The sequence below is a fragment of the Capricornis sumatraensis genome, chromosome 1 (genome assembly GCF_032405125.1).
Source record: "Capricornis sumatraensis isolate serow.1 chromosome 1, serow.2, whole genome shotgun sequence".
Classification (NCBI taxonomy): Eukaryota; Metazoa; Chordata; class Mammalia; order Artiodactyla; family Bovidae; genus Capricornis; species Capricornis sumatraensis.
In genome coordinates, this window is record NC_091069.1 from 76,661,274 (window position 1) to 76,722,547 (window position 61,274).

Genomic DNA, 61,274 nt, shown 5'->3' on the forward strand with positions numbered 1-61,274 from the left:
TGCTTTTACTCAGCACTTTGCTCCCGGCTCAGCAAAGCGGGCAGAGACTGGAACTTTTATGGCAAACTTTTCTAGAGCTGGTCCCACTTGTCTCCGTTTTCAATCTCCCTCACCTCTCTGCTTGACAGTTCTCAGCTGTTCTACGAAAGAATGTGAGTTATTGAAGCGGGCTTCAGGCTGACCTCCTCAAGGGCCCTGGGGATATCTCCTTGGGAGCCCTGGAGATGATACAGATACATTTCACAATGGCTCCTGGGAAAGATTGGGTTCCTAGGCTCCAGGGAACTTTCCTAACAACAAAGCAGGAGAATCTAGGATAGAAATAGAATGTCCTCCAACTCTGAAAAGGTTTCTCTTAAGAATCACTCAAAGGAAATGTTTTTAATGACATCACCTCTTTGCCTGTGGGCTGAGCATCCAGGATACCTGGACATAATCATGATTCTAGATCAAGGAAGGGTATGTTTGTTGGTGGGTTTGGCTCGAATAATTACTCATAGGCTGTGGTCAACTAGCTAAGGTCACCTAGCCAGTGAGTGGCAGCGCTGGACCTGGAGCAGGCTTTGTATTTCTTTTACCTTTCCCATGACACTGGAATTATAGCCAAATATATTTCCAGACAGTCTTCCCAGGTGGCACAAGTGGTAAAGAACCTGACTGTCAAGGCAGGAGACATAAGAGACACAGGTTCGATCCCTCGGTCAGAGAGATTTCCTGGAGGAGGACATGCCAACCTACTCCAGTATTCTTGCCTGGAGAATCCCAAGGACAGAGGAGCCTGGGGCGGGCTACAGTCCACAGGGTCGCACAGAGTAGGACAAGACTGAAGCAACTTAGCACACATGCATGCATATTTCCAGACGCTGACCCTCTAAGGCCCACTTCAGTTGATCCAATGGCCCAAGCCCAATTTCCACAAACTCGAGGGTCCAGGAAGCTCACCTAGGGAGTCTGTGGCCCATGCAAGTTCGCAGGCCCAATCCCTAGATATTGGGATTCTGCAGGTCTGGGCTGAGCCCTGTGAAGTGAAGTAAAAATTGCTCAGTCAGGTCCAACTCTTTGCAACCCCATGGACATATAATCCATGGAATTCTCCAGGGCAGAATACTGGAGTGGGTAGTCTTTCCCTTCTCCAGGGGATCTTCCCAACCCAGGAATCGAACCCAGGTCTCCTGCATTGTAGGTGGATTCCTTACCAGCTGAGCCACCAGGGAAGCAAAGTCCTGAGTACTGCATATTCAGTAAGAGCTCCAGGGAATTTGGGTGCAAGAGGCTCCAGGACTAAATAGACGTAGAATACACTCTACCTCAAGCCCAGTCAGTCCAGTGGGCTTTTGGGTGGAGAGATTACAAACGCACCGCAGGATATAAGTACCTCTGACTGTCTGTCTGGGCCTTAGCTTTCTCATCTATGATTCCAATTCCCCCAATGGCACTCTACCTTCCTTCCTACCCCATCGTAATATCACCTGTCATGAGTCAGAATCCTTAATAGCACAGTGCCTGGCCCAGAGTAGAGGTTTGGAAATATTTACTGTATAGGTGGATGGAAGGAAGGAAAGAGTGGAAGGAAAGCAGGGGGGGGGGAGGGAGGAATTAAGGCAGGCTGCTCACACTTGCATATTCATCTATAGAGAAGAGCTTCTATCCACAAGGAATACTGTTGTGTCTAGAAGCCCTACTGACTTATGTAATACTGGAAAGGGTCCCCAAGATTCTTCCCATCCCATCTCTGTACCTACCTCCATCAGTCCTACCCCTCCAGATACCATCCCCATGTCCATGCCCTCCTCCAGCCTCTCTACCCACCAAGATTCATTGCTGGACTATTAGCAAGGGAAACAGCACACGTCCCTCTCAGTTGTTTAAGGTGAGCATGATGCTCTGTGTGTGATCCATCTTCAGCACAAGGGTTTTAACTGATGCCTAATGAACAGACCTCCTCTTTGTACATGTTCCACAGCAATTCACAGTTAACAATCTGAAGAACGATTTGGCTATATGAACACCTTCTTCCCCCAAATGCCCACTCTCCAATGCTGCCTTCCATTCCTCTCTCTTCTTGGGCTCAACCCTCTCTTATAAGAGTTTCCCAGTTAAAACAAATTATCTAATCTCTAAAGATCAGTTCAGTATTCTTAGACCTCTGACTCATTCAAACAATGAAATATTTGCTATGGTAACTCCAAAGCATCTTCATCCTTGTGCCCTCCTCTGCTTTGTTTTTGCTTTTGAGTCTGGTAAAGTAGCGTTTTTGAATTAGAAAAGTTGCTGATATTGCAGCTCCCCCAACTAAAAGAGTGTGTATAATAAGAATAAAGTGGAAATACACACACATGTTTGGGCTTCCCTGGTGGCTCAGTTCTAAAGAACCCTTCTGCTAATGCAGGAGATGTGGGTTTGATCCCTGGGTTGGGAAGATACCCTGGAGAAGAAAATTGCAACCCAGTCCAGTATTTTTGCCTGGAAAATCCCACGGACAGAGCATCTGGCGGGGCTACAGTCCATGGGGTAACAAAAGAGTAGGACATAGCTTAGCGGCCAAACAACACACACACACACACACACATCCTCAGAGGAAAGTCAACCACCATGCGACCACAGGAAGGTGGAAGAGATCTGAAAGAAGGGAAGCTGGGGGATGCGAGGGAGAATTGGAAGCAGAAGAAGGAGTCAGGCCTGTTGATTGTCTCACAACATTTGAAGGTCTAAATTCTCATCTCAGACTGATTTCAGGCAGGCACTTTTGAATACTCAGAATATTTGATTAGTGAAGTGGGTCAAATACGTAAAGGTTAATTCTCTCCCGTATAAGAAGACTAGAGATGGGCATTTCTCTGTTATGCAAGCTCATTTCATCTTCTTCCTCTTCAACAATGAGGCTTCCTTCATTAAGTTCATCTCATGATTCAAGACGGTAGCTGGAGTCCCAGCCATCACATCCACACTCTAGGATGCATGACTGGGGAAGGGGGAATAGTTAAAGGATAAAAGGGCATTCACTCCATGGAATTACCTCCCTTCACTCAGCCTTCCTGAAAGTGCCATATAATATTTTGCTAGCATTTAAAAGCACAGTCTCACCTAACTACAAAGAAGGCTTGAAAATGTAGTCTTTTAATTGGGCACATTGACACCACAAATAAAATGGATGTTCTGTTGTTGAAAAAGAGGTAGAGAATGGATTTGAGTGGGAACTAGCAGTCTCACCGAGAAGTCAAACCCAAACATCTACTGAAATTTTGCGTGTGTGCTAAGCCACCTTAGTTGTGACCAACTCTTTGCAACCCTATGGACTGTAGCCTGCCAGGTTCCTCTGTCCATGGGAATTCTCCAGGCAAGAATACTGGAGTGAGTTACCATGCCCTCTTCCAGGAGATATTCCCAACCCAGGGATGAAATTCATGTCTCTTACATCTCTTGCATTTGGCAAGCAGGTTCTTTACCATTAGCGCCACCTGGGAAGCCCATTTTAATAGGGGACTGAAGGAGCCTGGCAGGCCATGGTCCATAGGGGTCACAGAGAGTCGGACACAACTGAAGCAACTAAGCATGCACACAAAGGACAATACAAAAAGATAGAGGACAGCAATGAGAGGGAAACCTTAAAAATCCAGGAATACTTGCCAATGTGAAACTTAGTTAAATTTTCATTTGGAAGGACAGTATGCCAACAAATGACACACTCTCTCTCTTTCTCTAGTAAGTGCCCCACAGATATGTTTGAATTGAAATACTTGAAATATTTTTTGAATGACCTATAGTGTTAAAAAGTAAATTTAAAGTGGTAGGCAACATATCCCATAATTTAAATAAAATTAAGTATGTATGTGCAGATAGATAGATAGACTAATAGAGCCAGCCAACCAGGCAGGAGAGTTATTAAAAAACTGATAATAGTAATTCTCTCTGGATAATGGAATGGAATTTGGAGTAATTTTTGTTTTTTCCTTTATTGAATCTTCCAAGTCTTCCAATCTTTCTATTTATACATTACTTTTATAGCCTTTTAAAAGCTTTATCAAAATCTATTTGGGATAAAAATCAGTACATGTATGGCCTTAGCTACAGAACAAAAAAATCAGATTTTAAAATAAGAAAGAATTAAGATAGACATTTAAAAATCACTTCTTAATAAAAAGTGATTTGGCATTGCAAGAGTGGGCTCATGGAGACATTTAGACAAGAAACCCACAGTTTTCTGGACAAGAAAATTAGGCAAGGAGTGGTCTCCAGTGGCCTCATGGCAGCTCCTCACTCTAGCATGCTAGGTTTCGTTTCTAAGCTCCTTGTAAACAGACAGGCATCAGTGACTTCATTTATCCTCAAGCATCAGGTTGATATAAAGATGACACAGTGCATTCTTTGCAAAGACATTTGTGGAGCCCAGGGAGATTTTAACACTAGAGCCCTTGACTGGGCGCCCAATAGGTTTCATTTGTCCCTCTTTTTCCTCTGTAGGCATGGCTAACCCCGTGTGGTCGTGTGTATGGGGAAACTAAAAATTTGCCATTAAATTGGCTTCATTAAGCCTGCGTCGATTTATATCAGATATCTGATTCTCACTCTGGAAGGAGAGCATAGATCTTTGAGTTTCACAGGGTCAGTTATTGCATACAATAGTCACACTGAGAGGCTGAGAGGCCAGCGAATGAGGTCATGGAATATAAGACAGAGGCTATTCCCTCTCTTCTCACCCACATCTACTCTCTGCTCACCACAGTTCCTTGAACAAAATATGCTCTTTCCTGCTTGCACACTTGTACCCAGGTCAATTTTCCTGGCTGGAATGTACCCTTTATTTCCATACATCTGAACCCTATCCATCCTCAGGACTAGCCCACATAGAGCCTGCTACCCAAAACTGATTAAAGAAAAATGAGAGGACAGGGCTTCTGCATTTGTACAAATGAGAAGGCTGCTCAAGTGGCCCTTCACAGGAGATAGAGATGACCAGCTTCTCCAGATTTTATGCTGTATTTTCATATTATATAGAATATTATATATATCCTATAACACAGCTAACTACCAAATGAGTAATGTAGAACACTAGAGGAGTTCTGAGATCAGGAAGATCAAAGAGGTTTGGAGGTACCCAGCACATTTTTAATTTGCTATTTGGAATGCTGAACTTTTCATCAAAATATTACCAATACAGATTAATTTTTAAGATAAAGTATTTTGTGACAAAAACTCCTTTATTCAGGTTCAACTTCTTAATACAATTTCCCTTTAGCACAGCCATATTGCTTCCAAATTTTCCCATTTTTATTTTATTTTTCCCCCATTTTTAATTTTAAAGAAATTATCTTTCTTGGGATAAGTTCTTTTCTATTTCCATTTTTCAGTAAAGATTTCCTTGATTAGTTGCATTTCTATTTGTTTTTAAACAGCTTTATTGAGATATAATTCACATTACATACAATTCATACATTTTAAATGTACAATTGGAAGATTTTTAGTATGTTCACAGATCTGTGGAATCATCACCACAATCAATTTTAGAATTTTTTTTATCATTCTCAAAGGAAATCTCACACACATTAGCAGTCATTCTCATTACTCTTCAATTCCCCAGACCTAAGCAACCACTAAGTAATCATGTCTTTATGGATTTTCCTATTCTGGACATCTCATACAAATAAAATCATACACTATGCCATCTTTTGTGACTGGCCTCTTTCACTTAGAATAATGCTTTTAAGATTCATTCATGTTGTAGCATGAATCAGTACTTTATTCCTTTTTATTACTGAATATTTCTTTGTATAAATATACAACATTGTACAGCTTCCCTCATGGCTCAGATGGTAAAGAATCCACCTGCAATGTGAGAGACCTAGGTTCGATCCCTGGGTTGGGAAGATCCCCTAGAGAGGCAAATGGATACCCACTCCATTATTCTGGCCTGGAGAATCCTATGGACAGAGGAGCCTGGAGGACTACAGTCTAGGGGGTCACAAAGAGTTGGATACAACTGAGCCACAAGCGCACACACACCACATTGTACTGATCAGTCTGTCAGCTGATGGACATATGGGTTGTTTCCACTTCTGTGAATAATGCTATTATGAATATCCACACTCAAGTTTTCACATGAATGCATGTTTTCATTTATTTCGATATATACCTAGGAGTAGAATCATCATTTGATTGCACTTGACCTGACCTAATTTTCTTGACTAACACTCCTTCCATTGTGTTTTCTTTTACAAAGTACAGAAAGACACAGAGAGAGACAGGGAGAGAAGACAGAGTGTGTATCTGCTCAAGTGTCTTGTCTAAAGTTCATGAGGACATTCAGAATCAAATGATCTACAGCAATCAATGTGATTGGGTCAAAATATCCTATAAAGAAAAAGTTCTCTGGGAGAACTCTAACCTGAGTTGAGCTGTATACACAAACAGCTGGAGAAGAAGAGAAAGAAGATGGCACTCCAGCAGGGGCCACAGCATAAGCAAAGCACTGGTGATTGGGCTGAGTATGAAGTATTTGGGGGATAAGTAGCGAGTACTAGAAGGTGAGGTTGGAATGATTCGATGGGAATCACATCATCAAGGTCTTTGAAGAGCAGCCACCAAGGGTTTAAAGACTAAATTTTTATAGTTTTGAAAGAACCTTTGGAGACTGTAGTCTAGGGACATGATCAGATCAAATGGACATGATCAGGATAATGACAGGCAGGTACAGGCAGGATAGACAGAAGCATGGACATATTTATGAGAGCAAGCCCCCATTTTGGAGGCTGTTGCAGCAATTCAAGGTTGAGGTTAAAGCTTTGTGGATAGCCAGCTGGAAGCTGGTGACTTACATTGATTCAGTGGGCAAAGGCATCATTCATCATGGTGCTGGTTCCCCAAAGGACCCAAGTCTATGTTCAGGGAAGTGATCATTTCCCTATTATATAAATCGATTAGGTCATTCAGAGCTGAGATTGATGCCAGGGGTTTGCTACTAATCAAGCTAGAATAACAAGCTGGAGGACAAGGCAGGCCCTCTGCCAAATGGGTAAGGAGAAAGCCCAGAGGCACAGAACACTGCAGCAAAGCACTCTGTTCCTGCCCTGGGAGTCTGGGCAGAAAAAACCACCGAGAGATCTGGCAATGCCCTTCAGCTTCATCTGGAGACTCTAGGGCCAACTCCTGGAATGACACTTCTAGGCCTTCTGTCAGAGCTAACCGGTCAAGTGGAATCCAGCCCTGGAGGCCCATGGCTAGGCTGTCCTCCCTACCTGCAGGAGCTTGTAGAGACAGGCTTATTATAGGGATGGAGGAACAGGCTAGGGTGATGACACCAGTAGTGAGCCCAGGGGAGGCAAAGGCTTGGAGAGAATAATTGAAGGTGTATTTTGTCAATAATAACAATAGTCTGCAATGGCAATGACTTGTGTTTACATAAGGCTCCCACTGTGCTTCAGAAAAAGAGAGGGCTCTGTATTCTCAGTGGGTGAGATGCTTTCCCCTCACTCAAAGGTTCCCCTGACCCTTTCTGAGAAGACCACTGTAAAACTAACCACATGCAATACAGGACCAGTAAGGCTGCTTCTGACTCTGTTAGTGGTAGAGCCTCTCCCATTTGTCCCTTCCCTAACACAAAGGAGAGTACAGTTGGCTCCATCTATAAACTGGAGTAGAATTTCTAAGAAGAGCCAAGTCTCTGATGTGTCCTGGTTTGGGAAAAGCAGTATCTCAAGTCCAATGCCTTTCAGCTTCTGGACAGCTCTCTTGTACCCCCAGCCTCCACTCTTTCTGTCAGGGCATGGGTCAGAAGCGTTTCCAGGCTTTGAAATGCTCAGTGAATGGTGGAGGCTTGCTCAAGAACCACTTTGAGTCCCTTGACACTTAGGGGACTGACGATGCCACTACTTTGGGTGGAACTTAGCTTGAATATTTTCTATTGTAGAGGTCAGAGAGCCTGAGATTTGGGGTGAGGGGCTGGTTTTGGATTTCCTCACAGTTCATCCATCTAGGGTATCTAAGCACAGTCCCCATCATTATCTTCATTTTCTGTCATTTGCATAATCTCATCATTATTCAGGGTCCCCCTCTGCTGTGGAAGGGGGACGGACAGCGAAGGGGCTGGCTGCCAGAAGAGGACAGTTTTCTGTCTGTTCCAAGGGCATTCCTCGACACAGAACTTGAGAGATCCAGGCAAAGCCGGCCTGCGTCTGGGCGAAGAAGCTCCAGCGGTAGGGCTGAGCCCCGCACAGTGTTCCCCTGTTGCGGCGGGGCGGAGAGGGGCGAAGATATCCGGCCCCCGACACACACCCTCCCCCTCAGGGCTCAAGAACACAGCCTTCCCACTGCTGGCCTCGGGGAGCTGGTAAGTGAGCTCTCCCTACATCTCTACCCACCCTGCCGCCTCCAGAATCTTAACCAGGGTCCCCCACCACCCTGGGTCGAAGGACCAGAGGGTAGAGGTGACGAATGGAGATCCTGCAGCCGGGTGGGCCTGAACGCTCCCTCCTCCCGAGGCACCTTGGTCCCCTACTCGCGCTTGACTCCTCCCCCCGTCTCTATTCCGCAGCGTCCCCGCCCTGTCAGCCCTCTGCTTCAGCGACCGCACCTGCCTTAGGGGTCGAGGGGACACACGGGAGGCAGAAAGGGGAAGAGAGGGTTTGGGGAGCGTAGCGCATCAGGGTGACCGGCTGGGCCGGTGCCGCGGGTCCCCGCAGCCCGAGCGCCGCCCGCCCCGCGGCTGCGGCACCGATGCGCTGTCCGCGGTGCTGACGCCGGCCGCCCGCCCGGTCGGCAGGGGGAGGAGACGCCCTCGTGCTCCCGCCGCCCTGAGCCCAATGACCCCACCCCCGCTCCTAAGTAGGATCCTTTCCCCCGAAGGAACTCTCCGAGGCCGGGCGCTGTGGATGGATCCAGGAAGAAGAAGAGAGCGAAAGGGAACTTAAACTTCGGACCGGAGCCCGAGAACCCGGTGTTGGGGAACTAGCGTTTTTCGGCCTCCAGCACCTGAGACCGCAGGGCAACGTCAAGTTGAGCAAAGTTTGGCTGCCGCTTGGACATAGGGAGGGATTTCGGGGCCAAAGCGCAGGGAGGGACTGGACGGTGTTCTCCGGCGGGGTGGTAGCTGCACCGCAGCCCGGACACCTGCTTCGGTGCCCCGCATTGGTGTCACCAGAACGACCGGGAAGGCGTCGCAGGAGCCCAGCTCCCCACCCCTTCTCTCCCGTCCTTACTCCCCACCCCCCCAACACCCCGCCCCGGGCGCCGGTGACTCCGCCTCTCCGTGGCGGGCGGCTCTCCGGCTGGAGCTGGAAAGGGAGCGCTTCCCCGGACTCTGCTCGGTTCCAAGGCTCCGAAGCCGACGCCGCCAGCTCAAGCCCGGGGGCGGGAGCTGGACTGCCCACGGAGCCTGCGTCTGGGAGCCGCTCGGCCGGGAACGCCTCATGGGACGCCCCCGGGGTCTCTCTCCGTGCCCTGCTGCCCTGTCCCAGTCCTAGGCGCCCGGGCTCAAGAGCCCGCCCCGCCCGCAGCCTGCGGCCTGTCTGGAGGGGAGTATGAGGCCCGGGGCCCCGCGGACTCCGGCCACAAGGCGGCAGGGGCCTACCTTGAGACCCCCGCGCCCGAGGGCGGTGGGTGAGGAGCCGCGGGAGCCGGCCAGGCGTCGGGGCGCGGAGAGGAGCGCCCCAGCTCTGGGGCCCGAAGGGCCGCGGGACCCGTGTGCGGCCTGAGCGCCGAGGAGGAGGCGAAGGCGCCCTGCCGTCCGGGCTGCTCCGCGGCGGCCCCAGTCCCCTGGTCACCATCCTCACGTTTCTGCTCCCGCGGGGGGGATGTCGCGGCCCGGGCCCCGAGCGCCGCCCCGGCCCCGGGGCTGAGCTCCGGACCATGTCCTCCCGCAGCCCCCGGCCCCCGCCTCGCCGCTGCCGCCGCCGCCTGCCGCGCCCCTCCTGCTGTTGCTGCTGCTGCCGCCGCTCACACCTCAACGAGGACACGGGCCGCTTCGTGCTGCTGGCGGCGCTCATCGGCCTCTACCTGGTGGCGGGCGCCACCGTCTTCTCGGCACTCGAGAGTCCTGGCGAGGCGGAGGCACGGGCGCGCTGGGGCGCCACGCTGCGCAACTTCAGCGCGGCGCACGGCGTGGCCGAGCCGGAGCTGCGCGCCTTCCTCCGGCACTACGAGGCCGCGCTGGCAGCCGGCGTCCGAGCCGATGCGCTGCGCCCGCGCTGGGACTTCCCCGGCGCCTTCTACTTCGTGGGCACAGTGGTGTCGACCATAGGTGAGCTACGCGCCCGGCGCGCGACTTTCCTTTCCGCGTCTTTCACCTGCCGCCCTTTCCACTGCTCCGGGGCTCGAGCCGCGTCCCTCGGCTCCCTCTTCCCTTCTAACGCCCGAGTGCCTACTTTCATCGCGCCCTCTCCTCCCCGCCAGTCCCTCTCTTCCTGCCTCGTCTTGTTTACTGGCTTTCGGCGCGGGAGGTGGCCTGAAAGTCCCATCACTGGCGCTTACCCAGCGGTGACTGACTGCCTGGCAGAGAGGCCAAACGGGGAGAACACTCACCTGGGCAGAGGGCAGACTGGGGGCCGCCTGCACTCCAGCACTTGCCAACTCCGTGACCTAACCTCCTGTGCCTCAGTGTTCGCTTCTGAAAAGGCCAGGGGAGAGTATGGATGAGGGGCCTGGGGCTTCCTTCTTATTTCTCACGGCTCCGGTCCTCGGTTTCCTCGTCCAGGTAATCTGGAAAGCCCTTTCTCTCTCCACTCAGCGTTTTTATCTCTTTTCCCTCTCTTCTTCTTTCTTTTCCCCCGCGTTTTCCCTGAGTCCTCTGGACCCTTTACCTTGGAAAAGGTGACCATTTTCCAGACTAATCCCCAAGGTCTCCTTCCACCTTTTTCCTACAGTCTGTATCATCCCTTCCCAGAGCAAAAAGCCCATTAGACTTGGAGAATAGGACTTCAGCTGCTCTGATTCTGGTTTTCTGCTGTTACTACCCACCCGGCAATTTCCCTCCAATTTCTTGACCTCTTTTCTTTGTAACCTTGTTATCTTTCCCAATAAATATTGGCACCAAGGGGTAGCTTGTATGCAGGGGTTAGTTTCTCTATACTTTGCATCATTCCTTCCTCTTATTTTCGGTAAAAACAGCTCATGGTTCTGTAACTGTGCAAGAAGCGCTGTGTAAATGTTCCTTGAAGCCCCTCCCCCCACTTCTCTGCCCCTTCTCTGAGCTTCTTCTATAGAGATTCAGGAGCCACCACTGCTCCCCACTCCACCCTGTCTCTGTCTCTCTTCTCTTACCCACTTTCTCCATCCCCCCATTTCCCTGAGTGCATTGTGAAACAGATCTCCTCCCATTACTGTATAGAGTGCAGAATAAATACAAGATTGTCACTTTGGCATGACTCTGTCTCATCCACTCCTCCTTCGAGGCCCAGGGTGAAAAAAACATTTGGCTGCTCTTGCTTCCAGTCACCCCAGAGCACTATCTGCTGGTGGTAGGTTTGGCGGAGGGGACTGGACTCACAGGAATGAAAGGTGAAGGATTTCGTAGGCAGCCTTCTATGGGTGAATTCTGGCCTGGAAAGTGGTACACCAGCTTAGAGATGGGGTATGGACTAACTGCCCAATGTAAGCCATTGCAGATGGCTGCTGGAAGGCAGAAAGACTGCATCCATGTGCAGAACATGAGCAGCCAGAGATGGCTCTCTGAGCGTATATGTATAGTCTATGAAAGGACTTCTTTTCAATGAATTTTCATGTGTCATGTTTGATCTGATGACTTAAAATAGAAAAGGCAAATATGGCCGAAGTCCAAAGCACAAACAAACTGGATTAAAATACCCTGTAAAAGCTATATCATGTTGTTATGGTGATTGAAGATATAAAATGACCCCCTTAAAAAAATCCCCTTTTAAGAACTGCATCAAGTTGCTATAGCAACTAGTTTTTTTTAAAGTGCTTTAAAAGTGCTAAAGATGCTTAGTCCTGATGACATCATGTGTTCATAGCTCATTATTGATTTAGGCTCTTCCTCTTTTAAACACACCCATTTGCTTTCACCTAGAGGCACACCTGTGCACATATTGGACAGTCACAGCATTTCTGTCCCGGCGGTGTGCTCTGACTTTGGCTTCCTAATGGGACCCACTGGTTAAGGGAAAAGGTGACAGCAGTGTCCCCTTCCCCTACAGGCCGAAAGTCCGTCTTGATGGGGCCTCATTCCAGGGACCTGTGGTCTCTGTGCCTTTCTGATGAGCTCCCTTCTTTATTCTTCATTCACTGGCTTAATTCACTGCCCAGCCATGGCTTCTACAGCTTCTTTTCAGCCCTATGCATGAAATTAAGTCAACATGTTGGCAAATTGTTCCAAGCGGAGCCTTTAATCTACTGGCAGGATTGGCTGTTTTTTAGTCAAGCAGAAAGAAACTATGTTCTCTTTCTTGATTTGTGTTTGGGAATGTAGGCAAGCCTTGTAGGAGGACTATGCTGAAGCTTGTGGCTATGTTACAAATGACCCAGCACATTGTTTCCAAATTCTGCTGCAGAGAGACATTCATCTCGGATAAGAGCTGCACTTAGGGACCAGAATCAGCTGGTGAACAGCTCAGCATTCAACTAGCCCCTTTGCAGAGGTGCCAAGAGGGCCACGTAGGTAGCTGGGTCTCTGCCAGTGATCCACCTGCTGTTGTGGTCTCAGGCAGTTAGATAAGTTCTGCTGAATCCTGAAGTAGCATGATTTTTATTTCAGTCTTCTTTTGCAAAAATGTACTTGGATGAAATTTAAGTAAAGACCTACATACGTCAGTTTCACTTCTGTTTATATAGTTCCTTTCCCTTAAATACCCTGAGTCTTCAGAGAGAATGATTATCACTACTGATGCTTTTATGGATTCAGCAGCTCAGGGAGCCAAAGCTGAGTCCAAAATGGGCTGTCAGGATTCGATATCTACCATCTCACCCAGTGAAGAGGAAAATTAGCATGCACTAAGTTTTATTTGAATATCACAGTGTGTATGGTCCATGCAGCAATATGGACGTTTTCTTGTATTGTGTAGCCCAGCTAACAGATTTGTCTAGACCTTAGTGTAGAAAACTGTGCCATCATTTATCCCATAAATATGATATATTATGATATAATGTGTACATCAGGCCCTGAGTGCTATATTTTGAAAGGTTAAAGCTTATTCTACCAGGCAAGGGTTGAAGCACATTCCAACCAGGGCAGCTGAATTGCAGTGTTCGTGGGCGCCACATCTTGGCTAGCCTCACTGATGATGACTGGAACAAGGAGGAGGCCTTTGGTCCAGTCCCATGTGGCTCAGAGTGTTAAGGGATCTGTCTCAGGTCACAGTTAATTATGTGTTCAGCTGGGTCCAGAATCCTAGTTATGCTGTGTCTATTCTACCAGTTTCGTTCATATAATTGGTGGGCACATTCTTGTTTGAGGCTGAAGTATTTGATAATGTGTGTGTGTCTGACACCACAGCAGGGCTGACCATACGGACTGGTCTGTTGGTCAGGCCAACAATTAAGTCCAGAGAGAACTTGAAGGATCAGACACATCTTAGAGGTCAGACAGGCTAGAAAGAAGCATCTGGCAAGTCTTAGACAGCTAGGAAGACAAGAGCCAGCACCAAGAAGGTCAGAGGCAGAAATGCTAGCGAGTAGGAGACACTTGGGTGAATTCTGTTCCAAGAACAGTAGCCACTTGCTCTCTGCCTTCTTTTGCACCAGTGTGTGTGTGTGTGTGTGTGTGTGTGTGTGTGTGTGTGTGTGTGTGTGTGTGTGTAGGGAGAGATCGTGGAAAAACTCAGGCGTGACTGTGTATACTCAGGTTAGATGAAACGTGCTGATGAGGGGCAATATTTGCCCTGACAGTTGGCTTGAACAAGGCCCATATCTGGAGCTAGGTAATTTGCAATTGTGAAACACATGTGTGTCCACGCAACATAGACCCAGTGGGAAGATTTGCCAGTGATTGTTCAGTGGTAGTTGAGGCTGAATAGAAATTCAGTCTGAATAGCTCAAGTAAAATGAAAATCCACTTTGTGGTCTAAATTATTCATATTGATGGCTTACACTGAACTGAAATCCTGGGCACTTATTTCTCCCGTTTATGCTCTATGACATATTCCCAAGGAGATGAAATCAAGTTTGTTTTAATGTAAATGCATCCAGTTATTCATTTCTCCATTTAACAAAATCCTAAGCAAGCAGAACTCACAACCATGCCTGTCTCGCCTTTGGCATGTTGTTATCTGCATCTCCCATGATAACTTGAAGTCCTGAAGATAAAGACAGTAACTGGTGTTCTTTAATACTACACCGTATTCTTGGAGGCAGCCCGTAGGTGAATGATATTCGAATATAGAAAGAGTATTAATCCGTCATTTCACATCCTAAAGGATGTTTTATTGGTTTACTTTGAAAAGATTAAAAGGAAACTCTCCACTGGGGTTTTAATTATGCAACTGCTGTCAGATTTACACATAGGGAAGAACATATTTAAAAGTCTCTCTCAAATGGCAGCTTGATATAAAGAGAAATATTTTTGCTTCCTTTTATTAGGTTTTCTGGCAGCGTATTTGAGCTGTAAAGCTAAAACCACGGTGCTGTAGCCGGGATGGTGTAGGTATTAGAGATGGCACTTTTGGCACTGCATAATTCAGCTTGCTACTTTCAGAATTAGGCATACTTAATTATTCAACTGCAAGATTAGTAACAAGTTCTAACTTTTTTCTTCCTTTTTAACATGGAGTTTTTAAAATGTTTTTGTTTCAAAGGAAACTAAGACATTATAAGACTGAAATGCCACTACCCCCATTTACATTTGGTTTTCTTCTGACATGTATGTAATCCAGCTGGAGCTGGCTCTGATGCCAGGAGTGAAATACATTACTCAGAAGGAGAGGAGCACCTTTCTTTGCTTATTTCTCTCATCAGTTTTTTTTTTTTTAATTGGAAGATGACGCTGTGACAACTTTGAAGGACATCTTGGGGGAGGAATCCATCATTAGATTTGAAACTCTAGATGGACAGCGAGGAAAATGCATTCTAATTCATTGCTCCTTCCTCAGCAACCAGCACTGGACCCAGCACATTGTAAATAGTCAATAATTATGATAACTCATAATACTCTGCCCTCATGTAACTGTTTCATTTTTGCAAGGTCTCTTGCAGTTCTTTCTTTTGTAGGAAAATGAAAGGAAACGAATTGACAAGTGCTGAGCTGCTTTTGGTCTAACACTTTATAATATCATCAGTGTTGTTTCCATCTTTCCACATGTCCTTCACACACTAATTTTATTTATGTATTTTTTAGCTGCGGTATGTCTTCGTTGCCGCACGTGGACTTTCTCTAGTTGCAGCGAGCAGGGCTACTCTTCACTGTGGTTTGCTGGTTTCTCCTTGGGGTGGCTTCTCTCTTAGTGTGGAGCACAGGCTCTGGTGCATGGGCTTCAGGAGTTGCAGTGCGTGGGCTCAGTGGTTGCGGTTTGTGGGCTCTAGGGCACAGGCTCAGTGGCTGTGGCGCAGGGGCGTAGTTGCTCTGGTCTGGGATCTTCCCAGACCAGAGATCGAACTGGTGTCCCCTGCCTTGTAAGGTGGATTCTTAACCATTGGACCACCAGGGAAGCACCACGTGCTAACTTTAATGAGTGCCTAATATTCTATCTAAATGGTGTGCTATAATTTATTACCCCTGTTGTTGGGTATCTGGCTGTGGTTCTGTTTGGGGGGCTATTTTGAGTAATACCACAGTGATTGTCTCTATGCAGATGGCCTTTTCTTCATGCAATATCTCCTTGGGTTGAATTCCAGCAGTGAAATTGATAGTTAGGAGACACTGCCCTCTTCATCCCTGGCTCTTGGGGTCAGTCCCTTTGGAGTGAAGGACTGTCTGATCTCTCCTGAGCTGAGCCTACAACCTCTACAGAGGCTAGAAGAGACAGTTACCCAGCAAATTGCTCCATGGAAACAGCCACAGGTCCACTTGGTTTTCTCCAGGATTGCTCTCAGTCCCTGGGACTGAGCTGACCCCTGAACAAGGCAGTGGCTTCAGCATCTTCAGCCTCCCATGCTTTACTGAGGGCCACTTTCTTTGGGAAATTTGGGTGAGTGGAGAAGGGCAGGAAGGAAAACAGGAACAGCTTCCCAGCCCTCAAAGACAGACAGGGAATACCTGGGGCCTCTTCCTTCCCGTCCCCTGTGTTCCCAGGGATGTCTGCCACCACTTCTGGGCCAAGCCAGCTGATGGAGGGGGTGCATCCCTTTGGTCCTGACTGTGCCCAAGGACCCCAGCCTGGACTGACCCAGAACTGTGCCACATGGAGCGAATACCTATCTCTAGAATATTCCAGCTGCATAACACTGTAAAAATCCTCTAGAACTTTCCCCAAGCATTTATACCTTTTTGTCAACAAAAAACAGCAAGCCACCTATTACAGAAAACAGACAGTAGCTGAAGTCTTACAGTGTCTGGACACAACGGCATTATTTTCCCAGTAACAGATACTGCCGACCAAGAAGGTGGGCCACACAGAGCAGTGCTTCTCAATCAAGACGGTATCCGAATTACTAGCTCTGATCATAGCACGAGTGTCGGTTTCAGGAGGTCTGGGTGGACCCTGAGACTCTGCATTCCTCACAAGCTCCCAGAGATGCCCATATTCTCGGTCCCCAAACTGCACTGGGCGCAGCATGGGTGTAAAGAAGCAGCGGTGGGTCAGGGACTGCAGCCTAGACCCGCTCTGCTGCTCACTGGCTGCACAGCTGCGAGCAGGACCGGTCACCAGGTGGGGCCACAGTGTCTTCACTCCTAAAAGTAGGGAGTGCTGGGGTCACCCGGGTCCCTTCCAGCTCTGATGGTCTCATATCTGGGAGCGCTGCTCGCTCACATCCTCTGGTGCACTCAGTGCAGGCTAAGCACACCAACTCTGCAGACTGGGTCCCAGTCCCAATTCTGCCACTTCCGGGCCATCCGCTCCTAGTGAGAGGGCAAGCCTCTTCTCACCCCAGTTTCCTCCTCTGAGAAATGAGGATAGCAATGCTCCCTGCCCGTGGGCGCCCACAGGGAAGAAGGAGCTAATCTGTGTGTGCAGTGCCTGGCAAGCCCTCAGAAAGCATCAGCCCCTCAGAACAGGGTGAGCCTCATGGGCAAGCCCTGCACTGCCCCCTTGCGCAAAGGGAAGCTGCGTCCAGCCCTGACCCACCGTTCTGCGTCCAGCCCTCTGGGTCTCACTGCCCCTGCCCTGTGGCAGCTACCACGCTCTCATGGGCCACTATCTCTGGGGCGCATTGCTGTCTGATGCTGTTACATAACTGACCTGGGAGGGTGCTCTTTAAAATGCATTTTCTTTGGGTCTTCAACTGGCATTTTTAATGCCTCCTGTGTGTGCTGTTCGATCTTTTAAAAGAAGATTGGTGAATAACTGAACGAGAGGCCGAATGGTGGTTTAGACAGGGTCCCTGCTGTGTCTCTGGTCCTCACCCCTCAAGCAGAGCCCTGGGAAGCCACCCTCTATCCCCCGCTGTCCACCCTCTGGGTTTGGTGGGCCGGGGCCTCTTGGCAGAGCCTGGGCTTAGGCAGAGGTAGTGGAGCTGAGACCAGCAGAGAGACCAGACATGGCTCAGGCCAGGCCTCACCATGCTTCTCTGAGGCAGGTCTGGTGTTGGGACTGTGCGGAGAGGCAGTTGTAGGATGGCACTATGGTGTCACCCCATTGTGGGGGGAGCCAGGGTGCTGCTACTCCCTTCACCCTGGGGCTCCTCAGCTCCCCCGAAGGGTGGAGACAGCATCCCCAGGTCTAGGGCAGGAGAGGCGAGGCTGCAGAGCCTGCCAGCAGTTCCCTCTCCAGACTGCACCCTGCCAGGAGGCAGGGCCTTTGTTCTGGGGAGCCAGAGGGTAACTGAAGCATCTCTGATCTCTTTGATTATCACCCACCCCCCAAGCACATGTGTTATGTTTGTGGGTTTACAGTGTTTTTACCTGTGTTTACTCAGGAATCTTTCCCCAAATCCCAGAACAGCAAAGAGAATGCTGTATTCCCATTTCACAGATGATGAGACAGCTCAGAGAGGTTAAGCAAGTTGCCTAGGATTACACAGTAAAGAAATCAGTGGCAGGATAGAGGATTCAGGAGCCCTGACTGCGCCACAACCTCTCTGTTGCCCCGAGCCATGCACAGCCACAGAGGGAGGCGAGTCCCAGCCCAGTCTAGGGTCTGCTGGGTAGTGGGGGCAAAGGAAGTGAATGTGAGGCTGTGTCAGCAAGGGCTCAGGCACAGTTTAGGGATTTGGATTTGGTTCTGCTGTGCTCCTTGTAGCCCCAGTGGCTACGCTGAGCTGAGCGCTGCCTGCTTTCCACCCCACACCCCCACGCATCCTTTCTGAGGGAGGCTGCAGGCAGGCAAGAGTGTGGATGAACATGGTACTCTGTGCAGAGCTCACTACAACTCTAGGAGCTGTGTTGATGGGAACATTCAGGGCCGATTGCACCAAGCTCCTGCCCAGAGAAAGGACCTCATGACCTGAGGGCCCTCAGCCTTGTACTTGGGATAGCAGTGGTGGCCAAGGAGAGGTGGGAACAGAAAAGCAAATAACCCGAAGGTCCGCACTTGAGCACACCAGCCAGGAAAGTCTGGGGACATGGCCAGCTCAGGACTATCCAAGGTCATGTCTTAGAGGCAGACCTGCTCAGACATTGAGGGAATGCATGAAACCAAGGATCCACCAGTGCACCCCCGACTCTAGCCACTCTCAACTTCTGGCCACCCCACACAGCCCCACCCCTGAACTCCAGGCGAGGCGCGTTCAGGCTCCAGGCCATTGCTCATGCTGTTTTCTCCACCTGGATGGTCTTCCCTTTCTTTCTGTTTTCCACCAAATGAACTTGGTTTTCAAGCTGCAGCTCAGATGAGACCATGAGAGCAAGACCTTCTAGGAGCCCGTCGTACTGCCCCAAGACACGTGGTCATTATCTGTTTCTATGCCAGTTTCCCTGGCAATAATGCCAGCCTCTGTGCAATGGGATAAGGTATAGCAAAGTCTGGCACAGGACCCAGAACCCAGTAGGTGTCCTTTCTCCTTCCTCCAGGTCAGGAGCCCTGTCTTAGTCTTGCCTGTCACCGCTAGTTAATGACAGTGATAGCCATATGGCAGCAGCCATGCATTGAATGACTACTATGAAGTGGGCACCGTGTTTGGAGATGGAGATAATTAAAAAGCAAAGAGGTAGTTTCTGCAAATCATGGAGCAGAATGCTTGGCACAAAGTCGGTGATTAATCAACGTATGTTGAATGGATGGAATGAATAAATGAGTGTGAGTAACTGAAAACCTTGGACTGCTGGAAATAATAAAAAGAGAGTGGAAAAAGCTGGGTGCAGGCTGGGCTCCAGGAACCTCCCAGTGCCTGCCTTTCCCTCCCTGCCCTGTGGAGCCAGAGGGGCTGGCTGTGCACTGGCCCTTCTGCCGGGCCACTGGTTTAATGATCTCTCAGTGGCTGGCAGGTGTGCAGCAGACAGCCAGCTCACTCTGGCTGGGGCTCCCCTGGCGAACAGTGCTGTCTCCGTGGCTCTCTGAGTCAGCCGGGTCCTTGTCCTACCCTGCCTGGGGCCCGGCAGAATTACCGGAGTGAAACCAAACCAGATGATTCTGAGCCTCAGCCCCAGTGCCCCAGGAGTGGTGGGAAAAGTTCAGTTCTGAACAATGAAGCCAGGCTTCTGGTCCCAGCTCTCCCACCAACCCAGATGGCCCCTTTGGCCCTGGCTGTCGCTCCAGCTTCTGGCCACAAGGAAGCCGTGCTGAATTCTGCCTCTCAGTTCAATATCTCTACCTTCTCCATCACTAGCCCATGGCACACCCCTTAGAAACCAGATGTTGGCTCATAAATTGAACAGAAGTTTTATAAGTAACTAAATGCAGTTCCACAAATCCAGAAAACCACCTCATCCACACAGCCGAGCACCATCACAATGCCTCTAAAAATACTTGGGAAAGCTTTTATTGGAATGGGGTGTCCCAGCTTTCTGGAAAGTTACAGTTGAAATAAACATAAGCCTCAAATCGCACTCCGCGTGACTTCTCCCTAATCCTTTCCAAATGGCCACGATCTCATCCCCTTGCTGCCAAGTGTTCTGAATTCTGAACGCCTCGTGGTGAGCTGCTCACACCAGGACCTGCCAGAAAAGCTGCAGGGACAGCCCGGGCCAGGGAGGGAAAAGAAAAACACAAAACTGCCCATGTTGAGTGGAACTGCAGGGCCTGACCTTCCCAATACTCAGAGCCTCTCTCTCCTGTTCTCTGCTCCATCTCCCCATGCCTGGCACCGGGCTTGGCACATGGAAGGGAGGGGCTCCATGAATACTTGTGGAATGAACATAAATTTGAATAATTGGTCATTTCCAAGATTTTCAACTCTACTTAGACACCAGTTTAACAAAAAAGTAAAATACGAAAATCTCCACTTAATCAGATGATGATTCACTTTGTAAAAGAAAGCTTCAGTTTGCAGAGGGATTCACTCTGGTGAGTCTGTAAGTAGCCAGGGTCACCAGTGCATTTCAAGTGAGATGGAGCATGCAGCCGGTGTGTCAGGAAGCCAGCAGCCACATCAAGTCCCCTTTCTGCCATTGCTACACAGACCCCAGATCTCTGAGCAGCCCAGTCCCTAAAGTCAAGGGGTTCTGGTCAAATTCGCAAACGTTACACTTGACCAGTGGGCAGTTCAGAGGCATGGATTTCAAGAGCTGATGTGAGAGGTGTGCCTTGTTCCGACTGGAGTTGCTCAGGTCCGCTGGAGTGGTCCAACCAACAGAGCATATGCCCAGCATGGGGAAAGTGCGTTATAAAGCTCATTGCTGTGCATTATTCAGCCAGGCAGGCTGGTCCTGTAGGTGCCTCCATGTTAAGAATGAATAAATTTGCATCACCAAGACGCAGGTTTCAGGGTAGTGTAGTGATTACGGGCAAGTGCCGAGGACCCTGGCCTGCCTTAGGATTCCGGCTCTGTCATTCACTAGTGGGGTTGCCAGGGAACATCTCCTGACCACTCACTTAAGAAGTCCGGCTCACTGCCTTCATCTCCACCCCTGTCCAATCTCCCAGGCATGACCCATCCAAGACCCCAGCCTCACATTCCTTGACCATCTCATCTATAGCAGTGTTTTCCTCTATCCCCCTCCAGCAAGCCCTCTGTTCCATCCATGACCAGTGAACTGCACTGCCTTCAAAGCTATGACTAGTGAGCTGCACTGCCTTCAAAGCCCACCTTCTGGTCACCACCTCCCACTTTTCTACTCACATCCTCTGTTGCCCCAGTATAGGATTCCTCAGACCCCAAACCTGTAGTCTCCTACTCTGAGGTTTCCATCATTTTCTTTGGGCCCTCCTTTCTTTCCTAACCCTTAGATTCACTCTCTCTGCAAGGACCCCTAGCCTCCTTGCCCCTCTCTCCCTGCATTGTGTCCCTATACCTACCCTGGTACCATCAAAATACCAGCTTTCCACCCATTCCTTACCTGTGCCCAACCTGCTCCGTGTGATGCTGACCAGTCCAACTTTAAATTAATGACCCTGGGGACCAGCCAGACACTCCATCCTGGCAGACCCTCCTCCTATCTTCCTACTGTGTCAGTTCACCGCTTATTCCTCTTCTTCCCAGGGAGGCTGACTTCCTAGCCTCCCACACCCCTCACTCTCTGCTCACACTTCATTGAGAAAATAAAAGTAATCACACAGAGACTCTTTCATCTTTACAATTCCAAATCCGTTCATCATGTGGAGCTGCCTCTCCCTTAAAACAGCAGATGGACTGCCCACTTTCAAATGCCTGCCGCACTGGGTCTCATCCTGTCCAGCTTTCTCAAAGACTTTGTTTTTGCCATTACACACATCATGCACTGTTGGTCTGTCCTCCAGTATGCAAACATGCTGTATTTTCTTCCTTCTTAATAGACCTCTCCCTTGACCCTTTGTATCATCCTCCAGCTACCTCCCCATTTCGCTGCTCCTTTTTACAGGCAAACATCTCAAAAGAGTGGTCAACATCTCTCTTCCTCCACCGGATCCACCTCAAACCAGAGTCCAGCCTGATATTTCCACTGAGTATGCTCTTGTAAGATCCCCCATGGCCTCCTTTCTATAATTCCAGTGATGACTTCCCCGTCTTCATCTTACTCAGCATCTCAGCAACATTTGACACCACTGGCCATTCCTCCCTGAAATCCTCTTTTCTCTTGGCTTTTGAGGCACCATGCACTTCTTGACCCTCACTGGCTGCCATCCAGTCTCCTTTGCTGAAACCTCTCCTCTCTGCTGTCTTATTGTTAGAGGGTCCCTTTCTCCCTGGATTCTCTTTCCAGACCTTGTCACTCAACCTGTAGGAGAGGAAAACTTTTTTCTTCTGTCCCCTTAGGTTCTAAACCTGGAGTACTGCAAATTAAACTGATGAAAGAGATGAACATAAGAAAAGGCTTATTATGTATGCATATGGAGGCCTTTATAGAAAAGAATTGAAGACCCAAAGAAGGAGCAGTTAAGCCTGGGGCTTATATGCCATTTTAACAAAGCTGTAAATTGTGGAGAAATAATAAGGAACAGAGAAGTGTTTGGGCTTCTAGGAGCAATGGGCTGTGAGAAGGTAAACATATGGGGAAAATTTATGGACAGAGGAGCCTGGCAGGCTACAGTTCATGGGGTCATAAAGAATAGGACATGACTGAGTGACTAACACTTTCAAAAAAACCTTTTTCAATGGAAGGTAAGGGTTATTTTACTAAGCTTTGTTGTGCAGACTCCATCTCTTGCAGTCTTGGGGTGAGAAGTGTCTCTGGTGATTAAAAGTTGTTCTTCTTTCCTGCTATAGTTGAGAGGAGAGGGGACACCTTCACACAGGAAGATTTATACCTTACCTTTGGGCTTATAGGGAAGGGTGGAGAGCTTTTCCTGTGTGTGTTGTTTCTCTATTGCCTCTAGCTCAGAATAATCCTTATGCCAATGCTGAATATTTTGGGGTAACATTCTTTGAGCCCCTCAACACTGTTGGCTTTAAACCCCATCTATCTTCTGATGACTTCTAGATGAAAACCCCAATCTTCCACACTATATTTCAAGACTGGAGGTCCAACAGCCTAACTGGCATCTCTGCGTGCAGGTCTAGTATGTATCAAAGTTTAAGAAGACCAAACTAGAACCCTTGATTTCTGCTCTATTCCAGTCTTCTACATCTGAAACATTGGCGCCCTCATAAGGAGCTGTCCTGATTCCTTTCTCTCTAATCTTCCGTATTCATCATCAAATTGGGTCAGCTCAGTCTGCAAAATACGCTCCAATTTTGTTGCAGGAGGGGGGACCCTTCCAGAGCCCAAGAGTGGACTCTTGTCTAACACTTGGAAATGAATTGTCCAAGGAGATACATGTGCTGATGAAGAAAGAGACTTTATTGGAAAGGGGCACCTAGTTAGAGAGCAGCAGGGTAAGGAGCCCAGGAGAACTGCTCTGCCATGTGGCTCAGAGCCTCAGGTTTTATGGTGATGAGTTAGCTTCCGGGTTGTCTCAGGCCACTCATCTTGCCTGTGCCCATATTTGGTCTGACTCAGGGTCCTTCCTGGTGGCACATGCATTCCCTCAGCCAGGATGGATTCCAGTATGAAGGAATCTGGGAAGTTGGCTATCTCCTCCTTCTTTTGGTCCCTCCCAAATTCTGGTTAGTTTTTGACAGCAGCACCGTGTTCCTTATTAGGACCTCCTGTTGTGAGACTACTCAGCAAGTGGTTGTCACTGTGTCTGGTTGATAGTTTTGGTCAACGTTTCTCCACCTCCATCTCCTGTCTCCATGCCTGTCACTACTGGGCTACTTTGATCACAATCATCATATCATATGTTGCTGGGACAACCAAATCAGTCTCCCAACGAATCCTCCAGCTTCCTCTCTGCTTTTTGACCTCTTTTCCACACAGCAGCCAAAAAGATCTTTTTTTCTCTTTTGGCTTCATTGCAGTGTGCAGGCTTCTCCAGCTGTGGTGTGCTAACGATCCTCAGCGTGTGGAGGATCTTGGTTCCCCGATCAGGGATTGAACCCATGTCCCTTGTGTTGGAAAGTGGATTCTTCACCCCTGGACCACCAGGGAAGTCCACAAAGAGATCTTTAAAAGCATGAATCAGTCAAGTCCTTCCCTTATTTGAAACGTGCCAATGACTTCCTGTGTCAGGAAATCTGTCTCTTCATCGTGACCCACAAGGTCCTGAGTGACCTGGCGCCGCCTCCTCTGGGCCTCACTGGTCCTGCTCTCCCCTTTGCTCAGCTCACTGTGGCCAGATTAGACTTGTTAGACTTCATTGCATTTGCTGTTTCTGCTGCTTGGAGGCCTGTTCCCTAGATGTCCCCTCGACATAGCTGACTTCTCACCAACATTCATGCTTCGACATCTAAAATCAAAATGTCACCCCTGAGGAGGCTTCTCTAACCACCTGACTACAATAGTGTCGCCCACTCACCTCCAGCTGCTGTTCATCCCACTGCTGTCTAATTAGAGTATATACCACTTTCCTAAATCATCCACTTCCCGTATTTACTTGTTTATTGCATGGCCTCTAGCCACTCCCTGCTGTATGAGAACAGAGGTCTTGTCTCATCTACTGTTATATTCTCAGTGCACAGCACAGCACCTGGTGTTTGTTAAACAAACGAACAAACTTTTAAAGCTTCTGTTTTAGCATCTACAAAAGGGGAATAAAACAGTGTCTATCTCACACGGTTGTTGGGAGAATTATATGAGACCATGAATATAGGTGCTTCATCTGGTCCTGGCATTTATGAGTTAGTGTTTTTATTAGTAATTTGGCTGATATCACACAGCGAGTGGCAAAGCTGAACCCCAGATCCTTTGCTCATTCCAGTGCGTCTGATCCCACCTCTCTTGGTAGGCCTGGGGGAGCAGTGTGCGGGGAGGTCAGGACCGGCCTGCCTTAGGCATGTTGAGGATGAGCAACTGGTAAAACTGCTTAGTAGCTTTAGGTCTTATCAGAGGTCATATTGAAAGCTGGGCAGAAATGCCTTAGATTTGGCATGAGGAGCATTAAGGGGCCAATACACGTTCTTGAGCAGGAATATAATGTGATGATGAGTGTTTGAGAAGAACATTCTGGCTGATTAGTCACTATATAGTTATGCTATTAAATCAGGCAATCTAGTTAGTCTAAATTGTCGGTCTGTAAACGGCCTGGAAACAACCAGATAATTGTGAAGTCCCTTATTTTGGCTGTTCACTTTGAACATTTAAATCAGCCCACTACCAGCTGTCCCATTCAGTTTATGGGGAGCTTATGTGTCTCTAAGGTGGCAAATCCTTGCATTTGTAATATTCATCTCTGAACTGCTATGTGATTCCAAACTCAATCAAAGGGATTGCCAATGTGTATTATTTCTTCATTAGCTCTAAGTGGCTCATGATATATGATAGCTCTTGTTTTACAGCCACTGGTGTATGCACTGTGGACAAAGAGCAGAATTTGGCACATCCAACTTAGCAGCTGTGTACAAATCTTTCTCACAATGACATCTCTCTTATGCGGTCGTGGGAAGGACCCACATAATTGGGCACATAACAGGTCAGTAAGTGTTGTTCATTTGTTACTGTGGCAGCCCCGGATGCTAAATACTTGTGTGCAGAGTGATTTGAGTGGAGGGGGATAGCGATAAGGGCCAGGGATCCTGTGGCCTTTGGAAAGGAGAGGAAGCGTGAGAGATGTGAGAGCCAAATGGCAGGGTCTAGTGACTGGCATTCAACTTGACTCAATGTGGACCCCTACCAGCCTTGGTTCTTATCCTCTGTTCCTCCTCAATTTCTTAACATAAAAGTCATATGTGAAGATCTAAGGAAAGGGGCTAGCTGTGGGCCTGGGGATCTCTGTGATGCATCCGGAGATTTGTGTGCACGTCTAATAATAGGGGGAAGGGAGTTGAGGATGCTGCAGCTGTCCAGGAGGTAGAGAGTGAAGTCAGGCTGAGTCTGGATGAGAAAGCCCCTCCTCCAAAGCAGAATTCAACAGGGCAGCCCTCCCCAACACCAACCACTGCTCAGAGATGGCTGGGGGCAGCTTCTGTACCCAGCAGGTGAGAAAGGCACTGAGGGAGGCTGGCCTGAACACAAAGGACATTGATGTGTAGCAGTGACCTTAATTCATGACATCTTTGTCAGCATCACCTTCACCTTCTTCTAAATCCCTGGTTTATATCTTTTAAAATGTTTTTCCAATAAACTGTGGAAAATTCTGAAAGAGATGGGAATACCAGACCACCTGACCTGCCTCTTGAGAAACCTATATGCAGGTCAGGAAGCAACAGTTAGAACTGGACATGGAACAACAGACTGGTTCCAAATATAAAAAGGAGTGCATCAAGGCTGTATATTGTCACCCTGCTTATTTAACTTCTATGTAGAGTACATCATGAGAAACGCTGGGCTGGAAGAAATACAAGCTGGAATCAAGACTGCTGGGAGAAATATCAATAACCTCAGATATGCAGATGACACCACCCTTATGGCAGAAAGTGAAGAGGAACTAAAAAGCCTCTTGATGAAAGTGAAAGAGGAGTGAAATAATTGGCTTAAAGCTCAACATTCAGAAAATGAAGATCATGGCATCTGGTCCCATCACTTCATGGGAAATAGATGGGGAAACAGTGGAAACGGTGGCTGACTTTATTTTTCTGGGCTCCAAAATCACTGCAGATGGTGACTGCAGCCATGAAATTAAAAGCCGCTTACTCCTTGGAAGGAAAGTTATGACCAATCTAGATAGCATATTCAAAAGCAGAGACATTACTTTGCCAACAAAGGTCCGTCTAGTCAAGGTTATGGTTTTTCCAATAGTCATGTATGGATGTGAAAGTTGGACTGTGAAGAAAGCTGAGTGCCGAAGAATTGATGCTTTTGAACTGTGGTGTTAAAGAGGACTCTTGAGAATCCCTTGGACTGCAAGGAGATCCAACCAGTCCTTTCTAAAGGAGATCAGTCCTGGGTGTTCTTTGGAAGGACTGATGCTAAAGCTGAAACTCCAATACTTTGGCCACCTCATGTGAAGAGTTGACTCATTGGAAAAGACTCTGATGCTGGGAGGGATTGGGGGCAGGAGGAGGAGGGGACGACAGAGGATGAGATGGCTGGATGGCATCACCGACTCGATGGATAAGAGCTTGAGTGAACTCCAGGAGTTGGTGATGGACAGGGAGGCCTGGCATGCTGCAATTCATAGGGTCACAGGGAGTCGGACATGACTGAGCGACTGAACTGAAATGTTTTTCCATAAAATTTCTTCTTTTATAGCTGTTTATGGCTGAAGGGCACTCTAACTTCAACTCAGAGCTGAGTACTCTGATCAATTCTGCCCTAGCTCCTGACCTCTCCTCTCCCCAGGGCTGAGGAAGAGAAAAGAGCTGATGCAGACCCTGCAGAGAGAGACCCAGTTCTCAGTATAATGTGATTGAATGAGCCAGCATCTGCAAGGCCCTGGATGTTCTCCCTTGTAATTTTCCCAGGGTTTCCAACCCCCGAGTGGTGCCACTGAAGTGACACTCCTCCCAGCCCCTCTGAGCTGTGCACAGGGAAGCCTGTGGTTAGAGTTGAACTTTCAACCAATGACCTGTCTTACCCAGAACTGGCACCAAAATGTTTTTATATATGAAGAATCCAGAACAAACTTGAGGTAGAGATGCATGCATGTGTATTACTGATTTCACATTCTGTGTACATCAGTGAGTAAGCAGACAAAGTCCCTGCTGTATGGAGCTAACATTCTAGTTGGAGGAGGCAGTCAGTCAACAAATAAGTAAAAGGCAAACAGTGATAAATGCTATTAAAAGAATAAGGTAACAGAATGAAGAGTGATGGAAGTCGGGGTGCTTTTTTGGATAGGGTAATCTAAAAGGATCTCTGATGACATGACCCTTGAGGAAAGACATGGAGTGAAGCAAGGGAGCAAGCCATGTGGCTGCTTGGAGGAAGATTATCCCAGCAAGTGTCAAGGTCCTTAAGCAGGAGTTCGCGTGGTTTGTTGGAGAAGCAGCAAGGAGGCCAGTGTGCCTGGAGGAGTGTTTGAAGAAGGGTCAGGTGGGAGAATGTTAGAATGTGAACTCAGAGCAACGTGTATGTGTGTTAGTCGCTCAGTTGAATACATCTCTTTGCTACCCCATGGACTATAGTCCATGAGGCTCCTCTGTCCGTGGAATTCTCTAGCCAAGAATACTGAAGTAGGTTGCCATGCCTTTCTCCAGAGGAACTTCCCAACCCAGGGATTGAACCTGGGTCTCCTGCACTGCAGGAGCCAATAGCCAAGGACTAAATCATGCAGGGTCTATGGTCCATAGCAAGGCCTTGAGATTTTACTCTAAGTAAAATAGAGAGCCTTTGGAGGGTTGTGAGAAGAGGAGTGCAGTGAGTTTATAGGCATAAGGGACCGGATGTAGAAGCATGGAAACTAGTTAGGAGGCTTTTGAAATATTCAAGGTCAGAGATGATGGTGACTTGGACAAGAGTGTGATGGGCAGTGTCAGAGAAAAGTGATTAGATCTTTCAGAAAAGATATATTCACCAAGTATAGAAATCTATACTTATTTTCTTGGTTCCAAAATCACTGTGGACAGTAACTGTAGCCATGAAATTATAAGATGGTTGCTCCTTGGAAGAAAAGCTATGGCAAACCTAGAGACAGTATTAAAAAGCAGAGACGTTACTTTGCTGACAAAGGTCCATATAGTCAAAGCTGCGGTTTTTTCAGTAGTCATGTATGGATGTGAGAGTTGGACTATAAAGAAAGCTGAGCACTGAAGAACTGATGCTTTTGAACCGTGGTGTTGGAGAAAACTCTTGAGAGTCCCTTGGACTGCAAGGAGATCCAACCAGTCCATCCTAAAGGAAATCAGTCCTGAATATTCATTGGAAGGACTGATGCTGAAGCTGAAACTCCAATACTTTGGCCACCTAATGTGAAGAACTGACTCATTGGAAAAGACCCTGATGCTGGGAAAGATTGAAGGCAGGAGGAGAAGGGGACGACAGAGGATGAGATAGTTGGATGGCATCACTGACTCTATGGACATGAGTTTGAGCAGACTCCAAGAGATGATGAAGAACAGGGAAGCCTGGTGTGCTGCAGTCCATGGGGTTGCAAAGAGTCAGACACGACTGAGCGACTGAACAACAGCAACAACATAGAAATCTAGGTTAAAGGGCTGTTTTGTTTTTCGCTTTTTTAATTTCAGCATTTAGAAGGTTGTTTCTTCACTTGCATAGTTTCTGACAAGAAGTCTGTAATTTTGATATTTGTTTAACTAATGTGCCCTTTTCCCCTCTGGCTGTTTTTAAGATTTTCTCTTCATTCTTGATTTTCAGCAACTTGACTTTTAAAAATTGTTCACTTATTTGTTTGGCCACACAGCTTGTGTGATGTTAATTCCCCGGCCAGGGATTCCCCAAACCCATGGCCCCTGAAGTGAAAGTATGGAGTCCTAACCAGAAAATGCCCTTGGCAATTTGATTTTGGTGTGCCCCAGCATAGTTGTCTGTATGTGTTTATCCTACTGTGGGCCTATTAAACTTCTTGGATCTGTGTGTTTATAAGTTTTACTAACTTTGAAAATTTTTTGACCAAAATTTGTCAAATAGACTTTTTTTTTACTCCCATTATCTTTTTTTTTGGACTCCAATTACACATATATTAGGACTACCTGATACGGTTTCACAGATAACTGAGACTCTTGCTTTCTTTTTTGTTTTTTCAGTCTCTTTTCTCCCCCTCACTGCTTCATTTTGGATAGTTTTTATTGCTATGTCCAAGTTAAGTCCTTTTTTCCTCCAGTGTCTAACCTAGTATTAATCCTATCCAATGGAAATTTTCTTTCAAATATTATATTCTTTATCTCTAGAAGTTCCGCTTAGTTCTTGTCAATTTTTTTTCCCATTTCTCTCCTCATTAAGCTCATCTTTTCCTTCAAGTCCTTGAGCATCTTCAATATATTGATAATAGCTGTTTAAAAGTCTTTGCTCGTTCCCTAATCTCTGCCATTCTTGGGTCTGTTTATGTTGACAGATTTTTCTCTTTGTGGATTACATGTTCCTTCTTCTTTGTATGTCTGATCCTTTTTTATTAGAGACTAGAATATTGTGAGCTTTATGTTTTTGATGGTTGATTATGCTGTCCTCCTTTAAACAGGGGTAGACTCTGTTATGGCAGACAGTTAAGCTGCTTATGGGTAAGTTTGATCTTTTCTAGGGTTGTTTTTAAGTTTTTTAAAGTAAGGTCTAAAAGAGCCTTTTCTCTGGGACTAATTTAGCCACAGTGTTAGGGCATACCCTTCCTGGGGCTCAATGGAATTCCTCATGTGTTTATTGAAGCCTCTTCACCCTAACTGATGGGCACTCAGGTGATTCCTGGCTCTATGAGAGCTCTGGGAATTATTTGGCTTACAGCTCTCTGGCAACTGTTCTTTCCTGGAAGCTGTTCACCGCCACACCATCCTGGTCTTGAGGAGCTTCACCCTAACCTGCACTGACTGTTACTCAGCCGAAGACTCAAAGGAAACCCTGCACAGATTTGTGGAGCTCCTTCTCTTGGTAGTTCCTTCCTCTCTGGTCTGCTACCCTGTAAGTCTGCCTTTTTTTTGAAGCTACTTTGTCCTTCAGTGAGACCGCTAGGTTCTGGATCCCTTCCCTTTATTGCTATCTGCAAACTGCATCCCAGCAGAATACCAGGGCAATCAAAGGTTTCACCCTGTTTGTCTCCCTCTCTCAGGGACCATAATCTTGTACTACCTGTCTTCCAGGGCCTGAAAATAATTACGTCATAAAATTTGTCCAGTTTCCTAGTGATTTATGTTGGGAAAGAAATCTGGATCCAGTTATTCCCTCATGGCCTGAAGAAAAAGCCAGTGGTTAGATTCTGGATCTATTTTGAAGGTGTATTTGCTCATGGATCAGATACAGAGTATGAGATAAAGGAAAGAATCAAAAAGGACTCTAAGATTTTTGAACTGAACAACTGGAACGATGGACTTGTCATTTACTGAGATAAGGAAAGATTTAATAGAACGAAGGAGAGGGTGGTTGGGAGAGGAAATAATGAGCTCAGTTTTCAAAATATTTATTTTGAGATGTCTCTTGACTTCAAATTGGATGTCAGTCAGGCAGTTGGAACCGCAATGCAGATTTAGAATTTGTGGGTCTCTGGACCACTGGTTCTTAACCCTGTCTGCAGCAATATTAACATCACTTAAGGGGCTTCCCTGGTGGTCAGTGGCTAAGACTCCAGGCTCCCAATTACAGGGGGCCTCGGGTTCCATCCCTAGTCAGGGAACTAGATCCTACATGCTGCAACAAAGAGTTTGCATTTTGCAACTAAAGATCCTGCACGCCACAAAGTGAAAGTGAAGTTGCTCAGTTGTGTCCAACTCTTTGCGACTCCATGGACACCAGTCTCCTCCGTCCATGGGATTTTCTAGGCAAGAGTACTGGAGTGGGTTGCCATTTCTTTCTCCAGGGATTCTTCCCAACCCAGGGATCGAACCCAGGTCTCCCACACTGTAGACAGACGCTTTACTGTCTGAGCCGGCAGGGAAGTCCCAAAGAAAGATTGAAGATCCCACATGCTGCAATTAAGACCTCGCATGGCCAAATAAATAAATATTTTTTTAATCACTTAAGAAACTTCAAAAAAAGAAATCACTATTCAGACCTGACCTTAGGCCAATTCAATCAGAATCACTGAGGATCAGGCCTGGGAATTGATACTTTTACAAGTTCACCAGATGATTCCAACGTACAGGCAAGGATGAGAACCACTCTTCTATAGTATTATTTAAAGCCCTACCAAATATCAACAAGGACGGTGTTCTCAACCCTGGCTGCATATTAGAATTATCTGGGGAGGACCTCCCTGGTGATATGATGGATAAGAATCCATCTGGGACATGGGTTCAGTCCCTGGTCTGAGAAGATCCCACATGCCATGTAGCAACTAAGCCCACGGGCCACAGCTGCTGAGCCCATGTGCTTCTAGAGCCCATACTCTGCAACAAGGGAAGCCACCAAATGAGAAGCCTGCACACTGCAACAAAGAGGAACCCCTATTCGCAGGGGGTCTCAACCCCTACCCCTAACAACTAGAGAAGGTCCAAGTGCAGCAACAAAGACCCAGTGCAGACAAAAACAAACACATTGTTTAAAAATTACCTGGGGAATTTTTGAAAGTCTTGATATCCCTCCCCCCACCCCACCCTCCACTGCCAACCCAACTGCATCATACTCTCCAGGGGTGGGACTTAGAAATTCACATTTTGTTAAATTCCTCAGGCAATTTCAATATATAGCCAAGGTCCTACGGTGTGCTCTCTGATATCCAGAAGAGAAGTGATCTGAAGACAAAGCCTTAGTGGTCTAGAAGATAAAGGTGGGACTGAACTAGAGAGAGAGGTCCCAGGCTCATCTCAGATGTCTGAACTGTGGCTGCCCGCTCACATTTAGGAGTTCGAATCAACTCTGACTTGTAGCTCAGTCAGTGGGCACAGGTGGGCTCAGGCTTCTCTTTAGGTGAGCAGGCAAGCGGCCAGTGTTATCTGTGCGGTGTTGCCCAGACCCACGTCTCCCCAGGGCTCTATGGGACGGTTCATCTTCCTCCCCTCCTTGGCTGTCGTCCTCTCTGAGCAGCACCCACCTTTGCCAGTCACCCCTTGCTCCTGCTGGCCACCTTCCCAAAGTCTGCTGAAATTCCTCATCCACAGGAAATCTCTCTGCCTCTTCTCAGTGTTTGAGCCTTTGTACACCTTTACCATCGTTTTAAGAGATTCTTAGGAGGGAAAGTAGATAAGATCAGGTGATGAGATGATCATTTAAAATCAGAAGTCTGCCATGTTTTTTTTAAGTGTGAGGACCACTTTAAGCTAGAGATATTTTTACAGAACCCGTCTGACAGAAGTCACATATACTTCCAATACCTATTCATTAATAGGGAAAGTGGGCTTCCCTGGTGGTTCAGATGGTAAAGAATCTGCCTGCAAGGCGGGAGACCAGGTTTGATCCCTGGGTTGGGAAGATCCCCTGGAGAAGGAAATGGCAACCCACTGCAGTGTTCTTGCCTGCAAGATTCCATGGACAGAGGAACCTGGCAGGCTACCACTCTTTGTGGTAGCAAAGAGTCGGACATGTTTGAGCGACTACACTTTCAATATGGAAAATACATACTGACACACAAAGGCCTCTGAACTAATTCAATACCACTTGTAAATGCATCTTTTCACCATCATAAAATCATTTGATATGTTTGGAAACCAAAAGCACAAATGTAGGAGAAACTCATGACAGCTGAACTGCCTTTGCAGTAACTGCAGTCATAGGCGTCCGAGCCAGGTGACTGGGCCCCGTGGCTCTAGGCCCTGAAAGGCGTTGGAGGTTTTTGAATGAGGGGAGGGGCTGTTCCTGGAACCCTCAAGTGCTGCCAGCTTTACAGCTTTTTCCTGTCTGGTCTGGTCCAGAGTTATCTCTTTCTCCGTCAGGTGGATTCCTTCCCCAAAAAGAGCACACAGAAAATGTGGGCTGGCCTCCTGAGCAAATTATTTCCCCAAAGGAAACAAAACGAGCTTAGAGAAATGGAAATTTCTGGGTTTTTTTTACTCATTCTCCCACCTTTCTCTTCTCCATCCTTCCTTATACCCTATCTTTAGAGACTCTGTTCCTTGTTCTCTAATAGTACAACTGGTCAACATTTCAAAGCCCCATGCTAAGTGCTTTTCACACTTTATCTTACACAATCCACATCACCTGCTGTGCAAGTGGGTACCATTCATACCCTTACTTTTCAGATGAGGAAACGGAGGCAAAGAGAAGTTCAATGGCTTTCTCAAAGAGCCGGTGAGTGACAGAACTGAGATTCTAAGCCAGGTGGCCCTGTGGCTTCTGCCATTTCACCCACCTCCCACCCTACCCCCCAGGATAGCAAAGTTGGTGCTCCTTGAATAATGAGGAATTTAGAGATATCAGTCAGTTCAGTTCAGTTCAGTTGCTCAGTTGTGTCTGACTCTTTGTAACCCCATGAATCGCAGCACGCCAGGCCTCCCTGTCCATCACCAACTCCCGGAGTTTACCCAAACTCATGTCCATCGAGTTGGTGATGCCATCCAGCCATCTCATCCTCTGTCGTCCCCTTCTCCTCCTGCCCCCAATCCCTCCCAGCATCAAGGTCTTTTCCAATGAGTCAACTCTTCACATGAAGTGGCCAAAATATTGGAGTTTCAGCTTCAGCATCAGTCTTCCAGTGAACACCCAGGACTGATCTCCTTTAGGATGGACTGGTTGGATCTCCTTGCAGTCCAAGGGACTCTCGAGTCTTCTCCAACACCACAGTTCAAAAGCATCAATTCTTCAGTGCTCAGCTTTCGTCACCAGAGAAGGCAATGGCACTCCACTCCAGTACTCTTGCCTGGAAAATCCCATGGATGGAGGAGCCTGGTAGGCTGCAGTCCATGGGGTTGCTAAGAGTTGGACATGACTGAGCGACTTCACTTTCACTTTTCACTTTCATGCATTGGAGAAGGAAATGGCAACCCACTCCAGTGTTCTTGCCTGGAGAATCCCAGGGAAGGGGGAGCCTGGTGGGCTGCCGTCTATGGGGTCGCACAGAGTTGAACACAACTGAAGCGACTTAGCAGCAGCTTTCTTCACAGTCCAACTCTCACATCCATACATGACCACTAGAAAAACCATAGCTTTGTCTAGACAGACCTTTGTTGGCAAAGTAATGTCTCTGCTCTTCAATATGCTATCTAGGTTGGTCATAACTTTCCTTCCAAGGAGTAAGCGGCTTTTAATTTCATGGCTGTAATCACCATCTGCAGTGATTTTGGAGCCCCCAAAAATAAAGTCTGACACTGTTTCCACTGTTTCCCCATCTATTTCCAATGAAGTGATGGGACCAGATGCCATGATCTTCATTTTCTGAATGTTGAGCTTTAGGTCAACTTTTTCACTCTCCTCTTTCACTTTCATCAAGAGGCTTTTTAGTTCCTTTTCACTTTTTGCCATAAGGGTGGTGTCATCTGCATATCTGAGGTTATTGATATTTCTACTGGCAATCTTGATTCCAGCTTGTGCTTCATCCAGCCCAGCATTGGGTGACAATATACAGCCTTGACGTATTCCTTTTCCTATTTGGAACCAGTCTGTTGTTGTTCCATGTCCAGTTCTAACTGTTGCTTCCTGACCTGCATATAGGTTTCTCAAGAGGCAGGTCAGGTGGTCTGGTATTCCCATCTCTTTCAGAATTTTCCAGTTTATTGTGATCCACACAGTCAAAGGCTTTGGCATAGTCAATAAAGCAGAAATAGATGTTTTTCTGGAACTCTCTTGCTTTTTCGGTGATCCAGCGGATGTTGGCAATTTGACCTCTGGATCCTCTGCCTTTTCTAAAACCAGCTTGAACATCTGGAAGTTCACGGTTCATGTATTGCTGAAGCCTGGCTTGGAGAATTTTGAGCATTACTTTACTAGCGTGTAAGATGAGTGCAACTGTGCAGTAGTTTGAGCATTCTTTGGCACTGCTTTTCTTTGGGATTGGAATGAAAACTGACCTTTTCCAGTCCTGTGGCCACTGCTGAGTTTTCCAAATTTGCTGGCATATTGAGTGTAGCACTTTCACAGTATCATCTTCCAGGATTTGAAACAGCTCAACTGGAATTCCATCACCTCCACTAGCTTTGTTCATAGTGATGTTTTCTAAGGCCCACTTGACTTCACATTCCAGGATGTCTGGCTCTAGATTAGTGATCACACCATCATGATTATCTGGGTCATGAAGATCTTTTTTGTACAGTTAAGGATACTTAATAAATGACTGAATTGGGAAAAGACATCAACATCTATCCAAGCCTCCCAAAGGGCCCATCCTCTGGTGGCAGGCTCCCTGGTTTCCTCCAGGGAACCTCCTTTAGTTTCAGGGCTCTATAAACTGGGCCCAGTCCCTCCAACCCCGAGAGGGGCTAAGGTTCTCCTTGATGCACCCTCAGCTCTAGCCAAACTAGACCAGATACTATGTACCTCCAGGTCCTCATTACGTTACCTCTGCCCAGAATACCTTCCCCCATCCATCCCCCTGTACTTCTCCCTAATCCATGCCATGCAACAGCCACTTCCTCTGCAGAGCCCACCCTGATAATGCCGGCTTCATGACCCTCTTTCTTAGCTTCTGCCTATGGTCATCTGACCACCCACCCCTGACCCCTCATGGCCTTATCTGCCCACAGATGTGTGACTTCCTACCCCACCATGCTGTCAGACCCTGACTTTAAAAAATAATGACAAAATGAGTTGTCTATAATTCATTAAAATAATATATGCCAATCAGAACTCTTGAAAAAATCCCCACATTTTCACCATAAAATAGAACCACTACAAGTCTTTTGTTTTTTTTTTTCTGGACAAAGATTTGGGATCCTAAAAAAAATTGGGAGTCCTGCTTTTTATATACTTATATATAAAATGACTTCCCCGGTGGCTCAGCTCGTAAAGAACCAGCCTGCAAATTCAGGAGAGGTGGGTTTGATCCCTGGGTCAGGAAGATCCCCTGAAGGAGGAAATGGCAACCCACTCCAGTATTCTTGGCTGGGAAATCCCATGGACAGAGGAGCCTGGCAGGCTACAGTCCACGGGGTCATTAAAAGTCTGACACAACTGAGTGCAGGCGCGCATATAATGTAGGAATAAACTTTTCAAGCATTCCTGTTGTTGGACACATAGTATTCCCTGGAGAGGATGTGCTATAGTTTGTCAGAAGCACAATTACATCCCCTCCTCCACAGCCTAGCTAGGGACCCTCAGGATGGCACTGCTGAAGACTCTGTGAGTGAGTAATTGGATTGTCTGGTGGGTGGAAAGAAGGTGGGTTATGTTTGGTGCGTGGTACATGTTAGCTACAGGGGGGGCATTAGGAGGCTGGAAAATTACAGAGAACTCATGCTGAGCCCACGTCTGCCAGCAAAGGGCATTTAAAACAGATCCCAGGAAATTATAGTTTTTGCAATCTATGAGTTACTCAGACAGGAAAGTACACGGGAGTGATGTGTTTTAGTAAGAGCACAGAAAACAATGGGGCTAGCCATCTCTAGGGCCTGGGGAGGGAGGGTGTGAAAAAGAAAGGCTTTCCTAGGTGCTGCTGTCAGTAAGCAAGCCCTGCCTTTGAGAGCTGATACAGAGCTTCGGGGCTTCCCTGAGCTATGTGCCTTGAGGGACAGGCTGAGACCAGCTGAGAACTGATATGATGAGAATTCCTTTAGCCTATCTTATCCCTGAGATGCCATGTATATGTCGAAGGAGAGGTGGGGGGCTGAGGCAGCAAAGATGGGGTTCAGGCATATCTGCGGAGTCAGTCTGAAAAAAAGAGGTAAAATTGGTGGTGTCACGAATGTTTCTTGGCCTTTTGCTGCCACCAAGAGCAGGCCCTGGGGACTCCACACATCTGGGGGAGCCTGCTCCCAGGAGACCGTTTTATGAAAAGGATCTGTGCCCTGCTCCCATCAGTGGCACAAGAGCTATGAGAACAGAAGCTGGTGGATGGTGCTGCACTCCTTGGCAGAGGGATGGGAAATAGACTTTGAAAGAGGAAAACAAATATCATATATTAAGGCATATATATGGAATCTAGAAAACAGTACTGATGAACTTATTCGCAGGATAAGAATAGAGACACAGACGTAGAATGTGGATTTGTGGACACATCAAGGGGAAAGCGGAGAAGGCAATGGCACCCCGCTCCAGTACTCTTGCCTGGAAAATCCCATGGACGGAGGAGCCTGGAAGGCTGTAGTCCATGGGGTCGCTGAGGGTTGGACACGACTGAGCGATTTCACTTTTACTTTTCACTTTCATGCACTGGAGAAGAAAATGGCAACCCACTCCACTGTTCTTGCCCGGAGAGTCCCAGGGACAGGGGCGCCTGGTGGGCTGCCGTCTATGGGGTCGCAGAGTTGAACACGACTGAAGTGATTTAGAAGCAGCAGCATCAAGGGGAAAGAGAGGGAGGGACAAATTGAGAGGTTAGCATTGACAAATATACATTACCATGTATAAAATAGATACGTAGCAGGAATTTGCTTTACAACACAGGGAGCCCAGCCTGCTGCTCTGTGACAACCTAGAGAGGTAGGGTGGGGGGTGGCTGAGAGAGGGCTCAAGAGGGAGGGGCTATATATGTACTTATGGCGGTTTGTGTTGTGGGACAGCAGGAATCAACACAACACTGTAAAGCAGTTGTCCTGCAGTTAGGAAAAGAAGTGTTGAGCATTCTTCTCCAGATCCCCAGAGCCGCAGCAGCGGGGAAGAGGAAAGATGAGCCATTCCGCACCTGAGCCCAGCTTCCAGAAGACCAGTCCAGGGGCAGGGTCCAGAATCTCCTGACCATCCGTTCTCCCAAAGAGCCAACAGGGCACACACCTGGGGGAATACACCCCATTGCCTTGTGGGCTATCTGTCCAGCCAGGGGGCAGCTGTACCCAGTGGGCCAGCTGAGCTTCCCACAGGTTTCTGCTCTGAAAGCCCCAGATGGTCACAAACCTGCAAGGGGAGCCACCCACCATGGGGTCCCTGAGCTGAATTCTGACACCATCTCCACCACTTACTTGCCTCAGACCATGCCTTTCTGAGCCTCAGATTGTGCATCTAAAAACTGGATAGTAGTCCCCCAGTCATGGATGCTTGGGAAAAAGTTCCATAAATTCTGTGAAAATAACCTCTAAAACCATAAACCCCGCAGAAGCCTCAGAAGGGAAATGACACAGTGTAATGATAGGAGCTTAAAAAAAGAGAGGTTGTCATCTGTACTCTTATGGAGGGGTTGTGACTATTTGTGGTGGTGATGACGCCCTGGCAGATCTTCTTTTCATAATTCCAGGGACACCCCTGCTCAAATAAAGTTCCCATCTCAAATAATTCCTTTAAAGAGCAAACATTCACATGTCATGTAGACTTATCCACCAGAAAAAGTGTTTCCATAGCCAGCACTGAAAACCCATCAGCTCCTCCCTGTCTTTTCTTACGTGTCCCTGTGGTGCCCTGGTTTCCTGTCAGCTCGGATTTTCTGCAGCAGCAGCAGCGTCCCTCTGACTTTGGTGCTCTCACCTTACACTCTTCCAGAGGATCTCAAGGGTCCCAGTGCAGCAGCGGGTCTCAGTGGTCCCAGTTCTTGCAGATAAAACCGGAACCTGTGCAGTATGGCCAGGGATCCAGCTGAAACCTCCTGTAGGCTCCTGGCTGGCTGCAGGACCCCAGAAGAGCCCAGGGTTGCTGAGACCCTCTCCCAAGAGACCATCCCCTCAGGGCTCTCAGGAGAACGGGTGGCAAAGGCACAACAGTTTATGAAGAGAAAAAAATAAACAAACCCTTCTTATTCTGTTCATTGAGTACCTACTAAGTACCTGGTATTGTGTTGAATCTAAGTGAGGCTGGTGCAATGGATAACCCACCTGACTGCAGATCAGAAGATTCTAAGTGAGATTAGCATCGTGACTTGCTTGCAAAGGCACCGGTCTTCGGTCTGGGCACGTTCTGGAGAGGTTGTGAGAAGCAGTCTGCATCCTCACAACTCACATGGGTGCCAGGTAGACTAGCTCTGGCCCGGGAGCCCGAGCCTGGTGTGGAGGTTAGGAGAGCCAGGCAGCAGAGAGAGCCTGAAAGGGAGAGGCAGCTCAGAAGCATGGGGCCTGAGTGTGTGGGCCCTGCTGGAGGGACCCAGTGGGCCTGACAGAGGCAGCTGTTTCCTTGGCTGCCCTCAGCTCTCCCAGGAGGTTATTGCTGTGGGTAGAAACAGTCCCCTGCCGTTAGCAGGATAAATATAAACACAGCCTCCCGATCAGGGCTCAGAAACTAAGCTTTGCATCTGAGCTCTCTGCAGCCTTAGCTACTGCAGAAAACAGAACAAGCTAGGGTGCAGCAATGCAGGGCTTCTGCAGCCCAGCAAATGGGCTGTTAGCTGGCTCAGCTGCCCAAACAAAGTGTCACAGGCTGGGTGGCTTAAACAGCAAAAATTACAATTCTTAGGCCAGGGCTCTAAGATCAAGGTCATCGTCAGAATTGGTTTCTTTTGAGACCTCTCTCCTTGGCATAGAGATAGCAGCCTTTCCCCCGTGTCCTTACATGGGCTTCCTTTGGTGCGGGTCTGTGTCCTGATCTCCTCGTGTTAAGGACACCAGTCATACTGGATTGTTGTTGTTGTTCAGTCCCTAAGTTGTGTCAGACTCTTTGTGACCCCTTGGACTGTAGCGTGCCTGGCTTCTCTGTCTTCCACTCTCTCCTGGTGTTTGCTCAAGTTCATGTCCATTGAGTCAGTAATGCTATCTAACCATCTCATCCTCCGCATATTGGATTAGGGTCTATTTATATGACCTCATTTTACCTTATTTACCTCTCTAAAGGCCCTATCAACAAATATAGTCACATTCTGAGATACTGGAGCCTTCAACATATGAAATCTGGGGAAGACAAGAGGTCCTTGTGGCCATCACCCTGCCTTTAGACTGAAACATCTTAGGACCCTCCTGTGTGACAGTCGGTCTGTATTTTAAAGACCACCTTAGAGAAAGAGATCCCATGTATTTGGTGGGGTTACCCTAGTGATTCAGCTGGTAAAGAATCCACCTGCAATGCGGGAGACCTGAGTTCAATCCCTGGGTTGGGAAGATCCCCTGGAGAAGGGAAAGGCTACACACTCCAGTATTCTGGCCTAGAGAATTCCACGGACTATTTAGTTTATGGGATCGCAAATAGTCCGACACGACTGAGCGACTTTCACTTTCGCTTTTCACTGTGACTCAGACACTTCTGGAAATTGCTGTTGCTTATTATATATGACTAAAAGCCAGCTTAAAATTCCACAAAGGACTTGAACAAATTTGAGTGAAAAACTAGAATAAGCTGAACTGCACTCTCTAAGAGGGCAGCACTGTGTCCTAGCATGGTGCTTGCTCACAGGTGCTCAGCAGATCTTGTGGACAGGAAGAAGGGGACAGGTGGGTGGGCAGGAAGGGAACTAAAAATAATTAAGAACTGATGGGAGATGTACCACATGCTAGACACCTACAGCAACTGAACACTGCGCTGGCTCTATCAAGAGGCAAATAGTGCTCAGGGTTCACTAAAAGGGAGCAAGTGGACGAGTGCCCCTAGGAAGCCAACACTTTAGATCCTGAATTCAAGGAGAAATGAATCTCACAAGTCTTTAAATAAGGGACATGGGCAATGACATTTTTTTCTGTGGTTTTGCAAAAGATACAGACATGGCCTTCAAAAGGATATTTCCACCATCCCTTCCTAAAGGCATGAGGCAAAACATTAAATAACAGTCAATGCATTTCTGTGGGGGGTGGGATACTGTGATCCATGGTGGCTGTTTTCTGATGATCTGACTTAATATAGAAATGGCATTTGGAGTTCCCACAAGAGGGGACTTACTGTGTTAGGTCTCTGGACTATCATTCAAGCCCCTAATGGGGTAATTGTACCCTCCCACATCCCAGGCCAGACACTGAGCCCTTTGGCACAGCAAGCACCTCATGGCTGGCACAGGGTACACACTTCATGGTGTTATAAAAGTGAGTGACCAGGTGAGTACACGTGTGAGGCACTGCTGTGGTCTGAGTATTTGTGCCCCCCCATTTGTGTGTTAAAACCTAACCCCCAAGGTGTTGTTAGGAGGTGGGGGCTTTGGGAACTGATCAGCTCATGAGGGCAGGGCCCTTATGACCGGGATTAGTACTCTCATAAAAGAAGCCCAAGAGAGCTCCCTGGCCCCTTCTACCATGCAAGGACCCTGCAAAACTCTGCTGTCAGTGAACTAGGAAGAGGGCTCTCAGCAGACCTGAACCTGCCAGTGACTTGATCTTGGACTTCCAGCCTCCAGAACTGTCAGATATCAGTATCTGTGCGTATAAGCTGTCTGCTCTGTGGAGTTGTGTTATAGACGCCCAAGTGGACCAAGATAGGGAGTAAATGCCTTAGAAGCAAAACCCAACAACTGACATGCAGTTGTGCAAATTTAGGTCCATCATTTGTGCTTTCCGCCAGACAGAGGCCTGCCCAGCTCAGCCTTCTCCCTTCTTGGCCCTCTGCAGGGTGTGTAACCTTAATAATGAGCATATTTACTGAGTGTTCACTCTGTGCCAAGCACTCTGCTGCCCGTGGGAGCCACCATGCAATCCCTGTGGCTGTCCTGTGAGGTAATACTGTCTCCATTCCATAGATGAGGACATGGACACACGGCCAGGAGCTCTGAGTGGGCACTGGGCGCTAAGTGCAGCCCAGATCTCTGACTCCAAGGCCAGGGATTTTAACCACTGTGCTTGGATACCCTAGCAATTGACTCAGCCTCCCTGTCTTAGTCCGTTCAAGCTGCTAGAACAAATACGCCACCGACTAAGCAGTTTAAACAGTATTTCTTTCTCACAGTTCTGGAGGCTGGCAAGTCTAAAGTCAAGGTGCTGGCAGATTCGGTGTCTGGTGAGGGGCCAATTCCTAGCTTGCAGATGGCCGCCTTCTCTCTGTGTCCTCACATGGCAGAAAGAGAGATAAAGAGAGATCTCGGGGCCCCTCTTATGAGGGCGCTTATTCCATGCACGAGGGCTCCACCCTCACCTGATCACCTTTCAAAGGCCCCACCTCCTAGTACCGTCACATTAGAGTTTAGGATTTCAATCTATGAAATTTGATGGATGGAAACAAACATTCAGTCCATAGCACTCCCTGAGGTAAGCAACTGAAGTGCCTGTCTTGGCCTTCCCAGGTGTGGATGTCCCAGCTTTCCTCATACGCTGCTTCAAAGGCCTGCATTCGTTTCTTCCCTCTTCAGCACCTCGGCAGCCCCTTGCAGTTTGGCATTCATGAGGTTGTCTCCCTCCCCTCACACCTACAGCCAGCTTCCTCCTAGTTGCCAAAGCCCAGGGGAGCTGTTGGGAAGTTTCTGAGCACCCCCTCACTCCTGCTTCCTCCTCTAGTTTCCATGCCTTCTGCCAAATCTGTGGCCTCTCTTTGGCCTCTGTTCCTTTGCTCCCTTTGGGCTACTGTCGTGCTCTGGGCAACCCCACCTGTTTGATACCTCTGAACTGGACTCTTTGACCTGCTGCCTCAGACATCCCCATCACAGCAACCAGAGAGACTGGCCTTTTCTTTTATAACTGTCATGTAAAATTTTTAGTAGGTAAACATTGATTGAGCATATATTAACACTGTACTCAAAATATAAACTGATATGCCCTCAAATATTTCCCTTGTTATAACTGAAAGATGATAGGCTTGAGAGATGGGGCTGAGAGGCAGGAGCCAGGCTCAGACTCGAGGGGGTCACATGCCATTTATGTCGCATTATCTCTCAGGGATTCAATTTCCTCATCTATAAAATGAGACAGTGATGACATTCTTTCCTGGGTTATCATGATGACCATATGAGATAAGACATAAAAACTTGCTCTATACACTGTCCAGAGATATTAAAAAATGTTGATGGTTATTCTTATCATCTTAATACCTTCTAACATGGCAGGAGGTTCTGCTCATAGGAAAAAAAGAATTATATTCAGCATCTCAGATGTCCCTTGGAATCTAGTTGAATATTTATTGCATTTCTTCCTCTTTTATAAAACCACTTGTTTATCTCTTTGTCCCTCATGGTAAAGTCAGATGAGGGACTTCCCTGGTGGTCCAGTGGCTAAGACTCCAAGCTCCCCACGCAGGGGGCCCAGATTTGATCCCTGGTCAGGGAACTAGCGGAGAATGCAATGGCACCCCACTCCAGTACTCTTGCCTGGAAAATCCCATGGACGGAGGAGCCTGGAAGGCTGCAGTCCATGGGGTCGCTGAGAGTTGGACACGACTGAGCGACTTCACTTTCACGTTTCACTTTCATGCATTGGAGAAGGAAATGGCAACCCACTCCAGTGTTCTTGCCTGGAGAATCCCAGGGACGGGGGAGCCTGGTGGGCTGCTATCTATGGGGTCACACAGAGTCGGACACAACTGAAGTGACTTAGCAGCAGCTTAGCAGCAGCAGCAGGGAACTAGATCCCACATGCCACAACTAAACATCTTGCATGCTGCAATTAAGACCCAGTATAGCCAACTAAATGAATATTAAAAAAATAATAATAATAATAAAATGAGAGTGATAGGTTTTTTTTTTCATATTCTGGGGCATTTCTGTAACTGAAACTTTGTCCTGAGAGTGTCCATAAGAGATTTGATGACCAGTCTCTTTGTTCTGTGTTTCCTCTATTTTTCCCTCTTCCTTTCTCCCCTACCCCCATCTCCTTGCCTCTGGCTGTTGATTGGCCTGGAACACCCTTACTGTAGATGTCACGTCCTTCCAGTTCTTCATTAGATGTTAATTCCTCAATGAGGCCTGTGCTGACCTACCCCACTTAGTACCACAAACCGCCTCCTCCCTCCCCCAGGCTCTCTCCACCCACTCAGCCAACTCTTTTCTTCTCCTTTCCATAACACTGCCACTTTCTAGTATACCATGCAGTTTACTTGCACAGTACGCTCACAGTTTAGTATCCATATTCCATGCTGAAATGTAAGCCTTGTGAGGACAGGGTGCTTTGTCTGTCTGGATCATTTATAAAGCCCAAGGGCCTGATAGATAGTGGGCCCTCAGTCACTATTTGTTGACTGAATGAAAGCCTCCTTCTCCAGCCCCTTCTCCAGGGGCCCCATTCTCATACTGTACACGCTTCCTGGGAAGTCTTCCCCACATGACCCTTGAACAGATGTTCCAACCCAGACCTCCAAGACTGTCTCGCATTGCCTCCACCTGCTTGGCTAACTCATCTTTATTGCTTCTCTAGGAAGCCCACTCAGATCTTTTCTGTGGTTCCTGGCATCCCATGATGTCTCCCATGTTGTTATTTTTATAAGGTATCATGGTTATTCTCTTGAAAACGTGGGTCTTCTTCATTTTTATTTATCATTTTTAAAAAAACAGTGCTTGTTGGGAAAAAAGTTATGGTTTCGAAAGTAGCCATACTTTTGAACCACATTTGTACCACAAGGAAATGTGAAATATTTATAAAAGCAATGCAGGAGACTCGGGTTTGAGACCTGGGTCAAGGAGATTTCCTGGAGAAGGAAATGGCAACCCATTCCAGTATGCTTGCCTGGGAAAACCCATGGACAGGGGAGCCTGGTGGGCTATAGTCCACAGGGTCACAAGAGTCAGACACGACTTAGTGACTAAACCACTGTTACAGAAGAAGATGGAAGTAAAAATTGCCCATATGTTCACAATCCAGATGTGTGTTTCACCTGTGGAATTAAATACATGTGTGGGCACACATGCGTACACACATACAGCCAATATACTGGGAAACTTGGAAGGAATTAAATAAAGAAAGAGCATCTATGGAACACTTAGAGCAGAACTGTTTTGAGAAAGACAAAGGCAACCTCTGAGAGTCAGGAGCTAAACTGGAACTCACAGTTCAGCAACATGGTGTGGGGATGGGATTTGGACCTTGACCATAAGCACTTTCCCAGGACATCTACAGCAGCCAAGGCCACCTTGTGGCCAGGGTGGAGTGAGATTAAAAATCAAACCACTCACCAATATCATGTCTGAACACAGACCAAGTAACAACATCATCCAAACCACAGAAATGACCAAACACCCCCATCAGGTTAACATGAGCAACTGCTATTTATCAATCACAGCTTTGGCTTTCCTCCATTATTCCCCCTTTCTAGGTAACAATTATCAAGATATTCAAGCCTAGACTTATCCTGTTTCCTGCTTTGATGGCATCTAGTTCAGAGCAAAGCCCTGCTTTCTTGAGTCCTCCCTTAGTCACCTGACTCAAGGCCAAATCCTAAATGAGTACCCCAGAACCCCATGATACATAGTCTCTTCTGTTACTATGAGTCAATAGATTCCATTTTCTTGAGCTGCAGGTGTGTTCCTGGTGACCTTTGGCAGCAGGGTATGGGCAATATTGTACATCTGAGTATTCTTCTCCACCCCCATGCCTGGCACATGGCAGGTCTCAAAAACATGTTAGGTAGATTAACTAAAATGAAGATTGAAATCACATTTCTGGTACAGAACCTACTGGTGGTCACCAGACAAACTGCCGTTTCTGCCCTTGCATTATGAAGGATGAGAAGAAACCTAAGACATAGGCCACATCCTCATTGGCAAGGCAACACAGAAACACACAAGATGAAATGATATTCCAGGACCATAGTCAATAGTACAGAGGCCATCAAGAGTAGCACATAATTAAATGCCCGATGAGCGCTAAGTGCTGCCCGGTGATGAATGGGATTCAGGCAGGTGAACAGAAAAGGAGAGAAGTCATCGCAGGCTTTCAGAGATGGGAAACAGGGGGCACAAAGGCACGAAGGAGGGAGTGTTCATGGTATGCTTGCTAGGCGCCAGCTTCTTTCAAGCTGGGATTCTGCCCTCCTTGCTCACTTCACATCCCCATGGTGTGGTGTCCGTTATGAAGCAGGATTTTAGTAATTACCTGGTAAATGAAAATGTGTGTGTATGGATCAGTGAGGGAACCTATGCCCCTGAAGAAGAAGGTTCAAAGAGAGATGATGCTAGAAAAGTTAATCGGGGCCTTGAATCTAAGTCTAAGAAATTCTGGATCTTCCTATCACTTGGGAGTTCATTGCAATATAAGCAGGAGAGAGATCTGAGCAGAGGTGTGCTTCAGTGCATTGGGTCTGGGACAAAGTTCAGAATGGACAGGGACAGAATATTTCCAGAAAACCAGGAATCTGGTCCCAAGTCATCAGGCCCTCTCTGTGCAAATGGGGCGAGGGTTAAAACAAGGTGACAAGGAAGGAAAGTGGGATTTGGAGTCGGCGGGCCTGAGTTGGAATTTCTGTGACCTTCAGCAAGGTCCTCAACACCTCTGTGCCCTGGCCCCTGTCTCTCGTTGCTTGGGATCTGGTACGGATTCACGCCATAGGCCCAGGGCAGGCATTCTGGCCACAGCCAGACCTTCTGCATGGTAGGTATGATTGCACGTTTCAAAGCAAATTCACAGCCACAGTCTCCAGACCAAAGGCCGAGTCAGGCCTTTAAGAGGCGGAATGGAAAGAGTTGTAAATGTGGGGCTTGAGGCCTGAGTGCTGGGGGTGTTCTTTCAGGTACTATTTTACTTCTCTGAGCCCTGGTTTCCACACTTGAATAATGACCAGAAGTCACACACTCCCCCACCACAACCAGGAGCTGCTCTGGGGACGTATCTGTGATAGCACCAGCAGAGCGCGGGGCATAGAATAGGCTCCAGACATCCACCGCTCCACCCTGCCTTCCTGTGAGTCAGGGATCAACCTCCCTTCCCTGCAGGGCAGCCGAGAGCTGAATGTGCAGCTGGGACGGCCCCCACCCCATCTGGAGAAGGATGCACCCCTCCCTACTTAGCCTCAGTGCAGGGGCCACAGGTTTGGGCCCTCCTGACCCAGCTAGGCCCTAACAGACATTCATGGTGGTTTACCAGCCTGAGGCAAGGGGTCATGTCAGCGGGCCAGGGTGGCATACCTACGGTTCCCCGGGGACCCGCTCCACTGTACACAGCAGCTGGACCTGGCTGCAACTTTAGGTGCAGTTTGCTTTTCTCGTGGTTTCTTGGCTTGGTTCCTCCTCTGGGCAGCCAGGCAGGCCGCCTTCTGTGAGGAGAGGTGTGGGGAGGTGGCCAGGTTTGGGAACCAGAGTCAGCGAGATGGACTCAGAGCCCCGGGAAGCAGCCCCTTCCTCGTGTCTCCCCTCAGCCTGGGTGCAGAGGCCCCCCTCAAATGTGGCTCGGGGCTGCATGGGCAGGGAGGAGGATATGCTTCTCCAGGTGAATAAAAACTGAATTAACTAGGAGGAACTGGAACTGTGCGCGTGAGAGGACAGTTTAACAGGAACTACCACAGGTTCCCTTTAAAAGAATCTGCACCTCTCTCATCTAGGATTGGCAGTGAAGTGTGATTCAGTTGACGGTGTATGGACACTTCTGGGTGGAGGGACCTGCCTTCTCCCCACAGTGGGTCTACTCGCCCTTCTGAGGGGTGGCCTGTGCCTCACCACAGCCCTGCGTGGGGACCCTGAGGTTCAGGGGAGTAAGGCTGGGGCTGTGTGGGCTTCAGGGCTTTCCTCACCTCACTGCCCCACCTCCGGCTGTTGTTAGCCAGACTTCTGTTCCTGTATTCCCTGGCCTTGGAGTCAGTCTTATCCTGCAGTTCTGGGCTGAGGCTAAATTCTGGGCTCTGCTCTTTTTGTGGTGGGCAGGAGGGGTGGTGAGCTCATCCCTGGAAAGGATTAGTCATCAGAGAGACAGGGACAGATCTAGGGGGGCAGGACAGAGGATGGGCTCTATGTAAATGAGTCATCTTCCCTCCAGCTCCGAAGCCCCAGCTTGACAGCTGCTCCCCAGGAGAGGCTGTTAAGCGGGAGCGTCCCGGAGGCAGGCGTAGTTAACCAGCTTTTAATAACTCATTTTGCTGAATGATTTTTGGTGAGGAGAGAAAAACCTTAATCCCACAGATGAAGCGCATGGTGGGGGCAGGTTCAATTAGCCCCACGGGCAAGAGAAACAGCACTGAGTTTCAAAGCCGACTCTTGGGGTCACGGTGTCCATCACTCCCAGATTACTGAAACTTTTCTAATGTTAAAAATCTATGGTCTGCAGCCTGTGGGGTTCAGCCTATTTTTGTAAGCCCCAGACCCTCTCAGCCATCCCCACACACCCCCTGCTTTCAGCAAAGATCATCCCAAAGGCCCCCAAAGAACAAGCAAAAACGAACAGGAGTGTGAGAGGACCCACTTTCTCCTCGGGATTTGTGTTCTTCTGTGTTGCCTCTTTGTCCTGAGTCAGGGAGCTTCTTAGGTGGTGCTAGTGGTAAAGAACCTGCCTGCCAATGCAGGAGACATAAGAGATGGGAGTTCGATCCCTTGGTCAGGAAGATCCTCTGGAGGAGGGCATGGCAACCCACTCCAGTATTCTTGCCTGGAGAAATCTGAGGGACAGAGGAGTCTGGCGTGGTCCATGGGGTCGCAAAGAGTCAGATACAAGTGAGCATCTCAGCACATGCACACAGGGAGCTTCCAGCATGAGGCCAGCCCCACGCCCTGCTGTGGCGCCAAGCCCTCACCAGCACTGAGCCTGCAGGGAGCCTTCCATCTGGTTTACAATTTAGACACATCCTCAAATACTAGTGGGCTTCCCTGGTGGCTCAGCTGGTGAAGAACCCGTCTGCCAGTACAGAAGACACAAGAGGCACAGGGTCAATCCCTGGGTTGGGAAGATCCCCTGGAGGATGAAATGGTAACCCACTTCAGTATTCTTGCCTGGGAAATACCACGGACAGAGGAGCCTGGCAGGCGACAGTCCATGAGGTTGCAAAGAGTCAAACACGACTGAGCACGCACGCACATGCACACAAGTGCCAGCAAATGTCACGCCCAGAGTGTCAGCTTTTCCACCACAGGCCCACTTTCCAGGATCAACCCCTTCCCTCCACTAACACACTTGATTTCAGGATTGGAAAAGGTGGTGCCTCCCCCCCAGCATGGGGACCAGAGCCTGAAGCCAGCCCAGAGGGGATGTTGCCACTCACCCGGGATGGCTGAGGACACGGAGGCCCGGTGAAGTGAACGGACAGTAAGTTAGTGGTGGAGTCGTCTTGGGTGTGTGTACGGGGGCTTTTCCCTGCCGCTGAAATGCCTAGTCGTACTTCAGCTGGGCCCTGCTTCCACCTGCAGCTCTTCAGCTGTGATGTGAGGGCCAGCCTCGCCCGTGTGCTTCCCAGTTAAGCTTGCAGCTTCTTGAGTGCCTGCCACGTTCTAGGCACCGTGGGAGGCACGAGGGAACCACCTCCTCATCTACTCTTCACAGCAACCTCACGAGGTAGGCGGTCATCAGGCGATTTTTAGAGAGAGAATAACGTGTCCCCGTCGGCCCATTAGCAAGTGGAGGCGCCAGAGCTTGACACCACAGCCCCTGCCCTCAGCTCTCCAAGAAAGCCAATGTTGGCAGGCTTAGGAAGGGAAGCTCACTGAGCTTGATGTTTCCAGAGTTTGTGGGTTTCTACTGTACATACACCCAAGACAACTCCACCACTAACTTGCTGTCCCTTCACCTCATGGGGCCACCGTGTCCTCAGCTGTCCCAAGTGAGTGTCAACATCCCCTCTGGCTTCAGGCTCTGGTCCCTGCGCTGGGGGGAGGTACCACCTTCTCCAAAGCCGAAATCAAGTGTGTCAGAGTTTGTGAGTTTCTGTTGTACAAGGCCAGACATGTTGCTGGATGCCACGCCCAGATGATGAAGAAGCTTCTAGAGGTGTCAGGTGATACTCTCACTGCCACAGAGCTCCTGCAAGTTCAGCCTGAGTACAAGGTGGACAGGAGGGTCCCCAGCCTTGCCCTCCTCCTTCTGCCTCAGGTCCACTCACTCCATCAGCAAGAGTTCTTGAACGCTGTCTGTGGGCCGGACACCAAGCTGCACATGGGAGCCAGCCAGGCTGGACCCAGCCGCTTACCCCAGCCCCATGCACACCGCTCTCCCAGCAGGGCACACCAGGTCTCTAACTTCCTCTTTCTCGAAGTCCCATCCATGCTTCAAGACTAAACATGAATACCTCTTCCTCCATAAGACTCTCTCAGTCACTGCAGGAGAACACCTGCTTCTGCTTCTGACCTGCTTCTGACCTGTGCTGCTCTGGGGACTAATTCAAATTTCCCAGGCGATTCCACTTTGAAGCCAGAGTTAAGAACTGCTGCTCTAACCAAAACCAGCCTACGTCTCTTTTGTCTGAACTCTCGTGCGTTTGACTCTCTCTTAGCGCAACGCAAACTCCTTCCTCTGGTTTCACACTGGGCTCTGCCACTTGCTTGCTCTGTGATCTGTGCAAGTTATATAACCTAAGTGTCTTTATTAAGTGTGGCTCAGTTTACTAATCTCACAAATGGGAATGATAATAATTCCCACTATAGTTCATCAAATCTAAGACACCATCAATTATAGATACACCAATAACGTATACTATTAAGAATTTTGAATGCTGCCAAATAAAGTCATCGATTGTAAGGTGCATCCTGATTTCAGGGGTGTTAAAACTTGAGGGAAAAAGCTATGAATTAGGATGAATGACACCCAGTGCCTCACTGAATTGTGAGAATGGATGCATTGATTTCCATGAAGCTTTGGCACAGTGCTTAGAAAGAGTGAGAGCTCAATACATATCAGCTAGTATATGATAATGTAATTATCACATATCCCATGTTTCCACTCCTCACTAAATGCTTTAATACCTTATTCCAGCCTTCCTTTCATTCTCAACCCTCCCAGAAGGTTTGGGCAGGCTGCTTGGCTGTCCTTCTCAGGAGAGGGACTTGGAGAGGATGACATGGGCAGCCTCGAGGTTCCGGACCCGGGGCTTATGTGAGTCTTAAGTTTCATCTCTCAAGTGTCCAGCCCGCCTCCACGGAGCGTGACCATGTGCTTCCTGCCTTCTCCCCAAGTTAGTGTCAGCTCCAACCACAGAGCAGCCTGAAGGCTGCTCCAGCCTCTGCCCCACAGCCCACCCCACATCTCCCACTGTTTCCTGTTTGGAAAGGGAGAGATGCTGGAAGAGGCTGCTGGCCTGGCCTTGGGCAAGGCCCAGCTGTGTGTGAGCTTTAGGCCCCTTGAGTGTTAAAGTGAGCCTGTTACCCCTCCTCCAGCAGTCAGGAAGGATCCCAGGAGAGGGGGGTGTTGGGAGATGCTTCCCAGAGAAGTGTGCCCAGCAGACAAGTAGGCCATGGGTAGGGCTGCCAGATTTAGCAGATAAAAATACAGAACTCCCAGTTAAATATGAATTTCAGAAACACAATGAATCTTTTTAAGTGTAAATATGGCCCATGCAATGTTTGGGATGTTCTTACACTAAAAAGTTCATTTGTTTATCTGAAATTCATGTTTATCTGGGAGTCCTATATTTTATCTGACGAGTCCTAATGGGTTTTTTCCCCTCCTCTGCCCACTGATCCCCTGACCTCAGCTTTCTCATTCTCCCTGATATTTAACTCTCATCCTTGAGAGGTTCTTGAAATTTTTATTTTCAATTATTCAATCAACAAATAACTATCAGTGCCTAATTTATACATGATTCCCTTGTCCACTGTGGAGAATAGAAAGAAGACTTTACTAAGTGCTTATTAATGTGCTAGGCAAGGGCTTCCGCAGTGGCTCAGCAGTAAAGAATCTGCCAACAATGCAGGAGACGCAGGAAACACTGGTTCCATCTCTGGGTCGGGAGGATCCCTTGGAAGAGGGCATGGCAACTGGCTCTGGTATTCTTGCCTGGAGAATCCCATGGACAGAGGACCCTGGTGGGTTTCAGTCCACAGGGTCGCAGAGTCAGACACAACTGAAACGGCTGAGCACAGCATAGCACAATATGCTAGGTAGGCACTATCCTAAGTGTTTTAGATATATTGACTCAGTTTAATACAAAAATGCAAATATTATCATCTCCACTTCACAGATGAGAAAATGGAGGCACAGAAACATTAATTAATTTGCTCAAAGACAAATCCTAGTGGAGCTAGGATTCAAACCTGAGCAGCCTATATAATCTATATTTCCAAATTGCTGATATAATGGTCCCTGCTCCCAAGGGGTTCCCAAACTCATTGTGGAGACAGCCCCACAAAGTTAATTCTAAGTCATCTGTGCTTGGTGCTCAAAATAAGGTTCACTGACCAGTTGCGGTGGCCTCACCTGGAGCCAGGTTAGAAATTTGGAATAATGAACGCCACCTCAGAATCTGGTAAGATTCCAGGTTGGTCCTAGATAACTGACTCTGAGAATCACTACTCCAAACAAGCAGAGTGACAGGCAGTGCATTCACTCAACAAACTTGGCCCAGCGCGTTCTACATGCCAGGCACTGCAAAGGCACTGCAGTGTTGCAGTGACTTTTTTAAAACGTGGGAAATCCTCACAAATGTTTTTAAATGTCTCATCCTTAGTTTTTCATGAGCATAAAGTATGGCATTTCCTGAAGATTACTTTTTGAAATACTCAGGTCACTCGAGGTGACTAAATATATTCTACAGTCAATGGCTTATGTTTGAGGAACACTGGACTGTATTAGCATAGCCCTCATGGTTTCATATTAACACAGTGAGCACTCTGAAAAGTCCCACAGTAAATAAACTTGTTTCATTTTAAGCTGTTTTTTAAATCATGGGAATTCTCTCCACCTTCCGTTAAGTCTACTGTCTCATCTTGAGCAACACCCATTGGCAGGCTATATTACAGTTCAGAGAGGGTTCATATCAAGAGCTCGGCATTTTACAGATGAAGAAATAGTTCAGAGGAGTAGTGATAGTGACTTGCTTCAGTCGCTTGGCTGATAGGGGCTACAACAGAAGTCAAAGCTTTGAGTTCAAGTCTGGTACTGTTTCCTTGACCCTGGATGTTTAACCAGGCCCTTAACCATTGGAAATAGATGGGGAAACTGTGGAAACAGTGTTAGACTTTATTTTGGGGGGCTCCAAAATCACTGCAGACAGTGACTGCAGCCATGAAATTAAAAGACGCTTACTCCTTGGAAGGAAAGTTATGACCAACCTAGATAGCATATTCAAAAGCAGAGACATTACTTTGCCAACAAAGGTCCATCTAGTCAAGGCTATGGTTTTTCCAGTAGCCATGTATGGATGTGAAAGTTGGACTGTGAAGAAAGCTGAGTGCCAAAGAATTGATGCTTTTGAACTGTGGTGTTGGAGAAGACTCTTGAGGGTCCCTGGACTGCAAGGAGATCCAACCAGTCCATTCTAAAGGAGATCAGCCCTGGGATTTCTTTGGAAGGAATGATGCTAAAGCTGAAACTCCAGTACTTTGGCCACCTCATGCAAAGAGTTGACTCATTGGAAAAGACCCTGATGCTGGGAGGGATTGAGGGCAGGAGGAAAAGGGGACGACAGAGGATGAGATGGCTGGATGGCATGACTGACTTGATGGACGTGAGTTTGAGTGAACTCCAGGAGTTGGTGATGGACAGGGAGGCCTGGCATACTGCAATTCATGGGGTCGCAAAGAGTTGGACATGACCAAGCAACTGAACTGAACTAACCACTGGCACCAGCTGGAGTGTGTTTGGTTGCACATGACAGAAGGCTTCGGCAGGAAAAGGAATTTATGGGTTCATGTAACTGGAAGCCCAAAGGTAGGCCAGACAGCCTGGCCCGCTTGACTGGACAGTTCATTAGGGCTTTCAGGATGCCGTGACTGAGCCCTCTGCAGTGTCTGCTTCATCTACGCTGGCTCCTCATGGAGCCACCAACCCACTCCTGGGGCCACCTCCTCCTCCCTCCATACCCAGGGCAGCACTCTTAAAAGTGAGAAACATTTGACCCAGAAACTATCAGAGAAACTCTCCTCTCATCGGATTGGTCTGAATGGGGTCACATCCCTGAGCCAAACCCTGTAGCCATGAAAATGCCCCACACTGATTGGCTTAGGCCCATCCATCCTCCAACCAGTTATAGTAAGGGACTGGATTTTCCAGATTGGACTAGACTAATGGAGCCCACCCCTGGCTGTTGGGTCAGTTCTTCAAGGGGCCTGGCTGCTGTATTTCAGGAGTGGGAGGTGGGGTGGTGGTTAAAGGAGATAGCTGCAATGTCCACAACAAGGGCTTTATGTTACTTGAAATTTAAACCAACAAATCATTATGATGTATATATTAAATATCTTACAGGTTTATATGTCAACTACAACTCAATAAAGCTGAAAAAAAAAGTTTTAGGGAATTTAAATCAAAATATTTGAAATTGGGCAAATTCCAACCAGTAGGATCGTCAGTAGAGTATTGTATTGTTTCTTAAAGGAAGCGCTTTAGCCCATTCACATTAGAATCATCAGGGGACATTTGTTAAAATGCAGAGTTCTGGGCCATTCTAAATAAGTCTCTGGAATGGGACCTGCCTTGGAATCTGCATTTTAATCATGCATTCTAGTTGCTTGGATTCACTGTGGCTTACAGCTATTGTCCTGGGGTAATTATTTGCTGTCAAGTATCTCAGATTAGACTATAAATTGTATTTCCCTTCCACCAAGATGACACTGCAGAACTAGTGGGGAAAGTTGCCCCAGATGATGGACCCAAATGTCCCATTTGGTGCAGTGAAAAAGGTCACCATAGGCAGTTCAGCCACTTACAAACAGTAACTTGCTGAGTATATCACTCAGCCCATGCCCTTGCCTGCACTGTTGTGGTTGATGATGGGTCCCTCTCAGGATGGTTGAGGGGACCGGATGAGAGGACATGTCCAGTGCCCAGCACAGAGGCTGCCACCCAGGGCCTGAGACAGATCAGTGCTGGCCTCCCCATCTCACTTCCAGGCTCTCAGAGCTGAACTCCAGAGGCCCTGTCACTGGGGTCCCATTTGCGAAGGCGGCACCAGACAGACTGTGGGAATGAACTTCACAGCTTTTGTCAAAGTGGCATAATAAAGCCCTCAAGTGTCTGCTCTCTGCAAACTGGGATGGCAGATCAATTGTGGCATAAACAAAACAGCAGGCTTGGTGCGAACCCGGGGACAGATTCCGCCTCTGCAGAGTGTGAGTGGGGGAAGGGGGAATTCTCTGGGTGGTTGGATTTGCCTTTTCTCTGGCTGAAGCTTCAAGGCCCTTCTGCAGAGCCAGCTTAGCTCCCCACAGATTGCCAGGGTTTGGGCGGACTGTTCTTCCATTGTGGGAACATCTGGCTAGGCAGCAGCACCAGGCACTGACCCTACCCCCCTCAGTGCCCCCAGAACTCTGAGCCTCTTGGTGTTGATGGGGAAGGAGGGTGGACCGTGCCCCCTCCACCCTGTCTCTGGAGCTGAGCTGACAGTGGGTCTGCAGGAACGCAAAGGGAGGTGAAGTGGGCATGCAGGCCAGACCTCAGGAAAAGGCCAGTGAGAGGGACCCTGGCGCTGGGTGTCCTCTGATGTCAGGGAAACTCCTACCTGCCTGTCCTCTTCATTTTCAGCAGAAAGTGCCATAGCCAGTCATGCATTTGACGTCATTTGGGGCCTAGAGTCATAGCCACGAGGAGACCTCAGACCCAGTCTGGCCCAGCCCCTGCGTGGAGGCAGCAGGGAAAAGCTCTGCCCTTGTCCAGGGGTGAGCCGCTGACAGCAGAGGGTCAAGTGGGGAGCTGTGTAAAACCTCCAAGAAGGCAGCCTAGGTCATCCGTGAGGGCGTCTGTCTGGTTTTCCACCAAAGCCCTGAGCCTAGCACAAGGCCTGCCAACCAGGTCCTCAGTGTTTGCTGGAAAAGGAATGAGCCAGTAGGGGTTGGCCTTATGGCTGCATCGCAACGCCCACTGTTAGGACAGGCATACCTTTTCATGGAGCCCAGATGGGTCTTTGGTGATCCCCCCAAACACAGGCACCACCGCCCTGCACCTTCCCTTGAGTGGGTGATGCTTCCTATGACTGCACTGCATGCTCACCTGTCCTCTGTCCCTCAGGCCCCCATGATCCAGCAGGCAGCCCTCCTGGGCAGTCTCTTCAGATTTGGCTGCAGGGTTCACTGGACCCCTGTCACTCTCCCCCGTCCCTGGCGCAGGATGCCCTAGGAGACTGCCAGGGCAGCAGACTGCTCCCACTAGTGCCCTCTTCCTGCCCCTGCCTGTGTGAGTTGCACCAGTCAGCCTTTGGCCCAGGGAACTGTCCAGCACAGGGTCAGATTCCAGGAGACACCTCTGACTCTCCCAGAACCCTCACCACGCTCTGCTCCAGTGCTCCAGGGTGAGTGTACAAGTGTCTGCAGTTCAGCGAGCATCCACTAACGAGCTGCCAGGCTGCCCCTGCTGCAGCCTGATGTTCTCTTGACCAATCCCACCCCCACCATCTCTTGACTTGGGGAATGCCACAGCACCCTCCTATTTCAAGGCCATCTCCCATTATCCCTGGGTACTTTCTAGTCTTTCTGTATAGCCTGGAAGTGGGTGGTGCGGGTTACTGGTCACCCTATTTTGCTGACTTACTAGATACAATGTAGACGTATTTAAAACTTCTCTTTATGGGCTTCCCTGGTGGTTCAGTGGCTAAGACTTCAAGTTCCCAATGGAGGGGGCCCGGGTTTGATCCCTGGTCTGGGAACTAGATCCTGCATGTCACAACTTGGACTCAGCACAGCCAAATAAATAAATATTTAAAACTTCTCTTTATAATGAGGGCTAATATATTACATGCCACGCTAAACTTTTAGCTGAAAATTCTAAACAACAGGAAAATCACATTCAGTATTCTCTTAGGCATAGTATTAATATTCCAGGCTCAGCATTTCTCATTTCTTTAGGAACTCAGCCAAGTGATCCCCCAACCAGAGGCGTTGTTTTCCCTTCCTGAGTAGCAGCAGTGTTGTGTATGATGGTCTAAGCACCAGGCGAGAAGCCAGGACACAAGTATGGCACCTGTCCCCCATGAGCCGTAGGTCATGTGCCCTCAACCCCTGCTCCCTCCTCTATACAGTGACAGGTAGACCAGAATTAAGGTCTCTCATAGTTCCTAAATGTCTAGGCATTTTGAGGTTTTTCTTATTGTGAGAGTAAAAAAGCTCCTAAAACACATAGTTTGAAAAGTTATTATACAACGAACACTCATGCAACCACCACTTAGATCAATAGATCATTTCCAGTACTCCAGAGTCTCCCTGGGTCCCCTTCCATTCACCCTGCCCTGCCACCCCTAGAGCAAACTCCAATTCTGACTTTTATCTCAATTTCCCTTGTAATTTTACCAATCAAATATGCATCCCTAAAAAGGTACTGTAGTTTGGTTTTGCCTGGCTTTGAATTTTATGCCAATGGAATACTTCTTTTGTGTCCAGTTTCTTTTAACATTCTTTTTGTGAGGTTCATTCATGTTGCAGGTAGCAGTGGTCTTTGCTTTTTCTTTGCTGTATAGTATTTTCTTGTATGAATTGACCATGAATTAGTTAGGCTGGTGGACACTTGGGTTATCAATCTATTAATAGGATTTTTTTTATAAATTCACACAGAGACAAATACAAACACTCCCATTCCACATATAGTCATACTGATTCAGAGTTGAGTTCTTTATGAATTCAGAAACTTGAGTTTGACTTTAAAGTATAGTAAAATTCTTCGTTTTGAACTCCTGGTTACACTTCTAGTTTGTTTTTTTTCACACTTTTATTAGCCAAATTCTGACCCTAGGGACATAATCCATCTTCAACAGAGGTATCACTATAAGATTTTCTCCTAAGTTGAGTCATTAAGCATAAGATGAAGACAATGTCAGGCAATGGGGCATTTCCTCCAAGGATTCTAGAAAATGATTAGCATACACATTTAAGGGATCATTCTAAAAAAAAAAGAAAAAACTAACTTCAAGGTTTTTCAGGGAAATAGTTAAGCCACCCCTTCCCCAGAGCTGGCCTTACCCCACTAACAAGGCAGAGGGAGACCTCTTGACCTTGGGCATGCATTAAACAGGGATGCCCCTGAACTTCAGCTGCAGAGGTCTTGATAGGTGCTACCGTGCTGCTCTGATGACGTGTTTTCAGCTCAGACTCCAAGCAGCAGTGGATCTTCATGCTAAGGGATAACATCCCCTCCCATAACCAGAGTCAGGTAGCCATGGGTCCCACAAAGACATCACAGCTGGCAGCTGGCTGAGCTCACGGTGGAGGAGCAGAGCTGCCGCTCTGTAGGACCCTGGCCAGCATGGGCCAAGCAACCTGGCGGGAAGCCAAGCCTTCTGCAGCAATCAGTCGATAAACTCCCTTCAAGACTGTGCTTTGAACAAGTGGGTAAATTAAGACTTAATTATAAGAGTTCAAAGCACTAAGCCACTGCCCAGGCGTAGAGCAGACCTCTCAGGATAAAAGCCACTCCAGACACACAGCAGCACAGGACCCAGCTGGGCAGAAACCTTTCCCTTAGCTACAAGTGGAGCAAGGGTGATTGATGGTGGTCCTTGGGTGAGAAAGAGCTGATGTCCAATGCAGAGACACACTCACTCTCTGAAAGTTGGGGACTCATTCTCAAACAATCCTTTGTCAGTTTCATAAACCCCTTCTCAGAGACCACCAAATATAGCTACCTGGACTAAATACAATATACCTGGTCCCCAGCAATTCTATCAAATGAAGCCTTTATGGAATTCTGTCCTAACAAGGCCCAAGTGTGCCACTGGTACATTAAAAAAAAAAACGGTTTGAGTTGTGAGAGAACAGGTGACACGTGTGATTTGTGGGTATCTCAGTATCCTCCCCTGTGCAGCTGTTTTGTGTGTTGTGATGGGTCTTTCCTAGTGACTCTCTCACCCCACTGGCATTGATTTATAGATTCCCCCAGAAGAGGAGTCATGTATCCTCCATCAGTTTAGGGGTTGTCCAGACTTAGGAACCATATCTGGTGCCACCAAGGGAGAGAAACGTCTTGGCACTGTTTCTCCTCCCGTTGAGTGATCCCACTCAGGTAAGAGCCATGTCAACACCTGAATACAACTGCACCGTGCCGGGTGGGGACCACCTGTCCAGCCAGGATCGCGCTGACCCCTGCTCTGTCCCCACAGGTTTCGGCATGACCACCCCCGCCACAGTGGGCGGGAAGGCCTTCCTCATCGCCTACGGGCTGTTCGGCTGCGCCGGGACCATCCTGTTCTTCAACCTCTTCCTGGAGCGCATCATCTCCCTGCTGGCCTTCATCATGCGCGCCTGCCGGGAGCGCCAGCTGCGCCGAAGCGGCTTGCTGCCCGCCACCTTCCGCCGCGGCTCCGCGCTCTCGGAGGCCGACTGCCTGGCAGGCTGGAAGCCTTCGGTGTACCACGTGCTGCTGATCCTGGGCCTGTTCGCCGTGCTGCTGTCCTGCTGCGCCTCGGCCATGTACACCAGCGTGGAGGGCTGGGACTACGTGGACTCGCTCTACTTCTGCTTCGTCACCTTCAGCACTATCGGCTTCGGGGACCTAGTGAGCAGCCAGCACGCCGCCTACCGGAACCAGGGGCTCTACCGCCTGGGCAACTTCCTCTTCATCCTGCTCGGCGTGTGCTGCATCTACTCGCTCTTCAACGTCATCTCCATCCTCATCAAGCAGGTGCTCAACTGGATGCTGCGCAAGCTGAGCTGCCGCTGCTGCGCGCGCTGCTGCCCCGCGCCCGGCGCGCCCCTGGCCCGGCGCAACGCCATCACCCCGGGCTCCCGGCTGCGCCGCCGGCTGGCCGCACTCGGCGCCGACCCCGCGGCCCGCGACAGCGACGCCGAGGGCCGCCGCCTGTCGGGAGAGCTCATCTCCATGCGCGACCTCACGGCCTCCAACAAGGTGTCGCTGGCGCTGCTGCAGAAGCAGCTGTCGGAGACGGCCAACGGCTATCCGCGCAGCGTGTGCGTCAACACGCGCCAGAACGGCTTCTCAGGCGGCGTGGGCGCGCTGGGCATCATGAACAACCGCCTGGCCGAGACCAGCGCCTCCAGGTAGACGCGCAACCTGTCGCGCCACGGACCCCCAAGCAGGTTGGCGTGCAGCCGGGCGGCGTTTGCTCTCCTCTCAGACGCTGGCGCTTTCTTAACCTTTATCCAATAAAATGAAACCAAAAAAAAAAAAATTTTTTTTTTAAAGAAATACTATTTGGCCAGGCCTGATGTTATCAAGGGCAGGTTTTGGGGGAGCCTGTTATTCTTGTGGGTCCCCTTCTTGGAGAACCGTGGTCCCCAGCAGATTCTCCTCCAGGGAGAGAAAAAGTGGCACCCCAGACCCTCGCCTGGTGCACACGGCAGCCAGGGGAGTGCTGCCCCTGAGTTTTGCAGACTGGCACTAAACCCCGCCTCAATGCACATAAGCAGCTGGCAACCCCAAAGCATATGGTGCAACTTTCCATGGCTCTGAATTACCTCCGCAGCATTTAGAATCCTGGCCCAGCCTAGCAGCTTCCTTCTGGTCGTCAGAAATGATATAGTCACAGTTATGACAGGTGGGGGTGGGGAGAGCCATATGTTGCCTCCTGATGTATATATATAGAACAGCCGCTACACACAGAGAATGGTGTAGTATTATGCAATGAGATGAAACATAGCAGCAACTTGGGGACTGTGGCATTTCCCAGAGATCTGGGAATTGCCATGGTAAGGGGCTTAGGAGGCCTTTCTCAGCCTGGAGTTAGTCCACTTAGAACATGGAGCTCGGCAACTCTTTTTAAGGAGGGAAACCTGGAGTGGTCTGCAGGGTTCATTCAGGCTACAGGAGCCCAGCTCTGCCTCAGCTGGCTGATCTCTGTGGCTCAGGGGGCATCTCTGAATCCCCTCAAC

The 61,274-nt window shown here is 48.3% G+C and overlaps 1 protein-coding gene across 1 annotated transcript; it reads left to right on the forward strand.

Annotated features, from left to right (window-relative positions):
* Positions 1–9,840: 9,840 nt before the first annotated feature.
* On the forward strand, positions 9,841–60,447 carry KCNK12 (potassium two pore domain channel subfamily K member 12). Its single transcript, XM_068987908.1, has 2 exons — positions 9,841–10,231; positions 59,546–60,447. Exons 1-2 carry the CDS (start codon positions 9,841–9,843, stop codon positions 60,445–60,447), a joined length of 1,293 nt encoding a protein of 430 aa, XP_068844009.1.
* The last annotated feature ends 827 nt before the right edge of the window (positions 60,448–61,274 follow it).

Excerpts from the sequence above, each read along its gene's own strand:
- KCNK12 (XM_068987908.1), top strand. The coding sequence starts at position 9,841 with ATGTCCTCCCGCAGCCCCCGGCCCCCGCCTCGCCGCTGCCGCCGCCGC. Across the intron at positions 10,232-59,545 it reads CACAGTGGTGTCGACCATAG|GTTTCGGCATGACCACCCCC; the intron begins GTGAGCTACGCG and ends CTGTCCCCACAG.